Raw genomic sequence first — 72,089 nt, 5'->3', positions numbered from 1 at the left:
GGGAGTTGAGAGCCTTATAATTAGGGAGTAGGAGCTAGCAGTTCTGCACCATTTGTTGTGCTACTGTTATATATCTTTCTGTTTCCTAAAGGCACACACATTGTGTTTCACTGTAAATTTGGGTCTCAGATTTTTTTGCATAGTTTTTTGAAATTCATGATATGCATCCAAAGACTTTTACAAAACATTTTTGGACTCTTTAGTGTAATAGCATTTTTGACCCACATGATGGCAGTCCATCTCTATTTGTCATTTTACCTAAAAATGCAAACAGGAGTTTGCATGGTTACAGGTGGATGCTGAACTGTTTGTGAATTACACCCTCACACACACAAAGATTTCAGATTTCTGTCTCTGCTCACTATATTTATCATCATATGTTTACATTATTTAAGAGTCTTTGGCCGTAACCCAGGACTAGATTAAAAATCCCAGAGCATTATAACAAATATAACAGATGCTTGTCTAGCAGGTGTCCTACAGGATCTTTGTATTGAAAGAAGCCTGGGGCTGTTGAGGTATTTGCCTTGGCTGCTAGTAAATGTATTCAGGAGTGGTGGCATCTTTTCAGTCTGTGCATCTGACTTTCTTAAAGAACAGATGGTGTTGTTTCCAAACTACCAATTAGCAAGAAGAGGGTAGCAACCACTAGAAGCAACACTCTCTTCCTCTTTCATGCATAATTTTCTCTCTTACAGTCTTTGTCCCTCTGTGCCCTCTTGTTCAGTCTTCAACTTTCTGTGTTTTTGCTCTGCCTGAACACCTCCCCCACCCGCCACACCACAGCAGCAGTAGGACACTGGAGATTTGTAGCCTGCTGAACAGATTGGGAGTGACATATGTCAGACGTGGAGGGACTTAGCAGGCCAACCAAGTATGTGTCCCCAAGCGTGCTTGTCTGTGTGTGTTCATTCTTCCCCTTCAGGTGTGAGCCCTGGTGTGAGGACCCCAGACTCAAACCTCTCCTCACACACACATACGAGGCCCTAGATTCTGTTTATAAAAAGAAGCAGTCTGCGGGAGGTGTGTGTGTGTGTGTGTGTGTGTGTGTGTGTGTGTGCGTGTGTGCGTGTGTGCGTGTGTGTGTGTGCGTGTGTGTGTATGTGTGTGTTTGTGTTCAGGGACACTGAGGATTATGAACAGTGTGATATCTTGTTTGCCACTTGGTGCATAAAATGAAATTACAAGCCAAGTGTCAATATCTCATCATGCTGATTTTGGCTAACCTCGCTCTCCTTCCTCTAACTGCTACATTGCTCTGATTTGGCACTGGGACACGGTGCTGCCTTCTTGCAGAAATTAACCCTGAAATATCCAGTGGGAAATATATCCATCTTCTCTCTTTGTACATTTAACTCAGCTTTCAACGTTAGAACTTTAAACTAGTTCTTCAATTAAGAATGGATGTGTTCTCAGATACAATAAAATGCTCCTCTAGAGAGTGAAATTCCCGAACCTACCATACAGACAATCAAGACGTCAGTCCTGTTAAGCCTTTACATCTGACTAAACCTTATTATAGCAGAACTGCGAAACATGCTTTGATGTAGATGTCATAGATGCTTTTAATTCTGAGGAATTCTTTATGTAGATGCACATTAGTTTGACATCACACATAAGGTGAGGTTCAGGATCTTTTCTGCCCGTGTGCAGACAGTCTTGATAAATGTTCTCTGAGTCACGTTTTAGATACGAAATTTAGTGATATTCCTCTTTAACTCCAGCAACCTTGAACAAAAGTCCTCTCGATGCAGTTAAGTGGATGCTTGAAGGGCAAGCCAACGCAGACACGGTCCAGCGCTTTTATTGACCCAGTGAAAACCCTCTCTGTGTCTCCAGGGGGCTTGGAGCTCAGGTTAGGGTCTTTGTTGTCTGCGTTCATTAGTGTCTCCTTCGCTGTCTCTCTCTTTCTCCCTCTCTCTGTCTCTCTTACTCTCTCTCCAACGCCTCCTTTTCTAACGCCCTCACTCCCTCTCTGCTGCTCTTTTCCCCCCAAGGTGCTGGAGAAGAAAATGTCACCAGATCAAATTAGTGGGAGCCTCAAACGCTGCCTGTTCTGTCTGTCTACTCCGCCGAGTGATAGCGTCACTCACGGAAGTTTCTAGAAGTTTATTTGTGTCCAAACTTTTATCTTTCCCAGGTATTACACTATATGACTCTAGTAGTAGTTCATATACTTTATGAGTATATTTTTCAATACAGGACAATAGGGATTTTTTCTAAGTTGAATCACTTTAGAAGCACATATATATTAAGTCACTGATTTTCACTAAACAGGTTATAGTGCAGATTCACTTAAAGTGGCTGAAGACATTATAAACACTGGTTTGCAGGTTGGTTAACCATTTGTTTGACATCTTGGTATGTATGAAATTATTTTTTTACTTGGTCTTAAAACTGTCTGCATAGCTTAGCATTGCTTAATATTAATTAATCCAGTCTTTGTTTTATTAATAATACAATAATGTGAAAATGGGAGTTGTGCACTGGGCTCTTTCTTGGCCATATGTCTTGGGATCCAGCCAACAAATAGTCTGACATTGTAATGTGACAACATTTATGCTTTAGTTGCTGTATGCGTATAAAACACCCTGACATATAGCATGTTTTTTTAGTAAGGTTTTGAGATGCTGGTGGGCAGATTATTTTTAAATTATGGACAGAACCAGGCTGTCTGTTAATTTGTGTTTTCAGTGTGTCTGCTCAGGCAAACTAACGTCCCCTGGCTGTAGCTTTATATTTAATAGTTCCCAACCAACTCTTGGCAAGAAAAATAATAAACATATTACATCAAATGGTGAACTGTTTCCCTAAACATGTCGGATCTCACACCCAGTCGTTTTTTTTGCAGCGTCACCACCACCCCGACCACCACATAACTTATTCATAACAAATTTCATATTCATTGCCTTCTTTACTTCACCTAGATGCATCATGGACATAGTGATTTTTAAGTGGTAGTGTTGCCAGACATCCATCTTTGCAAACAGATGATTTTAATGCATGTTAACCTTGATGGCAGTAAAAAGCCTCACCATTATTCCTCTTAAACCATACAGTATCTATCAGCGTGCAGTGGGGGGAAGCTGGAGCACTTCCAGGGTTCCTCACCTACCAACCGCAAAAGGGGTCTAATTGAAAATGACTTCAGACTATAGAAAAAGATGGAGAGACCTGGTTGAGGGCAGAACATTGTATTTAATAGTTTAAAGAGGCAGGGAGAAGATTGTTTGTGTGGTCAGTTTTTCGTGCTGTATATTAACTGAATGAATGTCATGTTGCAAGCTAAATGTAAACCATTTGCTTCAAAGAGAGCAAAAAAATAAATAATAAAACAAATAAAAAGAGACAAATGACAAGAAAGTGACTAACTCAGGAAAGTGAAAGGAACACACAGGAGTGCATTTCCATGGTGCTCCATCACAGCCGGATGAAAGTAGCCACTGTCCTTCTGCCATCAATATGCAAATGGAAAAAAATGGCCCTTGAGTGTGGGGAGCAGTTCCCTCAAGTGCATTCATTAGCCACTGTTAGCATAATTGATTCCCAGTCCTGCCATAAAACTGGTCACTCCCCATGCCTCTCGCTCTGGAGGATCCTCTGGGGACCTCATGGGCTAACTTCAATCATAAATCATTAGAGGACACCACTAGCCAATAGACTGTGCCAAGGCCCCAGAGACGTGTGAGTGACAGTAATACTGTCACTGATGTCTAAATCACTGATGTGACATGTAAAGGTGCTTACAGGCTGACATATCCAACACTCCTCATTTCTTATCTCTGTCATAAAAATGTTTGTGCTCTATATAATTAAGTAACATGTAGCTTGTCACGGCACATGTCAGATATGCAGGTTTTTAACTTGTGCCAGAAATGATTTGAGGAATTGCAAAATATTCTACTGCCATGAAACTACTCATTCTTGTGATTTTTCATAAAATCTTTTGAATAACTAAAGGTAACGATTTATGACTGCCTATATTGAGTCAATTTATTGCTTTGTGATTCATCTTTGATTCTGCATATTAAATTAATTTAAATGTAAAACAGGCAATTTTATTTTTTTTTGCCCAGCCTTATAACACATAATTGCCTGTGTGCAAAACAGAAAACATGATAAAACCAATGAGTATTCTGTAAGGTGTACCTGAGTCATAAGTTACTTTGGCAATTAAATGAACATCAGGACTGCAGACTAGTTACTGCAGAAGTCATGATAGCTATTAGCTTCAGCCATAATTCTCTCTCCAGCATAACCATTCAGAGCAGGTGTGCGGCTTATTAAGGCTCCTATTAGAGAAAGAGAGGGAGTGTGTCTACTAAAAGATACTTTTCATTCTTTCCACCCAACCTTACCTCCATCTGTCCATCCATCCTTCCCTCCTCTTTACAGTCTAATTAAATTCATCAAGTTGTGCAGTGAAGGTTCCCAGCACCTCAGAGCAGCAGAGAGTGAGTGAGAGGGACAGAGTGAGAGGGAGGGTTAGACAGTGAGGGGAGAAAAATAGCGGTATGCTCATGATGTATCGCCACCTTGCAAAATAAAACATATTCATAAAGAATATTCATTACCTCTACCAGCCATCTCCCAGATGGCCAGAAAATTGGCTTTGTGTTGAGATGTGGATTCAGGCATGCATATTAATGGAAGACAGATGTAAACGCATATTCATATTCTTTGGCTCCTCTTTTTTTTGTGACAGACAAAATGATAATGCATCCACTTAGGAGAGGGGAAAAGGGGCTGCATCCGGAAAGCAATTCACCTCTAATGTGCTGTTGGGTTATTGGCTTTTTGTCAGACTGGCTGTGTGTGTGTGTGTGTATTTGCCTAGTCTGTATTTGTGTGGAATTGTCCCATCTAAATTTTAAGTGCTCTTTTTTTCTCTCTCACACCCACACACACTACTCTGTGTTGAATTTGATATAGTTGCTGATGCTATTGTACTGTATTGCAATATATAGGGAACTGCAGCCTCCAAAATGACCATACCAGGTAAATCAACACTTCTCTAATAAGATTTTACCTAAAACTGAATATTTTTCACCTTTGAGAAGATATTTGTCTACATTTTGTCTACAGTTTGCCTCATAAACTGGCACCTGAGCATGCATTTATACACTCTTTTAGAAGAATCCATTTCAGATGAGTGCCAAACATTTGTGAATATTATATGAATATTGCTGAGGCTCAAAACTAAAAACCTTGAATGTGTTTTGTCAGATACTTTTACCACCAGAACCCCCTTGTCACTTTTTAATTTAACTTGATTTTTAATCTTACTTCCTGGTGAAAACAAGCTCCTGTCTCCCTCTACGGCCCGTGTTCTTGCCTTTATGAAGTTCACATTGCTGCCATTAGAGGGCAATAGTGCTCTCTAAGCCGCCTCCTCTTAGACCAGGTCACCTGGGATGGCTTTATAACTTAACCATTGGTGGTATTTGAATCCCTATTATATACTTTTGTGGTAGGTAGACTTTTGCATAGTAGTCAGTGTCTGCATTGCCTCCTGAGATATTAGGAGGGACCGTGAGATGGATAAAACTGTTTTAAATAGCTGTTATACTCTATATACAGTCACTGCATAAGCTCTCACTGTCATGTTAACTATCCTATCTGCCTCACTATAAAGTACTTGATCCTTTGTGAAAATAGCTATTTGTTACTGATACCTGATGTCACATACTTAATTAAACAGTTTTGGGTTTACAGTATATAGTACATATAATGTTTTAAAGCAATGTGTGATTAGTAATTTAAGTAGTTTGAATTATGGAAATATTATTTTATATCATCCTGATTATATTAAAATATATAAAAAAAATACCCACTAGGCAATACACAGTGGTAATACATAATAAAACCCTTCCACCAGCACCCGTGGTACAAATACTGTAGCCACTGCTCCAATAACCAACCTCAGGGGTCCACCTATACATATTAGATCTCAACTCTGTGTTACATCCTATATATGTCACAGTGAGAATAGGGGAGATTTTTAATAGAAATGGCCTCATAAACCTCCAATTCTGCAACAGTGCGCTGCTCAATTGGAATAAAACCTTCTTTGTGTGAGTGTGTGCCAATATGGAAAATTAAAGCCAGTTAATAAAAAGCAGTGCTAAATCAATGGGAGTCATAAACGTTACAGGGTGATATTAAAATGAGGGGGTGAGGGGAGCAATAGTGGCATTAACACGCTGGGCCTGAATTATCATGTTAATTTAATATCCAGTCTTCAAATGAAGCAGAAAGCCCAATAAAGGTCAATTAAGCAACTAGCCTCCCATCTCCATTTAGAATTTTATAGCCTCATGTAAATCATGGAGCTGGTGCCGGGTCCAAGGGGCCCCACCGGCTGCTGAGGACCTTTAGGACCCTACAAGGGCACAAGCTTTTAAAATCTGAGTTCATAATGCTGGTTAGTTTGGATTGGGACAGCTCTGTGATCAAAGCCCCACTTTACCCCCCCCCCCCCCCCCCCCCCACTTAAATTATAGATGTTATTTTTACTTTTGCACACCAGTACAAATTTTACACTTCCAGGTCTTATTTCATAAAGCCTAAATGCAGCTGTTGAAAGCAAGGCCAAGTTGTATCCAGCATGAACTTTCTGCTCCTGTGGAGTTTAGATGTGGGAGGCGAGCAGGAGTTTTGTTCTACGACTGTGCTCTGTAGACTGCTTAACTTGCATCTTACAACTCTGGCTGTGCTACTGCTTAGAAATATGAATTTGTTTTCTTATTCCATCACAGTTCAACTCCAGCCACCACCAATAACGAAACAGAATTATTTGAATCAATATGGATGCAATATGTATTTTGATTAAAGTGGGATTTATCATTAAAAGGTTTTCCTAGGCTGTTTCAAATAATGAGCTGTAATTTGTGTTTGGTTCATTGCAGTAAATTTCTGTCTATTGATTCATATATGTACTTCTCTTTTCTGTGGACAAACCTTATATGGTCTTATGGGATAGAATTATTGATTAATCCAACCTTATGACCAGACAATGACAACTCACCTACCCGCTTCACAGTAATAGTGGTAACTGAAGTTTAATATTGATGTCCCCTGACATGATGGTGAATGAACAGTCAAAAGAATGATGAATAATTCGCATGTAAGCACAAAACCTATCGACCACTTATTGGCCGCTTCAAGCTAGACTGCTTTATTGACATTACTTTATGCAGATCCATAGTCTTATGAATAAATCATACTGAGCTAGTTAGAGCTAGTCTTTCAAGGTTCAGGTTAATAAACAAAAGAAAGAGCGCGGCTGTGTGACCTGAAATGCAATACAGTTTTAATTGCCTGTGTAGGCTGGGACAACATGTAGATAAAGACACCCCTGAAAACATAAACTTTTCATGACCACTTCTGAATTCATTATTATCTCAACATCCACAGATCGAAGAGATTAAGATCGAAGTAAAGTTCTCCCAAGTATTACCCAAACCAAAAAAAGTTATCATTCATAATACGGTATGAAACTATCTCATATGTACATTCTGATATTTGAGGATAGGTAGTACTACTCTATGATTAAGTATTCAAAATTATATTCTATACTGTATAGCAGTTACCATAAATTCTAGGAAAAAGACTAAAGGATCTTATGGATGCTGGTGTCTGATTTTGATATCCCATATAGTCAAGATGCCACTGCTTTGTGGCAAAGCTAAAGTACAAACACTTCTAATTCCCACCTTACACTCCCATTGCTCATGAAACAGCAGTTGCAGTGCACACATGGCTTGTGCATATTTAAATACACTTTCTGTCTATGAGGCACCCCCATTCAAAATGTATAATATGCAACAATTCAGCAAAATATTATAGTGGAAAATGAGCATCCTTGCTTCGTTCCACATGCCATGCATCTGGATAGTGTCTGGGCGCATTACATGAGTGAATGGGTTGGTGACCCAGATTCTCTAATGGGATTTTAGGTTTCTAAAAAACAGAATTGCTTTTTTTTTTTTCAGTGAACAGATGTTCTTCTTTGATAATTATGTAAACATGAAACAAATAAAATTCTGACATGAAAGACATGCAGAAAAAATAACTACATCTGCATTAGTGTGGATTTTTTGGATGATGCTAAGATTTGATGATGTTTGCTTCTACTTGCGTGACAACATGAGATGCTTATTCTGTGTCCATTGCTCCCGCCTGAGTGTTTAAAATCCTCAAGAAGCGTCAGCCTCTCTTTGTGCGTTTCTGTAGTAATTAAGAGTCAAAACAAACCTGGTCTTTTGTTTATCAAAAGAAATAAGATATCAAATATTCCAGTGAACACACACACACAGTTTGTGCTGCCTGAACATGCCTGTGAAGCCATGCTGTGCTGAAGGCAATCTGTCTCCCCCACCCATAACGACCATCTGTCATTAGTGTAGATCAATGGAGATGATAGATGGAGAGTACTTGCTGGGCTGACAGAAGCAATGAGATAGGAGTCCAGGAACGACCATGGTTATGGCTCGTGAGCCTGACCCAGCGGGCAAAAGCCCTGATGTTAATTTGGTATCCGTGCTGTGGTTGTGTTGTTGATATGAGTTTGGACTGTTTAAAAAAAGCTATAGGCTGTCTTTTGAAACATCACATCAATTTTAGCCAGTGTTGTGAGTGTTGCATATGTTTGGAGCACTCACCCACATGGCTTCGCTCCTGTGCCAGAAATGTTAGAAATTTCCTCTGAATTATCCATTTTCCTAAGCGCTTGGTGGTTTATTCAAAGCATGTCATATGGAGTTGATGTAAAACAAGGCAATAAAACAGGCAGAGAATGGACTGTGCCACGTGCGCCTCTACACATCTCAAAGCATGACATCCCAATAACCAGCACAAACCAGTTTGGATCCACTGGGTGAAATCGAGAGGACTGGACATGATTTGATGAAGCTCATTTCACACTTGCTGAGAGGGACGGACTGTCCGAGGCCTGTTTAAATCCCTCGGGTTTTGGACAAGAGTATTGGAGGATTTTGACCAGAAGTCATTCTTAACATAGTGGAGTAGACAGAATGAAGGGCTCGTCTCCAATTTTAGCCACCAAAATTGAATTTTGAGGCTTTCCCGTGGGATTTATCCCTCATGTATTCCATAATTCAAACCAGTTTGTTTTTTTTTTCATCATTTAACTTTTCCTGGAATTAGAGCTGTGGCTTGATGAGAATTCTTTGTTTTGATATTTTGAAGTGTATTGTATATACTGCCTCTGATTATTCACCCTGTGATTATTATAATAAAAAAGGCAATGACAATGACACAAAACTCACACAGTCACCTGCATACATTTACTAGTTCACATGTACTGACATGCTCACACACACACACACACACACACACACACAGAACACACACTCTTTGCCTCTCTTATGCACCCGGACAGTGGGGATTGCTTCGGAAAAACAGCACCTGCTCCTCCATTTGAAAACTATTTAGGGAGGCATCAAACTCTATCAGGGCAGGTCTGATTGCGGTCGCCTCTTCACAGTCCCCCAATCACTCAGTGAGTCAATTAGCCCCCCGCCCCTACACACACACACTCAGACACACTCTAACACAGAGGCATACACACACACGGTATGCACAACAGATTCCCATTTCCCTCCGTCCGATGTGGGTTCCACCAGGGAATGAGAGTCCATCGGCGGCCTCCCAGCAACACCTGAGCCCCCCCACCTCCGAGCCCCATCCCTCCCTCCCTCCCTCCACCCACTGTCAGCTAATAGCGGTGCTCCAAGGGCACCCGAACCACAATGGCATTCAATTCACCCCCATTGTGCCCCTTTTACCAAGCCTCATACAAGTGACTCAACAGCTATTTAGCAGATGATAGGAAAAGAAAGAGAGTGTGGAGGAGAGCGAGGGAAAGTAGGAAATGAGTGATGCAACAACAGGGGTGATGCGTCCGCTCACCTCTGAGATCATTTACTTTGTTCAGTGAGGGTGAATTTGATTTTGCTGTTCGGTGTGCATGTGCTTGTGTCGGTCTTGGTTTTTGCAAGTACTAAGAGTGTGTTTGTGTGCTCACAGGAGTATTTCTTCTTGCAGCAAGTTTCACCTGTGTGTATGTGAAGATCCTGCGTCCCGTCAACTCTTTGGGTTAGCAGGCGGCGCTCTCTCACAATCGCTTATTTATTCAGGGCTTTTGAAATAATCGAGTTGACACATCTGTCAGATGGTGAGAGGAGGAATGCTAAAAGGTCACCGGGCGAAGTACCAGCTGCTCCCGCACCAAACCTTTCCTGCCTCCAAATAGCACAGTCATTACACCACAACAGATGGGACTCCTGCCTTTCATTTCTGCCTCACACACACATACACACAAACACACACGCACACTCATATGTGTGCACACACAGAGGAGCGTATGCACCAATGTGGCAAGCACCCATCACACATCCACACATATACACAGAGGTGCAGTCACACCAGACACTTGTCACAGACAGGACATGCAAACAGGCAGAGACATGTACTGTACACATCTGCAGACACTCACACACACACATACACACTTATTCCCTGCCTTTGTCACTGTCTCCCTTGCTCTTACCTGCACACTCTGTACTCTCCAGGTCTGATTTCCATGTACAAGGTCAGTATCAGCTGTCTACAGGGAACATCACTCCCTCATACTTAGAGCAAGACAAAAGGACAAATGCAGTCGCACTAAGGACAAAAGGCGGGGGAGACGTTCTCTGCAGTCTGCCTCTGTATTTCTCATTGAACTTCCTTTATTTTTTTCTCTGAGATACTCTTTAATGATATGAGTCTTGGTGACAGAATAGAATCTTTTGGCCATCAGGAAAGTGGTATATAATTTAGACTAAGTGAGACATAGTACAACACAAACTTTAACAGACTTACTGTATTTCTTATGCCAACTTTGGTGGGTGGAAAATGTGAAACTCCAAAAAAGCCTTGGGCCTGGCTCCAAGTAATGCCTTTTATGGAACTCTGGATTCAAGTTTGCTTGAATAGAAGGGCTTTTTCTGATGACTGCAATAAAAAAAAAAAAAAAAAAAAAATCTATTTCCTCCCCAAAGCAGAGGAGGCATATGGCAACCTTAATCACCTTATAAGAAAACCAAACTAGTTCAGACATGTTGCTTCAAGTACACTTCAAAGATCTTTGCTTCCCCAATTCAGCTGTTGTTGATTTCTCTGTGTGCGAGTCATCAGATCTAGATTGGAGACTTTCATGTTGTGTGCTGTTTCAGTTTCAAGCGAGATACAGGGAAGGGTCTTTGTGTTGCTTTACAAAGGGCATGTTGCTGTAATATATGCAATTGTTCCCCAACAAACCCTATAGTCATTTGTTGTATTTGCCAGCTTGGCTATTGTTCCAAGTTAATTAATGAGCTTGAAGGAACCGATGGCTATGCTGGAGAAAGCCGGGCTAAGAAACCGCGTGCTTGCTGCATAGCTTGCTGTATGCAAATGTGTTGAGGAGGTAGCTACAGTAAGTTGTGTACAATTCGTTAGTAATTAATGATTACACTATGTTTAGCGTATAAAAACCAAAGGCACATTAAGTCTGTATTGCTTTGCTAGATCACATATACGACTGAAACATATGAGCTTACACTACAATATTGCAATGCACAGTATGCATTTTCCTTTGCCAATAAATAGAAAGGATAATACAGTGACCAACAATGTGTGGCCAGCTATATAGTAATGGCTGGCAGGTTGCATTAGAGGAGTAATAATGCATAAAACATGTAAATGCACAGTTCGGCTATAGCCACTGATTTTTATAGGCTACTGTATGGGCAACATTATTCAGATATGTCTTCTACAGCAGGTGGAAGCATTACATTTCCATTTCTGCTGTGTTTGTGCACACCTTGGTGTTGTAAAACATTGAAGCCTCTCAGGTTGGACATTACATGTTGTTAACAGGATCTTTTGCATATTTTATCACTGACATTTATGAGCTTACGTAGGAAATGGAAGTTCCAGGTATATGAGGAATGCCCTACTCTACTCTAACGTGAGCATCAGCAAAATCGTAGTTAAAGAGATGACACATTTATCCTTACACCTATAATTTTTATTGTTTTATTATTAATGGCCCATTACACAAGCTATTAAAACGGCCACCCCCATTTGGCACAAATGAAAACCACCAAATCTGATGCAAACCCAGTGTCATTTATAGATTAATGATCTCAAACAAACAATGACAGACATGCTATCAGCCATGATGACAGCCCACATCCATGTTATCATCACTGTGCAACTCTTATCAGTTGTTTGTGTCACTGCAAAGTTCATTTGTCACGCCCATATGTGACCCATTAACATAACTATCAGAAACAGTCGTAGTGGGAGACTTCAGAACACACTCACAGATGCCTTGGAGCTCCTCTGTGTCCGTACACACCAAGCTGCAAATGTCAACATCCTGAACGCGTGTGTGTGAAGGAGTGGGGAATAATAATCAAATGTGATTTGACAGATGACAGGGTGCGACTTGTATTTGTATGTCCTAGTGTGTGTGTGTGTGTGTGTGTGTGTGTGTGTGTGTGTTGTATGTGTGTCCGTTATTTGCTCTACTAACTTAATCGGCAGATGAAATTATTAATAACAATTAATTACTAACAATCCATGCATTAAGATTCACACTTGCGTCCTTCACGGTTGTGTGCATGTGTATGTTTGTGTTCACTTACACACACACACACGCTGATTTAGTGCCCTCAAATTCCCTTTGGCTCTGGTCTCCCTAAAGCACAGTAAGCATATAGCATCTGATTTACTTTACAACTCCTGCACTCCAGACCATTAGTAGATTTACTGTCATTTTTATGTATTAGCTGGAATTAGTACAGGAATGTGGTGGCTGTTGACGGACAGGCAGCTGGTCATGGAGGGAGAAAAGTGCTTCGGTGGCAGCTTTAATGGAACCAACAGAACACTAAGCGGGATTCAATTAAAACTTGTTCTTTGTAGGGTTTTGCCACAATGGATGGAGCTATATGGCTACATTAAAGACTATTTCAAGGATGATGGATTTTTTAAATTAGAGAGTGTAATTGGCTTCACTTGTGCAATTTCGCATCCTTGATGAAATTGAAAGAGAGATTCACGTAACCTATCTAATATATGTAAATCATTTAGCACTCTTAAAACCCATTAACATACAATGGTCTCGTTTTATTTGACCTTAAAGAGTTCCTTGGTAAAAATAAGCTTATTCTATATTGTTTGATCCAACTGTATTCACCTCTTCATTGTAGCTATATGATAATATTCAAGAATCTGTGTTTTGTTTCAGTGTACTAGTGTATTTTATGGAATTGTATGACATTTTGGGAAATATGTTTATGTCTTGCAGAGACTTAGATGTGATAATTGCATGTCTGTATGTTGAGTATAGCTGGAGCCAGGAGCTTTTATCTTGGCAAAGCAGTAAGTCTGATAAATGGGAACAACTGGCTCTATCTTCTACCTGTAAAGGTCGCTAAATTATATTGTTTAAGCTATACAAAAACTAAAATGTAAAAAGATACAATATATATATATGAATATATATATCTATATATAGATATATATGAATATATATATCTATATATAGATATATATGAATATATATATCTATATATAGATATATATGAATATATATATCTATATATAGATATATATGAATATATATATCTATATATCTATATATAGATATATATGAAAATTGCCACCCAGCCTGCAGAAACTCCTGGAAATTGCTGTTTTACTGCAAATGACCCAGTTTGGCACTTAACCACAAAAATCATCTTTTTTACATTTTGATATGATTAATCAATTCATCTCTAAAAGATTAATCAGTAAACTTCAGAGGTGCAGCTGGGAGGATTTTATTACCTTCAGACAGAGCCAGGCTTGCAATTTTTACTTTGCAGACATGATCATGGTATCAGCAGTGTCTTCATACTTCAGTCACCATACACTGACCATCTGACAATCACAACTTGAGAACGTTGGCTCTTGTCAATCACATTTATTTGTCTTTTTTACTTTTCTGTATTTCTCCATAATGTTATAGGCCTACAAATCCTCTGATGGGTAAAAAAAAGACTTTCTGATTGTCTATCTTTAATTTGTATTCACTCTAATTGAAATGTTTAGATGTACTCTGCCACTTCTCTGAGTGTTGTAAAGAGGCATTCTGGGAAATACAGGAAATGATTTTCTGTGATAAAAGCGGATGAGACATATTGAAGAAAAATGCATGGAAAATTGCTCCCAAACAATCACAAACTACGTTCTAGAGCGCACTAGACATAACAAACATATATACACAGCAAAGTAAGGTAATTGGACAATGGACAAAATAGACACATCTTTAAATAACTGCCCAATCTATGAACATTTGAAGTGTTTTGTAGTTGATTATTGTTCCTGTGTTTTGTCGTGTCAGATGAAATCTTTGCTGACCTAAATACCCCTGTGCTTTAAGGTTAAAACTCACTACTGAGTCCTGGGACTAGTTAGGCCATTAGGGCTTAAGAACCAGCAATCACTCGGCCTTGGTCTGATATACTATGACAGTTATTAAGAGCGCGATGCCTTCAGCCATGAGCATTGATCAGTGCAGCTTAAAGTTTTATGTGCTGCAGTCTTCAGCCTGTCAGCACTAGCACTGTATATTGCTATCTCATCATTTAGACATTGTAAGTGTCTGATTGTCCTTCAGACATTCAAAATGGCTTTTTCTGTGCACACTTTGACCAGTCTCCCTTCAACAAGAGTTTTTTTTTTTTTTTTGTTGTTGTATGGATTCTGTCGCTCTTGTGAGTCTCCCTCCCTTCCTTTCTCCCTGTCCTTCTTGGAGTCAAGACAGTGGCAATAATCCTCTCTAATAGCACATGACAGCTCCACATAACTTCTGACATTAGCTTTTAGCTATCACGTTTTTGCAACCTCTGGTCTTGACGGCAGATTTGTCGGACAGCCTCTTTTGCTTTCCGCCTCTCTCTCTTTCTCTCTCTTTCCCTCTCTTTCTCTCTCTCTCTCTTTCTCTCCCTCTCTCTCGTAATGTCTTTGTGACCGGAGAAATCTGGGGCACCCATCACACGCTCTTTATTACAGTATGGGCCATGGTGTTCCATCACTTTCTGCTTCCCATCTCACAAACGCAGAAGCAGACACAGTCATAAGTGCGCACACACACACACACAGATCCACATTCACACTTGTCTCTACAGGTTCCCAGATTGATGGTAGTTCAGAGTACAGTGCCATAATGAGTGAAAGAGAGTGAGAGAGATGGCAAATGGGCATGTCTGTTCAACAGAAATGCACTTTTTCATCCAACATTCCAGTTCTACGTAATATGTCATGCATAGATTGTTTTCTGTTTAATGATGTTCTTAAAATTTCCTGCTTTACCTTGGAAATGATAGTTCAACAAATCTTTGCTAAAGCATTTCCATCATAATCAAACTCCATCTGCAGATTAAGGCTATAAATTATGGTTGACAGCACTGAGAAAATCCATGAAGTTGGCCTTGACTTAAGATTTTGTGTCAGACCAATCACAGCTACGTGTAATGTCTTTGGTCCTTAGAGAATTATCACTTTAGGCTTTGTCTTTGACTAGTCCTTCTCCAGACTAAGTCAAAGGCCAGTAAGAACAATAAAAATAATCGTGAAATATTAATGAGCATGGACTGTTGCATATATATAATCAGTCACTATATGTAAGTCTAGAACTAAACATTCTGTTTTCTCTAACCACTTAAGCAAACCACTGTAAATTGTACTAGAAACCATTTGTTGCAGTTCACTGCAGTCCTGGAAGCTTTGGTTTAAGATGCTGCATTGACATCCAAAGCAAGCTTCATTTAATGGATCATGTTTAGGCATAGTAGCGTGAAGAAAAATTCCTCTGAATGGATTGACTCTTTTCTGTAGTAACTGTCTTGTATAGTATGTCCAGTGATCCTGAGGCAGTATGGTGCATTTAGAGCTGTCAGTGAAACTCCAACAGGGGGATGAGACATGGGGAAGGAGTCTAGGGGTTGACACAGAGGGGGGGTAGCCATATGGCTGCTGACAAGGAGAGGGGGCAAAGCTGACAGGGCCGAGGGAACAGAGATGGCAGGCAGGAGGGAGAAGGAAATCACACTGGAAGGACAACAGGCTCCCCTTCTGCCAAGGCAGAAAGCAGTGGCGACCCGCGTGTGTTACTGTGTGTGCCATTGACTGACAACGCTGTTGATCGAATCCAACATGGACGCCTGTGTACTGACAGCACTGATGTCACAGGTCTGGACAGGCCTGGAGTGTTTGAGTGACTGAGAGCCAGAAAGAACGACGGAAGAAAAGAGTATGTGCATTTCTGTCTGTGCTGTGTGTGTTATCTGTGTGTGTGTGTGTGTGTGTGTGTGTGGCCCAGCGTGGGTGTCAGCCAGCCAGTCAGGGTCCTCTGTGTGCCCGAGGAGCTTCTCTACCAGCTGGGAAGGCCAGGTGCTCAATGGGGCCCTCATGCCCCTGGCCCTCCCATTACTGCTGCCCTTCAGGCCCACTCAGTCAACTGCCACTTGCTACCAGATCAATATTAGCTCACACTGAGGACAACATGTCATTCCAACACTGAGGGGTCAGACAACCCATTGTTAGGCACCGTCACGTACAGACTGTTGGGAGACCATGTAGTATCAGAATGTTCAGTATCTCTTTGCCGCGGATGAGACCTGTGCATTAATTCAATAAGTAAAATAGGGTTTAGGCTTAATTTTGACAGTACTTTGAGAACGTATATAATTAATGTACAAAGTACAAGTTTTTATATTGTTTTTTTTTTACCAGTTTCAAACCATTGGTAGAAGAAGTTTGTTGTTCCTTCTTTCTGTGTAAGAGTCTTTAACAATGCAGCAAGTAGTCAGTCCCTCACACTGGTGTAGAAAAAGATGTATGCCATAACTATACAGCATTAACATTAATTGATTACCAACCCACACATCAAATATGCATTTTCCATAAAAATGACTAGCCTATAGCATCATATTGAGAATGTCTTGACTGCAGAAGCACTTTTGCTGACAAAGCTCTAAGGATACAGATGAGCTGAATGCTGAATGTGCACATTGCCACAGTTTGCCTTTTAGAGATGAACTGCAATTTCAGCACCAAGATTGTTTTTTATTTCTGCTTAAGTAGTGGCACAAAAGTGATAAGTAGGTAATTACTTCTAATTAGCGATGTCCCAAAAACATATCAACAATAATCAACAACATTCTATAATGTTTCTGAACATCTGTGTGATGTGGAGCGTTTCATCAGCGCATGTTGAATGATGACCTGTTTTAATGCGGCATCAAACTCTTAATAGCTACTTTGTACCTTTTCACGTGCGGGTTCACTTTAGAGCCATCTAATTCAAAACAGGGATTCTCAATTATGCAACGTCCCATTTACATATGCGAATTAGGATCATATTAATTATCTTGAAATTGGGTAATTAGCCAATCTCAATTAAGGCTTTGTTCATTACACTAAATGCACAGGAAAGGTGTTTGAAGTTTTCCCCCACGCCTTTATTCATTTCTGTGTGTGTATGTGCTTGTGTGTCAGAACTGGGCTGCTTGCCACATCTGAACCAAGCCTCGGCGGTGTATTTAATAATTTAAGCATCCCAGCTCATACAAGGGATGCACCCACAGCTTTCATCGTTACCAAGCATATGGTTCTGTAATGAGCCTGCTTGCTTGTAAAATAGTAATGCCAGTACAGAGCAGAATAGAAGAGACAACAGCCAGCTTCTTCGCTTTTTAGCCACTCAAACTAGCTACGGTGCCAGCGGTGGCCTGCGCGTTATACAAGCTTGTTTGGGTTCCCATGTTGCTAAGCTGATGCTGGGAAGGCCAATTTGCACTAGCTGTGAGAGGAAATGAAAAAAAGAAAACAGAACAAAAACGGTGGAAGAAGTAATAGCAGCTACAGAAGATGTCAAAAGCATCTTTCACCACCCCAAGGAAACCGTTTACCTGGAGAGAGAGGAGATTTAAATGCTGCTCTAAACTGACTCACAGCTGTTGATGCATGCACAACCAAGGTAAACATATCCTACTGGTTGAGTGCTTGATGTCTTTTCTATGGTACATAACTAAGCTTACTAAAACTGCGTGATGCTCTTTGATTCTAGTTAGATTAAACTGTGTAAAGAGAGACAAATTCGAAATGCTGCCTTAAAGCATTTGCTTGTGATGTCTGTGTTTTTAAGAGCATTATCATGGGTGCCATGTGCTGAGAAGCACAGCAGGATTCTGGATCCAGCTGGAAGTCTGGAAATGTTCACTTCCTGGTACGGAGCCCGAGGCGAATTGGGACATGAGGTGTCTCTGGCTGTTCCGGCACACAGTTGTCTCCTCCGCCTCCACTCCTAATTTTCAAATAAGACGTATATGTACATGAGCTTGAGCATGCATGCATATGTGCGTATCATCCTCAGGGTGCTGAGGAAAAATGATGAATGATGTTCTGCCCTTCAACTGTTCTTGAATAGTAAATTACCCCTCTGTGAGCTTGTGATAGAAAGTCATCATTCAGTAATGCTGAATAACATGCAAATTCCCTATATCTATAGGTGGTGAAATAATTTAAAAACAACAAGGACTGATTGGCTTTCATGGCTGTAGTCACATCACAGTCTCTCATCCTTCTCTCTGACCAACATACCAAACTGAAGCTTTATGGTGAACAGTGGAAATGTGAGAAACGGATTCAAGTCTTATTTGTCTAATCTTCATTCAATGATAAGAGTGTGCCCCTTTTGGACTCTTTCATTCTGATTTTTTGCTCCAGTCCCTACAGTGGATCACTGCAGCTATACAAGTGCCCCCCTGACTCTTGGTCGAAGTGCCCCTCTGACACTTGGTCCAAGTGCCCCTCTGACACTTGGTCCAAGTTCCCCTCTGATACTTGGTCCAAGAACCCCTCTTGTCAGAGCAAGTGTCCCTATCATCAGCAGGAGTGCCCTTCTTGTTGTCTCATACGTCCCCGTGTTTAGCTCAAGTGCCACTCTGGTGTCACCCCTTAGGGCAAAAATTAGCCCTGTATCTAAAAGAGCTCCCACTTTTCATTTTCCAGCCTGCTATTTGAAAAGCTTTTGGCTGGCACTTTGTGAGTGAATGGTGGTACTGGTAATCTTTATGACGGTTTTTGTTGCCACCCAGTCACAGCCGATATGTAATAGAGCCCCCCTGTTAGTCATAAAAACAATACTGGTAAAAGAATAGAATGGCAACTATATAAACAGGCTGATTTATTGCTTTGTATTTACAATGTGTAAGTGATCACACTAATAAAACTTTCTATTTTGTAACCACAGACTCTGATGATTCATATTAACCTTTACCACTGTACCAACAAAAGCTGCCACAATTTTTACATTTTATTTCTGAATAAAACTTCACAGTGGGATTTTGACTCACACTTGTTAAAAATCTATTTGAGTATCTGCAGTACTGTCTGAGTGGAGGCAAAGAACCAGTGTCCTTGTGGTTGATTTGATTTCTCTCTTCCACTAGGGGGAGCTGTGGTATACCATTAGAGGGCACCACATCATATTTTGGCTGTGTAATATATAACATAGCATAACATAACATATAATGAACCACTTGAATCATGTGGTTAATTATAAAAAACAACTGCATTTATCTTATAGAATAAGATTTTTTTCTGAAGGACACAACACAAATGCCTGTGAAGACTCAGTTCTGCGTTTCTGTGTGGAAAAGGGCTTTGTTTTGTTTTCTGTAATTGGTGTTTCTGCACAGCCATCCAGTGAAGATAGACCAGTGTTTACCCCTTGATCCATGGGCTTAACAATAGGAGAGGGAAAAGATAGAGAGAAAGAACTCAGAGGTAACATTTGTCAGTGGCAGTCTGTCATTCGCCTGATTGACTTCATGGAGAAAAACGGCGAGACTCCTCCACGGCGATGCTTGAGTGCCTCTGATCTTCATTTTCCACCGTCCCTGTTATTGTTCCTTTTCTCCCTGGCTCTCCTTTTCTCTCCCTCCCTTTCTCTCTGTCTGTCTTGTCCCTCTCGTTTCATTGGACTCAGATCTCTCCATCGTTCTAACCTTTCATTATGACAAGACAAAGCTTTAATCTCTTACGAGCCATTTCCCCTTGTGACAGGTAGAGTGAACGGTGATGGCCATGACAAACACACCTGCTTGTACAGCTAGCGTTATGAGGACACCGTGATATAATGCATTACCAGCACTGACTAAATACCTAACCCCAAGTGTTAGCTGAAGCTAATTCTTACCTGAAGCCCAAGTCACATGTCCCTTGAAGTTGTATCAAAAACTGTTGTATCAAAAGTCCTCACTCTCATCATATAAACCTCAAGCTGGCCTTTATAGTGTACAGTATGTCCTTACAAGTATACATGTACACATATTTAAGGCACTGACGCATCCATACCCACAACTGACTCAAGGCAAAGTGATGCATAGTGTCAAAGAAATGAATAAAAAGGTTTCATCAAAGAGGTATGCTGCACTGCAGAAAGCGTAACTACTTTTTCCTGATATAACGAAAAAAGAAAAACATTTGAAATCATTTTAAAATGACCTCCATTCATGAAAGGTCCTAACCACATATAGTAATTCCATTATCTTTCTCAAAAGAATATGTTACAGTGATATGAGTAATGCAAATAAGTGGTAAAAGTGTTAAAGGTCACACACGAGTGAACAATAATGCTTTATATTCTGTTCTTTTTAGAGACGTCTAGGTCCTGATAAATATTTAAACTGATTAAGTTCAAAACACGAATGCAGAGGTGACATCAGTCAACGCATGAAGATTTAACATACAGTACATGTACATCTCAGATCTGAAGCATCCAACAATAAGCGGTCATCCAAGCAGTGTGTTGTCCTGTCCTTATCTTGCCCTCTCCCGTATTTTGCATAACATCCTAAGAGCCACACTTCATAGGGACTTCATAATCACACCTCCTGCTGAGGTGACAGCCTGATTGGATATCTGAGGGAGGCACTTGCATGAATTTGCATACTAATTGACATATATGCCCCCCCCCCCCCCCCCACACACACACATGCATGCGTCCTTTTGTCTTCTTCCCTACCACTCAATAAATTAACGTCATTCCCGGATCTTGCACGATGATTTGGCTCTTCTATATAACGGCACTGACAAATTTGGAATCCTTCTGTGAGTTGATGCCTGCTTCAAAACGTTTTTTGACTCAAACTAAATATATATGAAGAAGACAGAGTTAGTTATGAGCCTTTAGATGGAAATCTAAGGAGAACTTGAAAAAAAATACAGATGATTAAGTAAGAGAATAGCAATGAACTCGTGTACAGACGCCTGATGAATTGTGATGTAAGTCAGTGGAAAGGAGAGATGCAAACATTCAATCAGGTATTGTGAGAAGAAGAAACAGAATACATTTTCTTTTGTTAAATTAAGAGATGGAGGAAAAAAAACATTCTGGGAAAGTGTCTAAATCTACACACACACACACACACACACACACACACATATATATATAGTATATATAAACTTAACTCTGTCCCTATCCAGGACACCCACACATGCAGAGTCACAACTTTGACAAGTTGTCTGAATGTCAGCAGATGCTGAACCTCTGGTGCTCACTAATCCCCCCCAACACATACATTCACACATGCACACACTTATCACACACATCCCAACGCACACACCTCACCCACCTATTTTATTTCTCTTCACCCAGTTTTCTCACAGCCCGTCTGTGCAGCCACTGTTTTAATGACATGTTGTGAGACTGGCCTGTTCACTCTGCTTGAGCTGAGCAAAATACCAGATCGCATCAAACCATGATTGTTTGCGTGAGGCCCACTGTTACATGCAAATCGCCCTCAGTGTGGGACAAGCAGGATGCGGCGGCATTTTTAGGCCTGTTGCCAATGTATTTTTAGCTGTAACATGACATAATGCTGAAGAAACGTGTGCATGGGAAAGTAGTAGAGAGGGAGAGAGTGTGGGAGCAAAAACTTAAGGGAGATTTAATTATTTTTAACCAGGGGCGGTTGGATAAAAAAGGCCAAAGACTTAATGACTTAATTTAGACGTTTAATTAGTTGAGCATGTATCTCTCTGGCTTCTGCCCTGCGTAATCTGTGATGAAGTTTGGTGTGAATGGCATGAGACTTGCCTCTCTCTGCCTCTGTCTCATTCTTTATCCTTCTTTTCCTTTATCTCCCTCTCTTCTTGAACCACATAAATAATTCTCACTGCCTCTCTGAGCATGCACAGAGCAATAGAGATGAAATATGTATGGATACACGCCATGGTGCTTTTGAAAAGAAGTATTTCAAAGGTAGTGAGGTCTGCTGAAATCTTCATGAGTGCCTCTTCTCCCTCCTTTCTCCCTGCTAGACAGAATGGATTCTTTGCAAAGCTGCATCAGCTCCACAGCCCCAATAAATAACTGCAGTGAAAGAGAGTGTGCTCCCGAAGATTCAAATGCATTTTCAGTTATGAACAGAAATAAATACACTGAAAACCACACTGGCATAAATATCACATAGTATTTCATAGTGTTGTGACAGTGCAGACATTCATCTGTATATAAAATGGCATGTATGAAAATGTCAAGACAGTTGTTGCAGCAGACATGAATAAAATAAAAAGCTTGTCTTTGTCTCAGTGCCAGCAAGTGCATTGTTTGCTGTTAATTTGCTATTCACTGTTACAGGGCGCTCAGAAGAAGAAGAAGCCTGTGATGCAAAGAACAGCATCTTTGGTGATGTGCTGCTTTAGGAGCTGTTGGGAGGCCAGTTTGCTTGAGATGCTTTTTTTTTGTCACACAGTGAGTAGTAGAAATGTGGTGTTCATGTTGCAGAGAAGCCAACACAGTGCCTTCGCAGATGACACTGCTTTTTCTTGTCACAGAAGTTAAGCCAGGTTCAACTTTTTCGCACAATGAGCCTCAAATAAAAAAAAAAACAAAAAACTGATTGGCTGTCGTCTGTCTGAACATGGTCAGGTAACGTTTTAATCAGTCATGTTGTTGCATCTCTCCACTTTTCTTTCCAAATGTCTTACTGGTTACATTTACCGTCTAATCTTTTGAAAGCATTGTTCCTTTTAAGTACAAGCCAATTTTATAATTTTATTTTGTAGTTTCATTACTCCTGCCACTACTAACAAAAGTATTCACCATTTACATAATGACCAGGATCAGGGAACAGTCTGACATTGCAGATCATTTAATAAAAACATTCTGGTTAGCCAAAGTTAGTCCCAAATGAAAAGTGGACTATAAAGATATTACCCAAACCAAACGTCTGTTGGAAACAACTAACTGTTCACAGGCTGACTTTCTTGTGGTACCACTGTTCCTGAACACAGTCTTTCTGTGAAATGAAGAATTATTACCAAAGTTTTCTAACTAATCCTTTAGGTTGTCTGAGCCCTTAACTTTCTTGCTTTGTTGAATGTTGCTTTGGTAATGTTACATTGTTCTCAGAGCTTAGCAGCTGCTTTTGTAAGAACAATATAATCATATCTGATAGAAATGTTGGAGAAAAGATGAAAATAAGCTCCAAATGAGGACAAACTGGAATCATTCTTTTTAAGTGTTTTTTTTTTTTTCACCTTTGGATTTAATTCTCTGTATACACATTCTTTGAGGCCTTCAAAACAAACCAAACCTACCCCGTCACCATCTATCAAACCCCTGTATTCTCGGTACCCCATCTGCCTCCACTGCCGCTATGTCTTCTGCTCCCTCACGCCTCCTCTACCTTCCATTCTTCTTCTTCCTTCAGTCTCCTGGGAATGACAAAAACTGCTGTGAACCTTTGTGTCACTTCCCCCACAGGCTTTTTCCTGCCTTGTTATTTATTTTCTTCACTTCATTGTAGTAGAAGAATGTTTTAAAGAATGGGGCATGTAATAATGTGGGGAAAAAATGCCGAGGGATGGCACAGCAGTTTCTTCCTGTGCTGTCACAGAGTACAGTGTCCTTGAACCTCACAAGAAAAGAATGAGAAAGAAAGAAATAGACATAGACATAGACAGATTTTTGCACAATAAAAATCCCTTTGGCCGACAGCAAAATATCTCTTTGTAGCCTAAACAAATGCACATAGGCTAGAATTCACAATATTTTCCTGTGCAAAGAGCAAAGCTGTAAGATGTGGATGGATTGTGTGAGCTCTAGTTGTTGGTGTTTGGTGTATGACCAGAATGTTAAACACTTCCTGGGTCATGGGGGGGCCAGCAAAAGCATGTTGAATTTTAATGGTGCCCTCTGACTTGGCTGCAGGTAATGCTGCAGGGGGCCAACATCCTATCCACACTGCTGAGAGGGAACATGAAGTGTGTGTCCTCTGTGTGTGTGTGTGTGTGTGTGTGTGTGTGTGTGTGTGTGTGTGTATTTGTATCATAGCATATCAAGCTTGAGCTAGTTGCTAGTCTGTGTGTTCATGTTGTCTACACTCTGGTCCCAGTATTTTCAGTAATGAATGTGCTCCAAGCCTCCAGGACACACATACAGAGATTATACAGTAGACACACACACACACACACACACACACATATACTGTACTGTACACTTGTGGCGTGTGGAGGACGGAAACAAGTCTGCAGCTGTTGTCTTGGAAAAACAGAAACCACCATCAACACACGTGTCAGTGGGGAAGGAAAACATCTTTAAACACAAATAATAGTGTGGCATGTATTAATGACAGTATTTTTTTTCGCACTTTAAAATACATAAATATACCATAACATTAAAAGACATAATTTTGAGTAGTGACCATTAGAGCAGCTGATGGACAAATCAGAAATGAACTCCAAAGAATCTCAAATAACTACTTTCTAAATAACTCTCAAGTGAAGGATTTGGTGGTGGGTAATCACCAGTTGTCAGATTAACAATTCTGACACCTGAGTTCAAATCATTTTCTACTTCCCACCAGGTCTATTAAAGGGCTGAGTTCTGAGATCTGAGTGGCCTCTGATCATTCTGCTCTATCTCTATATTTCCAATATTGTAGCCTGTTGGGTGTATGTGCCCAGTGGGTGCAAACACATCAAAGAATCACTAACTGCAAGATAACTTTCATCAAACCTTCAGTTTTGAATACCACCCCAGACTGCAATTGTTTATACACATTTTATTGCTTGGATTCCCACATGACAACAGTCTGAAGAAAAGAGTTATTTCTGTCGAGCCATCTTGGAAAAATGAAATGGAGAATGGCAGAAATGAGTCTTTTAGAGATAGCATCATTTCAGTGTTTTCCGAACCCAGAATGGAACTTTGTTGATGGCTCCCCATCCAGTAGGATTACCGGTAATTCATGAGACAAATTGTTTTCATTAGACTGGGCCGTACTGTAGATCAACTATTTCAAGTTCAAGATGTTAAAATATATAGTTTTTATATGATTTATCAGGATATTTAGGATGTAGTCATGGTTTTAAAGACATTTACTGCTGCACAGTTCTACAATGCACACTACACTCAGAGATAATAAAAACTTTTCCCTTTCTGCACAGCTGAATTGAAGCCATGTGTTCAATCGATATGAGTTGCCCAAGTTTTCAAACTGCATTTCTGACTCTTCTCCCTATAGACAAAATCTCTCTCCACTCTCTGGCTTTCAATCCACACTTTACCTGCCTTCCTGCACAAACCTGAATTAATCTCCAAGGTCTTCTCCTCATCTCTTCTCCTGTGTGTGTGCGTGTGTGTGTGTGTGCGCGTGTGTGTATGTGAATACATACTTATGTCTCCTCCTTTCCACATTAGAAATTCACCGGCTCGACATGATATTGTTCCCCTGCCTGGAGCTCCAGTGCTCCGGGGGGTTTCTGTTTGCATAGCAGAGGCTGTACTCTCACTCATGTAGACCCCACGGGGACTTTCTTTGACACTGTCAGCCCTTTGAACTCACTGTGACATCAAGCATCAGGTCACTTGTGTACAACCTCAGCACAAAGAGAATTCGCACTAATTGGCCCGTGTGCACCTGAAAGACAGTTGGGACATCAAAGTGCTTCACTGCCCAGTTGATAACAGCTTTGATGGGGTGACTATGTGACTGTAGATTTGTGGTTTGTACGCTAACTAACCACTGCGTGTTACGTTGTTAGCTGTTGTGTGATCTTGGAGAGAAATTCTTTTTTTTTTTTTTTTTTGTTCCACTTGCGTATAATTTCCTCTAGTAATGTTACAAATTCTATTACCAGGTGCCCAAAAACCAGAGCCAATAGCTGTATTTTGTTACTCTTCTTGTTTTACTGTGTCGTTTCAAATGTGAAAAAACGTGAAAAAGATTTGCAGCTCTTTAAATTACTCCCAGTCTGCAAATGTGTAACATGAAAATGATGCGTAAACAGACTTAAATCAAAAAGAATGATCTCTAGCTTGTAAAAAAGTGTGAAAAATCAATTTAGCTCAGAGCTCAGCGCAGCCTCTTAGGATCCCATTTTGCCTTCCAGACTTATGGCTGTCTGCTGTGTCTTTGTGTGACCCTTCATCTTCTGGAAGGTGGACAGGTGGTGACTCCTGGTGGGCCTGGAGGGTCCTGTCAACCCCATACAGTCCAGCAGCTGACCAGAGTGAAAGAGGAGAGTGAAATGGGGGTGAGTTTTTGCGGCGACAAAAGAGATTAGAAAATAGAAAGGAAGAGACAAAAATTGAAGGATGTAGTGAGAAACAAACCAGCGAGTCCCATGTCCGAGTGAGCGAGCACTACCCGCTGTTGTGGTTTCAACAGGAGGCTTCTGCCCCGCTTGACTCCAACAGGCGTAGCAAAGCAATTGGTTTTGCTCTAGTATAATGGCCAGCTATGAATGCTGAGTGCGACTGTGGGGGACCATTAGGACCACAATGGCCGACAAGACACTAAGCACTCCCCAGAGGTCTGAGGGGCCCTTTCATGCCTGTCCTGGGGCGGATAGGGCTGCTGGGAGCTGGTGGCCAGCTGGTTCTCTGGCCCCTGTGCAGCTTAATGCCATCAGCACTCTCCGCCCACTTTGAGCTGCTGGCCTTATGTAGACACATGGGTGCAAGGTCTTTGTGACACAGTTGGGCATGTGTACACGTGTGCACACAAATATATGGTGGCACCTGTTATTAGAATGAACCAGAGCAGGGCTGGATGAGCCTGATACTGGAGCCTCATCTGTCTATGAAAGTCAAAAGAACAAATGAACAGATGGGAAAACCAGGAAAATTTGAATGTGTGCACATGTTTTTTTTTTTATTATTTTCCTTTATCTTCTTTATCTTAAGGTTAGATAAGATAAAACATTATTATGTCCTGAAAAGAAATTCAGCGTGTTGATGTACAAATGTAGAATCAATTCGGCTGATTTACTGTCTCATCATTCCTCCTCTGTTTAACTTACGAGTTTCAGATCTGAATGAAAATGTCTTTCTGTCTAGTTCATATAATGATGTTAGTTCACGTTTTGTTACAATATGACCTAGCACTGACTCAAACCATTTGATTTAAAATGCAAGTTTAATAAATGACTGAAAATTCATGTTATCATCAGTCTGTCTTCTGTGGAGAAAAGTAGGCTCGCAGGTTATCTTCAGAGGACCGTATGGAAAAATCAGTCCATGATTCAAATGCTGTCACACCCAATTCAAGCCTTTTTGGGAAAGATGCTGTGACTGCGGTCACAAAACTTGTTTTGTCGACAGCCTGTTTGAAAGGCAAGCGTAATAAAAGGCTTTTCTTTTTGTGCCGGGTGGTGGCAATTTCATAGAGTCTTTTCAGACCTGAAAGAAGGGCAGGAGGAAAAAAAAAAAATTACTAATTGATGCAGTAGCAGAAATTCAGCCGCCATTTCAGTCAGCCACAATGAAAAGCCTATTAAGGAACGTTTTGTTACTTACTTCTGCTCACTTCTATACGCTGTAGCTCTTTTTAGAGGAGCCTATTTGTGTCTTATTTATTTCCACTGCTGGCATGTTTTTTCTCCTGGAGCTCCAAACAAAGACATGTTAAAACTTTAGTTTCATGGCAATGACATGGAAGGTCTCAAGCTTTGTTTGTGGGCTTTGCAAGAAACTCCTGATATTGTAGCTTGTCCTTTCATCGCTTCCTCAACTGAGTTTCAGTGCATTAAAGCATCAATTGAATATTATCTATTAAACTCTAGTTAGAGTTTCTGTGCTTTAGTTATAACGCATCCGTGAGTCAAAACTAGAATTATATGGCTCAAAGTGTCTGTCAGTGCAATAAATCTTATGATATAATCCCACAAGAAGAATACACAGTAACAGAATAACTGAGTTTATTCATATTTTTCCAGTAGCTCTCCATATAAGATGAAATGTGAGAAATGTGTTAGCCTCACTTTTGCCAATTCATATGCAAATCCAGTTCAAAGGAGCGATTAAGTTTGATACAGTTTGTCACAAAAATGTGTCTTGGCAGGGAGCTCTGACTTCTCACTGTAGAGCTCAACAGTTTATCAGTTTAGTAACTTATTTCACCCTATCAATATGGACTTGATATATCTTCAGTTTCTGCTCTTACTGAGTACTGACAAGTACTATTTAACCTCGCTATTCTGCTTGAAATACTTCTTGGAGCTTTTGTGGAGTTTCTTTTGAGTCTCCCTCTGCCTTTGTCTACACTGTGAAAACCAACCACTTTAAAAACACCTCCATACAAATTTTCATGGAATGAAACTGATGTCTTAAAATGAATTGACAATCATGTTTGATAAAGGAAATATCACCTGAGTCCAGTGGCAGCAGGATGCTTGCTACATGTATCGCAGAGAAAGCCGCGGCAGACAGAACTATCTGACAGAGGTCAGCTGACGTCGAGGTACATCAATTTTATGAACCTTCACCACCCCCGTGCCCCCGCCTTGCTTGCTCGCTGCCACTCATGTGTTAAATGGGTCTTGTAGACAGAGGAGAATGCCTTTGTGCTGAAATAAATGGAGGAGAGAGAATGGGGTTAAGATGACTCCTTTGAGGTGCATCAACGTTCATCTGTTCATCCTGCCTTTCCTTTTCTCTCACTACTCTGTCGTCTCTTATAAAAACAGCATCCACTGTGGACACTTTCTGTCGATAAGACAATACAAAACAGCCAAATCAAAGACAACTTATTTTCTTATCAGGCTATGTAAATGACTCTATTTATAGCTCCCTTTAGAGTTGCTGTGGCCGCTTTCTTCCACTTAAAACTATCTGAGACATATTCATGTGACACTGGCTCTCAGTGGATGACAGAAAAAGAAAAAGGATCCTTGACATTAAGCAATTAGACCTGCGGCAAATTATGTGTTTCTATACACGTATATGTAAAATATCCTTCCACTGTCGTAAAGCTGCAGAAAATGGAATATTTTTATTTTCTTGCCATAGAGACAGCTCGACCTGAGAGCAGACTGTTGTGACAGATGTTCAGCTCAGCTAAACAGAGGCTGTAATAATACACACAACCAAAGACACACATATTGTATTGCCATATATTGTACATGTTTTAAAGCATGTACTTGCTCACACATACTGTGTACTGCATGTACACGAAGGAACACAACCCCCATGCACACAAAAACACACACACACACACACACAGGAAAAACTACACCCTGAATAAACCCCCTAATTTAATCTCTTTCCCCACTGTACACACACACACACACACAAACACACACACACACACAGAGCACACAGAAGAAATTACTTTGAACTTGGTGTCAGGCGGCATGAATGCAGCTGGGAGCAACAGGGTCATGAAGCTCTTTGAGAGGTGAGATGAGGTCCAGCCTTTCCTCTGCTGTCTGTCTCTGCTCTGATGTTCTGATAGGGGGTTGGTAGGGCGGGGGTGGTCACGGTGCACGTTAGAGCATAGAGCCCGACCATAAGGCTCCCTTTGTTGCAGGTGACACTTTGCCACTGCAGAAGACTTTGATGCCATCCACGTTTGCCATCACGCCGTTTCTGCAGACCCCAGTTAACATCAGACAGGGATGGTTTTTGCCACTGTCATGCTTAAAAATCTGAAATATTTTCACCTTGTGGTTTGGAAAATTAGAGTGTGAATTAGTTGTGATTACTCGTTAACTTCATATTTGATCATTAAACCTTTAATTCCTAGCTTAATAGTAATTATTATCCTTAATGATTTCTTGCTTCAGTAATGTAAAAGCACTTGCACAAAGTGGCACCATTTAATGAGGAAAGATGCTGCTGCCTCATGCTGCTGTCTGATGACACAGTAATGGCAGATTTTCTTAGGCTTACTATAAAAGAACAAAAAACTATAATAAACAAAACCACAATCAAACTGGTCACTTAATTGATTCTAACTACGAGAAGTTATGGTGTTCCATTGCAGGCTTCGTTAGCAGAGCTGGAAATGCTGCCAAGATGTTTAATCATGTTTAATAAATTGCGGCAGACAAGACTGTATCTAATCTATTAATAGGCCCACATCATTACTTTGTGATTTGCATCTGGAAAGGGTCCAACAGTGGACAAACTCCCTCTGAATGGAGCTGAAATTTTGTGTGAAAGCAAACAGTCTTATCTCTTACAATGGTGGTACATTACCTACCAGAGTATGGAAATATGATTAAAAATAACAGAGATTTCCTAATGCATTATCTGTTGTAAGAATAGCATTTAAAATAAACCTGCATAGTCTGTATTTATCCATATGCAAAACTGTAAGCATGCAAAAAAACTGATTTCATAGAACAATGTTGTCGAATGAAAACACAAGGCTGAAGATTAGCAGGGGCAAAACAAAGGGAGAGTCAATATAAAGCGAGCATATGTGTTCATCGGCAACCCCCCCACCCCTGAACACACACAAACATGCACACACTCATACACACTGATTAATTGTATTCTTGAGGCAGCCTACTGCTAATGAGCTTAGGCATGGTTTTGCATATTGTATTTATTGCAGTTCTTCATGGGCTGCACCAAAAGAAGGTGTAATTTGGGATGAGGCTCCATTTCTTGCCAGGGTTTAGACACACAAGGGGCTGAAAGTGCTGGGGTGGACTACTGTCACTGTAAGGACTCTTTCTGTCTGCGCCAAATGTAAAACAAAACCTAACAACATCCATCTGGTGTTTCAGTCATTATTCTTGGCATAAAGGCAGTATTGTAAATCTAATGAAAAGATTACATTTACAGTTCTCCTCTCACAGTTTAGATTAATTTCAAGAATGCCACCGTTTATCTCGATCATATTTTAGAGCAAAGGTATTGCAGGACTCTTTGCAAGTGCATGAATACAAAACAGTGGTAGATACAGCCTCAGAAGATGGAACATTTTCTTTTAGATATGGAATCGCTCCTTAAACGTTATCACTCTCTGGCTGAAGTTGACAGTTTTGCAGAATCAAGCGAAGACACTTTCAGGTGATTGGGTATCCAGCAGAGCTTGGTTGAAAAACACATTCCATATGTATTGACTCTTATAGTGGAGAACAACACTAAACAGTTTTTTTTTTTTTTTTTTCCGGCCAGATTGCAGACATCAGATCCCCATTCAGGCTCCACATTGCATCTTTGTGCATGTGTGTTTGCTTGAGTATATTTGGTTGTCTGGAATATGTATATAAATAGCTCAAGCATGTTTGTTAATGTCCAAATGTATGTGGCGTTGTCTCCGTGGAACATCAATTTTTCTATCCCCCGCTCACATCCTGCTGCAAGCAAGCAACAGATGGCAGGACTAGGTGCTGTGGTTGATTTAGTCCAGTCGTGTTTGCTAGGAAGTAATTGTGTTTTAACCTGGAGAGAAACTGAATATTACAGCCATGCAGGCAAACAAATTACAGTCACCTCGCTGGCTGGCAGATGACTCTATTTGTCTCATGTCCAGATGGAGTTCGAAGAAAATAAATTGGCCTGTGATGGTGCATGGGCTGGGCGCACTAGTGCGTATGTGTCTGTGTGCATCTGACTGTTTGCCTGCCCGTCTGTTTGTCTGTCTTACTACCTGTGCGTCTACTTGTATATAGTCTCAACAGCTGACTGTCTGCTTCCTAATACATCAGCCTGTCTGTTTTTGCATTGTGCCAGATGTTTCAGTGCTGCAGGTTTTCATATCAGAAAGTGCAGCAGAAAAAAACAAAAAAAGCTGAGATTAGAGCTCTCATTTATTCACCTTAGCACTGTGCCACAGATTGTCGTGTAACACCCTAGGGGACAGAAATACTTACTAGAGATTGGTATGGCTTCATGATAAGCATTCATTAGCATGAACCTCAACAAAAGATCTGCCACGCTGATTCCTCTACAAATTAAGTCACTTTTTCTCTTTCACGTCTCCCCGATTTTCAACACTAGCTGTTTATATAAAACATTCTTGAATGAAGTGTTCATTCACTGTCAATTCCTGCTCCATGTGCCAACTGTGTGCATCAGAAAATCCCCTGCAATCTTTGTTTTGGCTAGTGCGAGGCAGCAAATGATTACCCAGAGTGCTTTGGGAAGTTAATGTTCATGGTCTTCACAGCGGGATTCTAGGAGTGATGACAGAGGAAGTGCCTGAGGGCAAGCGTCTCTTCGCTGCCATCTCACTTTCACTGTTTCTGACAACACATTTACCCCAACAGATGGCTCCAATGCTCACACAGCGACACTGTGAGGCTATAAAGAACTGCGTGGGCTGATACGACACAAGGATGTACGGAGAATCCAAAACCAACTTGGGAAAATTAATGTAAAATTATTGGGATATTAATAGCCAGTAATGTGTTGTATTTGTAGGATGGTCAAAGGGCTCTGTCATGCCTACTTCTAAATGAAAACAAAAAAGAAACTGTGTCCAGCATCTCATATCGCATCAGTTTATTTTAATGGATTTTGTGAATTTTAGTGGATAGAAATGTCTGCCAATAAACTGAGAATAATTTGACCAAGGGGGTCTATTTTATGAGTCATTATAAGCAGTTATTTATTGTAGATATCCATAACTGCACAAGGTAGAATTATTTGGGAGATTATTCTGCATTAAAGTTTCTGTTAAAAAAAAAAAAAACGTTCTAATGTAAATTTACAATTGAAATTTTTAATGACCTTGTAGTTCTGATCAATCAAGCCTAAAATCCACAAAATCAAGCAGGAGTGAAAAAAATCCAGCTTTTATTTGTGGTTGTGTGAGTATCTATGTGTTAGAGACAGAAATCAGACAAGGTGACTCTACTCTCTGGCTCTTGGGATTTGACTAATCATTACACTGTGAGTGTGTGTGTGAGTGTGTGTGTGAGTGTGTGTGTGTGTGTGTGTGTGAGAGAGAGAGAGAGAGAGAGAGAGAGAGAGAGAGAAAGACCTCGGCACTGAGAAAGTTTTTGGACAGTGAGGACATTCTGGCAAAGTCCTTCCAAAGACTGAAGTACAAACGTACGTGTGTATGTGTCTGTCTGTCTTGATGAGTGGCCACAGTAGAGTGTGGAGTGAATGTCACATCCAGCTAAAGTGCACAGGTAATGATGCACTGTAGCCCGTATTGCTGCAAAGCGATAGCCTGGATGTCCACTTACCTACACAAATGCCCCCGGGACACTAACCTCACATCCTTTCACACGACACAGTGGCACAAACTGGTGTGGACTCTACGGCTCTGGTGATGGAGGAAAGTGCTGTACAGAAAGAGAGATGATGGGTGTTAAAGGTTAGGAGTTGCACATGCATTGGCATTATAATAATTGCCCATTGGCATTTGTATTTAGTTTGACATCCTTTTATTATGGAGTTTGATTCCAGCCTGCTTATTTTCACTATGAAGTGAAATATGAAGTTTTACTATTTAAACTGTGTGTGCTGAGTTTTTCTGTTTTCTAAGCAAATACAGATACAATACAACCCAAAACATGAGCATTTACAATTTTTAATGATTCTGTTGATTAGACTTTGCTAAAATGCACTCAGACAGTAAGAATGTACAAGTAATAATTTTTTTAAAAATTATTTTCTTGCGATCATGACCAGGCTTCCCAGGCTTTGTTTTCTTTAAATTTGGAGAAACAATGTGATTCATGCAAGCAAACAGAAAGATAATCACTTTATTACTGCGATAGATGCAGACGCATTTATACACTGCACTAACAAATGTAAACCGTAGCCGCATTTCTGTTCATATATATAGTATGTATACGCGATATGGAGCGTGTGAAACGAGTAATAAACTGTCCTCAATCAGAGAAGATGTCAGGACCACAGCAAAAAACAAAAGACCCTTCATCTTATGTTTTCGTCGAAAGCATGTGGTGGAAAGAAAGAATGAGAAAGGAGCACGATGTACCGCACAGCACATGGACATTCATAGTGAAATGCTTTGAATTCAGCTGACTATAATTATTCTCCCGTGCCCTCTCGCTGTGTGTGGCTATCACAGAAGGGTCTGTAATTATTATACCTCAGCCCATTGTTCTCACTACCATTTTAGATCATTATTGTAACTTTCTGTGGAGGAATTGTTCCCATCTCCATGGTTATCTGGGCAGTAAGATCACATGACATTACATATTATGTTGCATGTGGGTAGAGAGACATAAAAAAAAAAAAAAAAAAAGATTTAATGAGCTGCAGGGATAGTGGCTTTATAGATTTTGTTACACGTTATTTATATGTTGTTCAAGCTTAGATATACAAAAATATATATAGATTCCATTTTTTTCCCAGTATGTAACAAGTTCTTCATTTTCAAACACAAAGATATTTTTTATGCCACGGTCAAATTCATGTTTTATTAGCCTCTTCATTCTTGCTTTAAGCATGACTAAATGAGCCTGTGTATTGGTTAACTGGGCTGAAAACATTCCCCATTAAGGTAAACAAGATTGTTCTTTCTCTCATCTCCCACATAAGTCTGCCCCTAACCAAATTAAGACACTTATTTGCATAAGCGAGATGGATGAGAAAGGAGGAAAATACTTTTCTCTCTGGAAAATAAGTGCACTGTTAGACGGAGTGGGAATCGTAGATGAGATGTCGCAGCCTATTAGAATGGCCATGCTTCATCATTTTTCATACAATGTATTTCTATAATAACTTTTAAGTGTTGGGAGTGTTTGATAAAAAGCTCTGACTGATTAAAAAAAAAGGCAGAGAGAGAGAGAGAGTGATTGTAAGTTAGGGTTTTGTTTTATAATAGATTTTTCAGGAACAAACTAGAGCAATATGCAACGCTTTCTTTTACTGCAGGATTATTGCCCATGTACTGGATTATTTTAGCAATTACATATGTTTGATTCATGCATTTTGCAGTTTTGTTGTCTTGCCTTGAGCTTGATTATACAAATATTTCTGCCACACCCATAATAGATGACGCATACATTAAGACCCTGATATGCATCAAAAAGCACATCTACCTCTCTTGTGTCCTCAACTAACCGGAGCAGCCAGACACACAGTGAGGTTTGTTTGTGTACTAAAAACAGCACCACAATTTACTGCAATCAGATACTGTGTATGGGCAGGGGCACCTGGGGCGCTCTGTGTGTGCTCCTACCCTGTAGTGAAATTGCTGTCAACACTTTCCTCCTCCTTTCAGTGTTCGCGGGCTCTGGTAAGCAGCCTTGCTCTGTCCACTATCTACCCCACACCCACTGAGAAGAACACCATGCTACATTCACAACTCCACGTTTACTACCTTCTGCTCTCCAACAAGCATGGAGAAAATGGTTGTTTTCTTCATACTGTGTGTATGTGTGCTCCTTTCTATACATCACTGTCTGTCATTTCTGTGTTTATCACTCACACTTGATTGGACTTGGCTGCACAAAACCAGGGAGTCTGGGAGCAAATTGGTTTTACAGCTTGCTTTAGTTTGCAGGAAAATTACAGAGAAGTGTCCTATGAATGTGAAATATGATTTCTTTGTTACTGTTTGTATTGCTGCCGAATAAAAAGCGCTACTTTACTGCAGGCAGCTGTAACCGACATCAGTATAATAAAGAGAAACAAATGTTGAACAATGCCTAGCATTTAAATCAAATCAATTCAGTGTTTTGATCACAATAATATTCAGCTTGTTTGAATTTCCATGCAACATGCTGCACTGTATTCTGAAGAGACAATTAATTTGCTAAGTTTGTCTCAACAACCTCTACAGTCCTGTGGCTTTGACATGTGTGAGCGCAAGAGTGACTCAGACCATTAGTGATATAATGTAGACAGTTGCAGGCGAGAGTGAGAGAGAGAGAGAGAGAGAGAGAGAGAGAGAGAGAGAGAGCGAGAGAGAGAGATCCCCACTTTGCATAAACCCCCCCAGGGAGAATGTAGAAGTGGCGTTATGAATAATGCATTATTGCTTAATTTATGGCCAAACTTTAAATAGCACTGAAGCACAGAAGATGCCACTGTATGAAAATCCGCCATTACATTATTTGCTTTACGAGTATGCTTTAAAACCACCATCTCGGTCAGTGTAACAAAACAATATCCTGATAAATGGAATACATTCTTATCCTGTGTGTCTTGTATTGACAACTCATTATTGAGATATTCTTGTTTTTTTCATTTTTATTTTCTTATTTATACATCATTTCCTGTTCAACACATGCACATGCATGTTCCAAATCACCTGCTTAGTTAAATACTACAACAACCAATACAGACCGCAGAGTTGCTTTGTAGTGAGCATGTTGCAAGTCCGTGTGCTGCAATGACAAACTACCTTTATGCTGTTAAGGGCTGTATAGGCAACACAACAAAATCAATACTTGGTATGTATGGCTCACAGTAAACTTCCAGATCAGACTTGTGAGTGCCGGTCAGTAGAGCCAGGAGGATAAATCAGAACAAATAACACAGAATGACAAATGATGTACTATATAGATGGTATTTTAACACTTCAGCATTAAACGTATCAAGAAATCAATGTAAAATCAATAGTATGCTACTTACCTGTTAATTCACATTCACACTACTATTGACAAAGTAAGTGTTTTTACTTAACAGCTTGTGGTAACTTTATGGAGGCTATGGAGCATGCAGAAACAAAAATGTGATACACGGTGTGTAAAAGTAAAAACAGCAACAGGGAGCTGATTGCAGTCTGTGCAGCCTACCTTCACCCATCCTCTGTTTCTCTCCTCCATGGTAATGAGGCGATGAATGGCAGCATGTCTACAGGCAGGGGAAGCAGACGCGCCATGCAGCTGTGGACTCCTACGCATGAGACATAGTCACGTTTCTTCCCATCCCTCAGGCTCCCACCTGAGGACCTGGTACTTAAATGGCAATGGGGTGGAGGTGGATTGGATGGATTGGTAGAGATTACAGTGGCAGTAGGAAGGAAGAGGAAAAAAGGAGGCGGTGTGACCTGGGCAAGGCAGACAATGTGTTGTTGTTTTACTTTCTTTTGACTTTCCTATAGAGTAATGAAACAATACAGTATTATGTTCTATGTTCTGTTTCTGGTGTGTCTAGTATGGCTAACTACTCAATGTACAAGAATCTACGTGTATAAGTATGTGAGGAGGGTAGATATCATCCCACTGAACCAGCATTTTGTTCCATAATAAGACAGCATGGTGTTATTTACCTCACACTTGATCCAATTAAAATGATGGATGCTGTCTGAACTTCAATTAAAGTCAGAGCGAAGAAGACCTGCACTGAGTGGAGGAAAGTTATATTTCTTCACCATGCTGTAATCTGTCATCACGTCAGGCTTTCTTGACACTTTGTTTTAATTGTTTGCCATAGTGACAAAGTGATTTGTGTTCAACCTGCACGGCAGAGGTCTTGCTTAAATATTGTTTTGATCCTCTAATGGATCCGCTAACATTTGCAACTGTGGATTTTCACTTTCTCCCCCACATCATACTCCCTGTAAAATCGAACAGAGAACATGGAGGTACTGGAGTTAGGTTATCACACATCAAGACATCAAGAACTGCGTTACTGTCCTTTTATAATCTGTGTGGTTCCGCAAAGTTTGAATGTGAGAACGATGAAATTGAAAACACTGAATTAATAACATTTGACATCATAAATGAAGACCAGGTGGTGTCATGTTGATGTCTCGATGTGATAGCGATGATGCATGCTATGAAAGTGATGTTAGGCTGCAAAATGTCAAAGTGAAGCTCTTTCAACAATCTTTACCGTAATTGACAAAACTTTGGAGAAAACAATGAGAAGACAAGAAAACAATTTCAAAGAACTTTTCAAAGTATTGCTGCCGTTCCAGCTGCCTAAGAATGAAACTTCCAGTTATGTGCAGTATTATACTGTATTGCTTTGGCATTAAATGGTCGGCTTATTGTATCTTTCAAATGTCTTTTTTTTCTCCCCCAAACTAAAACGTTTTTCTCTACAATCTCAGTGCTGTTGATAACTCTGCTCCTGGAGCATCGAACCAAAATCAACAGTGTATCAATCAGCAGTATTTCGTTCTCTCGCCCGCACAGTGAGATTTTGTCTGCAGAGGTTATACTTGTCTTGATCTTTCTAATCCCAGGAGGATGTCAGTACTCCATATATTATATTCAGTGTCTACAGTACAAACTTGTTTGAGACAGAAGGAAACCAAATAGACCCGAAAGTTTTGGGGGGTTTTTTTGGCAATAAAAACTGACAAATACGAACCTGAAAATAATGTTTGCTGAAACTCGCAAACGTAATAATCACAAACCTGTTGAGCATGATCCAGTGCAGATGTAAAATCTACCTTATAATATGTATTTCGCTGGGAGTATTGGCATAAAAGCTAGGGATGACATGCACAGCGAGCGATAGGATGACAAGCAAATCAAAGGAGCAGATGGAAACTTTATGAGTTCAACAGTGAATACATCGCCAACAGCGTTGCATGACAAACCTGTCCATTAGAGGAAAAAAAGCCTATCTTCTTACAAGCCCTCTTTTAGGTAAATATTGCATCAAAAAAATACACCCACCATAAATCAAACATCTCAGGAGTCATCATATTTAATACGCAGGTCTTTTTTTCCACCCCTCTGTCTCCCAGTGATGCTTTAAAAACACAGGATTCTCTGAGGGGAAACCTGTGATCTCAAAGAAATATTTATTTTCTCATGCTGTGAAGCAGTTCATCTGAGATGCTTCAGAAAAATTGCTTCTATTCCCCCTTAGTGGAAAATGTCTAAAAGACTGTATACAGCTTTGCTGCCTTTGAAAATGTATCCCCTGTGGGCTTTTTGGCCACTCCTAAATCCCTTAGTTACTTTCATTGTTTGTGTTGGCATTAATATTTCATAAAGATGTTTCAATATTTATTCATCTTTTTTCTCCACGTAGATAACTGTCTCTCTAACTCCCTTGTATCATACATTTTAATGCACTGAGTGATCACGTCCCGCAAGCAGCGTGTGCGAGTTTTCCTACCCCTCCCTCTCTAGTACAAGCATCTTCATTAATAAAACATAATGGATGCCTTGGCCGGTAATCACTCCATTTCAATAAATATAAGTACAATAGGCTGGCATAAAAGCTCTTCTCTTTTTAAATGAAGATGACAGACATGTTCTGGTGTTGTGATCAAAGCATCAAAGACATTTAAATATCGCAGGATGGTGTGTTATTACCAAACACCAAGTACTATACACACACACACACACACACACACACACACACACACACGCATATATATACATGGCTGAATTCAGTGCCCAATGGTAGCATATACTGTTACAATATATATATATATATATATATATTTATGTTGTAGCTTGTTTTTTGTTTTATATTGACTTTTGATATTTGCATTATATGTCATGAGCTGATATGTTGCATGTATGTAACTATAGCTAAAATAGATTAATTACTAAAACGTAGTAAATATTTAGTTCCAAAGAAGCTAAATGCTAACTTTATCATCTTACAACATTTCAACAAAGATATTAACAGATAGTTGTATAATTACATTCTCATCAAAATAAAGACGAATCTAAAAGCTGCCCATTGTTTATGGGAAATAATTCATAATTGCTCTCCAATTCCAATTTATTTCCACCTGAACGTGTTTTGGATCTGATACTTACAACTACACGTGTGTTACAGGACAGGTATGACATTAGGTTATTGGCTGGACCAGAAGTTACCTGGGCAGTCACTTTCTTGCACACAGATGAATTTTCTCAATTTCTTTCTCTCTTCTAAGTTATTCTCTTCTCCTTCTCTCTTCTGATCTGCTGTTCCACCATCACAGGAATTACTCATGTTTGCTGTTTTCTGTACAACACACCTGGCTGCTGGTGAGAGTCAACTATCCCCAGTTGGTGAAACACAAAACAACATAGCAACAGCACATGTAACAACAGAGCCTTGAAATCTCTTCAATATTTAACTTCTTCCCTTCATACGTGACTTGTTACTGTTGAATTTTTCATTCATGCCCAAAGCCCAGACAGTAATGTCTCACACAGGTTTACATGCAAATATAGCAGGACCATAAGTCATGAATTATTAATCCTTTTAACGCCAAAATGTGAAGATGCATCTTTAATAAAGGATTTCAAAGGGACCAGTCTCCATTGTACATGTTTCTTTCCATGACTAAACTGAACGGTGTAAGCTTAAATAATGGAATTTGGACAAATTTTAAATTAGGTCTTAATAGGTAAGGAGAAATACCTGCCCTTTCTAAATGAATGGTTGTCAGCTTCACATAAGAACCCCTTTGATCACTACGCTTATTAAATCTTTTTAAAAAATCCAGATCATAATGACAGGCATATTGTTAAGAATTAATTCTTTTAATGCCTAAGCACTAATCATGCAGGAAACTTTTGACACAAATGGTCACTCTTTTGACACAATGGTTATTGGCGAACTGAAATGGAGACGAGATTGTAAATTATCTACGGCTCCTATGGCTTGAATCAAAAGGGACTCAGTCCATCATGTCTATTTGTGCAGCCAGTGCCAAATCCTGCTTCCATGGCCATTAGTCCAAGAAATCTGCTCAGACCTGCTCAGCTCTGCAAAAAACAAAACAAAAAAAACCCCAAAAAGTCAAGTGTGAACATTGAAGGTGAACAGGAGTTTCCTGCAACATGTCAAAGAAGTTTGGACTCTCAAGGGCCTGAGGTAGCAGCATTAGCCTGCCAAAAAAAACAGCTGGCCAGGCATTGTTTTTTTTTTTTGGAAAGATGGATTGTTGAACAGGTCAGTGTAATGTATATTCTTTTCAGGTAAGTATATATATTGGTATATTGATATATATTTTTAGTTTTTTCATTTTATTTGACCTTTATTTACCAAGGATGGTCTCTTAAGATAGTAATCTTTTTTTCTGGGAGAAATCCCTGGCCACCTGGCAGCACAAATATATGTTACGTAAACAAGCACAAACCGGCAGAACCAGAGGACAAACAAAGACAGGAAATATATTTATATCCGTTCACCTATCTATATTTATATCTATATCTATATCTCTTTATTGATAGATAAAAATATGTGGTTTACCCTATATATTAAATAATTAAATGTAAATTATAATGTATTTCAACAGTTTTGTGTAGATTGACATGTTTCGTGTGTTTTCACATTATATTAAAAACGAGCAGCTGTAATGTGGCACTGTTGTCAAGACTCAATAAGAAAAAACAAAAAATGATTATTATGTCCATCTGTTGTAATGTTTGTGTAATTTTTCTTGGACGCTATCTTGAATGAAATTCATCTGCTGCAGTGTACAATAAAATAAACAAGATTAAAAATAGCCAACAATTTTTTTTACTCTGAGTCCATAATTAACCAAAGTTCATACAAACTGAGACCCAGTGGGAAAAAAGGACATTAATATTTCAATTTTTCTCTTATTAATTTAATCACATTTCATATGCTGATTTGAATTGGCCACACTCCTCCACTCAGAGTTGACTCTAATCCCAATCTAATTACTAATTATACGGTTGGAGGTTGATTGGACCAGTCCTCCCAGCCAAGTCCAATTTGACTCCCTCTGATGTTGAGCACCTTTCATGTGCAATGTCTCATTGGTTTGGAGGACACAGTGTGTGCGTGTGTGTGCGTGTGTGTGTGTGTGTGTGTGTGTGTGTGTGTACATGAAAGTCTATGTACCTGTCGGTGTTTTAATCAAATCATTATTCAGCACCCTCAGTAAATAAATTAAATTGTTTTCCCACTGCTTCTAGCAAACTAAAAAAAAAAAAAGAAAAAAAAAAAAGAAACAACAAACTAAAAGATCTGACCCCAGGCTGTTCCTATTAAATGATCTGAAAACAAGTATGTTTTGATGTTTTTACAATAACAAACTATTGAAATTAATTATTTAACACAAATGTAAATGTTTTACAGTTTTGTTATCATTTTATTATTTGTTTGTCGCTCTGGAAAATATAATTACCTGCTGCGTGATAGAGTTAATATAATATTTTATGAATAGCATGTGCTGTATTGCAGCTAAATGTTATTAAGAAGGAACCTATTTCAAGGACTACGATTAGTAAGGCTAAATTATGGATGTGTGGACATACTCAGGTGTACAAGACATTTCCCCACTGCTGATTAGTTTAACATCATTTTTATGCTGCACCTAGATTGACATGTTCAACTAGAAGCAAGATTACATTTCATTTTTTATGGTTTGTGTTATCACTTGTTTTTTACCTACCCGGGTTACACTGATTGCACTGCTTTTCCAAGACCCACCCTGCATCCACCAAGAACAGTACAAAACAATGCTTCAAAATGCTGAGCAGTACTTGCATGTTATGCAGTACTTGCATGTTATATCTGACAGTAGATTGGATTTCAGTCAAGCTGGGAGACACTTTAAATTACTTAAACTGCTCTGTGATGATTGAAGTTCATTGAATGGAAACAGAAAAACATCGTTTCACTGATGATGTTTCACTGTGAGGGGCATGCTGGGGAGTGTTACGCTGGGCAATAAGGAAACTGCCTGATAAGTTAAATAAATTTAAATGAGTTAGACAGCTGATAGTAGTACTATTTGTAAAACATCATAGTCAAGTCATATTGAATCAGAAAGACAACTGGTGATGGTACCTGATCCTAATAATGTACCTGTTATTTATATATATACAATATAAGCCGATTATTAGGAAAATTCTGATCTGTTAAATAAAATGGCACCAGACAGTTTTATCAGCACAGTTCTCACATACCCATTTTTGTTATTGTACTGATGAAGAGGCGCAGGGAATTTTCTCATTAATGGATCTGAAATTAGCTCGCAAAATTAATTGTTTATTCTAAGAACCCATCCATCCATTTTCACTTTACCTGGTATTTATTTATATATCCGGTGATGTCCATATACTGTACATACCCATAGGCACATATTGTATATACTAATGTAGCTTCATAGTTCTATTCCACTTAGTACTTTTTAAATATTTTTAATTTCCTATTTATCTCACATCTTGCTACTTCTGGCTCTCTGCTGTGTACTGTACTTACTGTTGCAACAATGCAATTTCCCCATTGCGGGACAAATAAAGGTTTTCTTATTCTTATTCTTATTTTCTATACCTGCTTGTTCCGGAGCCTATCCCAGCTCTCTTTGGGTGAAAGGCAGGGGTCCACCCTGGACAGGTCACCAGTCCATCACAGGGCCACATAGAGACAAACAACCTCACACACTCACACTCACTCCTATGGGCAATTTAGAGTCACCAATCAACCTGACATGCATGTTTTTGGACTGTGTGAGGAAACCAGAGCACCTGGAGAAAACCCACACAAGCACAGGGAGAACATGCAAACTACACACAGAAAGGCCCCTGCCAGTTTTCAAACAAGGAACCTTGCTGTGAGGCAACAGTGCTAACCACTCATCCACCATGCTGCTCCATTCAAAGAATCTTAAATTACAAAATGATAATAAAATAAATGAAACTCTAGTCAATTTTGATGCTTTGGGAGAATTTATTCTCATGCTCGGTTATATAGGGTACTTTACATTTAAATGCTAGTATAAGAATAAATAATACAGCATTCTTCTTTATAGATCATCTTTTCCATGAAGCTACTGCCCGGGGCTTTGAACTGTTTGCAGTGATAGAGGAAGCACTGCTTTGGACTGGGCTGTCTCCTCTAGAAAAAATGGCAACTGTATTAATGGTGCAATTCTTTGGAAAAAATATATTGATCTTCTGTCTGTGTTTCCTCATTCCCTAGCCTTTTCTCTAAACTCCCATTTCAAAACTGTTTTGATTTCTGTCTTGGTACAAGACCAAAAGGGCATCAAAGATAAAGAGAAATTTCAAAAGTTTTAAAAATAAGAAAAGCGTGAAGAGCATGCTTTGAGTACAGATGAAGATCGTAGGGGGAAAAAATGCAGAAGCTGCTGCAGCATAAGTCCACTACATTAACATTAGCTTTAATGACGGGTTTATGTCATTATTTGAGTATATAGGGCTCTACTGTGTGTGTGTGTGTGTGTGTGTGTGTGTGTGTGTGTGGCTGAGGCTGTGACTGCTCATAGCAGCATGGGTAATGTGTGTGTATTTGGAAATGTCATCTCAATTAGTTGTTGAGCCTCGAGTCGTGAGAGCTCTGACAGGGCAGTAATGAATGGCATCACACTGGGACTAAAATACACCATGGCAATTGTGAAGAATGACCTGAATATTCTATTTCCTCTTAACAACTTCTTGCTACCAATTGTGTGCAGGACAGAATGATAACCACAAGGCCATTTTGCTGTCTGTGTCACTGGGAAACAGAAATGAGTGCAGCTGTTGTTGCCATAATACGCACATTACATCTTCATCATCTTTTATCTTTGCTGTTGTGTTCGGGGGTGCAGGGGCTAACTCAAGCACTCTCCCTATCCATCCAATTTCCTCTTCCAGCTTTGGTAGCTATTTTTAATTCCTATTGACAAACCTTTCATGTTTCCATTGTTTGCAGCCCCACAGCCAACATCTATGTACCTCATGTTTTTTGGGAAGCTATAATATCTGCCACTGGACGAAGACTTCAAATTATCCTCATTCCCTCTTTATGATGGTATAGATTCAGTGTGGCTGTAATGGAGGATTTGCATGCAGACAATTAGGATCTCATGTAATTAAACTGTCTTTTATCTATCACAGTCATTACATGGGCCACATCTGAAGACAGAATGTGGACATTAGGCAAGTCACATTAAAATGTAATTGGCTGGTAAATAAAGTAAGCAAATAAATTCCCTCCACAGCTGTGCAGCTCTAGTCAAAGAGTAAACAAGGAAAAGGCTGTTGCTATGGCCTTGGCTGCAGATGCATCAGTATTCGATTTTGATGGTTGTTTTGGAATCAGTAGTATGCCTTCAAAACATATTTCTTCTGAGTGTTACTTGTTAACATTGCAATGATTGCTACCTCTCCTGAATTTATTTTTCCCCCTCCAGGCAAGAGGGGTGTTTGAAACCATCATTTTAATATGAACTTCTTGTGCGTCTCTTGACTTTATCCCCGGCAGCCATAACCAGCGCTGACGTCAGTGTGTGAAGCGAATAGGTTGCCAGAGGAAACTCTCAGTAGGCAGTTTTGACAGCGTGCGTGACCGGAGGTTTCCAACAGAGTCATGGTCTTGTTAATAACTGTGCTACACAATGGGCTTGATTTAAATGCACCAATCAACGCTTATCTAAATATCAACCCTGATTATTAAGTAGCTCCATATCAGTAGCACTGATTGAAGACATTTTGTTATTAATTATTCTGGTAATCTTAGCTCAGGGAGCCATTCTGTTCTAAAATATCTTTTCTTGGGATTTAATTAAGTGTTGGCTCATTACCACTTACTATAGCAATAGGGTTAAAAATGGAATATCACTTGGGCAGAGGTCATCAAAACACCTAAGTGTTTGAGATTTCTAAATATTCATATTTAGGCTGTTTATATATTCATTGGCGTGATTTGAATTTGACTTTGGGAAAGAGTTGGGAGAGTTAGGAAAACAATTTTCATATATATTGAATCTGCAAAATTGAGAGAAACGTGGTAACTCTGAGGGCAGCACAGTGGTTTAGTTGTTTGCACTGTTGCCTCACAGCAATAAGGTTCTTGGTTTGAAACCCGTCAGGGACCTTTCTGTGTGGAGTTTGCATGTTCTCCCTGTGCTTGTGTGGGTTTTCTCCAGGTGCTCTGGTTTCCTCCCACAGTCCAAAAACATGTATGTCAGGTTGATTGGTGACTCTAAGTTGCCCATAGGAGTGAGTGTGAGTGTGTGAGGTTGTTTGTCTCTATGTGGCCCTGTGATGGACTGGTGACCTGTCCAGGGTGTACCCCTGTCTTTCACCCAAAGACAGATGGGATAGGCTCCAGCTGATCCCTGTGACCCTAAAAAGGAATAAGTGGGTATAGATGATGGATGGATGGATGGATGGACGGATGGATGGATGGATGGTAACTATGAAACAAGAAAGTAAAACTACAATACGATCACTTTCACAGGAAAAGCTATTGTTTTAACTTACAAAATATTTGCTTTGAAGAAGAACTCATGTATTGTCATTTTTTAATTTCCCTGAGAAAAATTATCATAAAAGTTTTATCTCATTAATGGGTGAAAATCCACATGAAGTTGCTATAAAAGCTATGGTCATCCAGTAGGTCACTGTTACTTTAAAAACCACCAACTTATGACTTTATTTTCTGTTTACTCTCATAACTATATCTATTCACCCTTCACCTTGACATGTCCCAGGTTTGGTGCAGCCAATGAAAACAGCATTGCTCTCTGTATACACCCATTCCTCCTGTGGTTGTACTTTGCTTCTTCATACATGCTGTTCCCAGCAAAACTGATCTGACATCTCCAAATTGCGTAGTGATGAAACCATATCACAGTGTTCAGATTTCAATTCCACTCCTTTGGGAAATATTGTTTCAAGCCATTACTCTTCATCAAGGAGACGTCATACTCACTCTATGTAGCTATTGTCCTCCATAGCCTGTGTCTTCAGCTGTGCCCCTGAGACAATGGCATACGTGATGGACAAGCTGTTGAACTCCTGTCATGTAGCCACAAAAGACCACAGCGCAATGATCAAAATCCTTAAACGGTGATTGCATAGAAATTTCATCATTATTTTGGGAGTAAAATGCATCAAACAGTGTTCACTTGAGGAGATGAGCTAATGCTGAGATGACGTAGCTTACAAAGTACTTATCAAAAAACAGAGTGCTAGGAATCACTTGGAAACTGTGATCTTCCCCACTGTCTGTGTGTGAATATGCTCAGTTGCAGTGCGACTGGCACAGCACCAATGATCCATGCCCATTCCCCATTCATCTGTGGTGCTCGCTCTGTGTACAGAACGCCACAAATTACAGCCCTGGTGGATTCATGCTGCTCTAATCCTCAGCAAAACTGTGAGGGGCTGTGTGGGGAACCCTGCGAGTTACCTTGGGGGGCAAATGATCTTTTCGACCTACCCCTACTAACCCCAGTGCTTGTACCACAATGGGAAAAGATCTATCTCTGCTTATTATTACCTGTACTTCCCACCACTGGCACAGAAGATGAATCATACCTGTCAATCCATATCCCTGGTGCAGGAAGGCCATGTTTGTTTATATTGATCGGCAGCATATGTGGCACAGCTGTTGCTGGAGGAGGCTGGTGCTGGCAGAGGTTTGTTCACGCCTTCCCTTGGCAACAGTACAGTTGGCAGGCAAGACAGCAAGCGGTACACACTCGACTAATCAATACAAACAATAAAGCAGCAAATCAAGAATAATGTTGCAGACAGAAATGAGGTAGAGAATAAATTGATTATTGGGTGTTTAGAAATTATTTTGTTTTGGGATCTAGTAAAATATATTCTCATACTGTTTCACTATTTCTTCTGTGTTATTCTATTTGTGTGAGTGTTTAAGTGAGTATGTGTGATGCATTTATTTCTGTTGAGTGACAGTCCTGATGGGTTTTTTTTTTCTTTTTTTTTCTAGCTTATAAATGGAAATCTGATTCCCTGATTATAGCACCAAAAAATAGGCACTGGTTATGTTAACATTAATTTCACTTTCATTAAATATTGTAATAGCTAAATATATGTATCTATATATATGTCTGTGACGTTAAATAATGCAAGTTTAGGATCAGTAGAACACAAACCATCTTAGTTAATATGTGCGAGGATTTGACAAAGCACAGTAATCCAGAATCAGATGAAGGGGTGAAATTTTAGATGCGCTTGGATTGGGGCAAATTACTCAAGGTGCAGCATCTGGCAATGATTAGTGGCCATTAATTGGTGTTAACTTGTGCTACTAGTGTTTATAGAGTTGAAAGATAATTAGCTGGGGGTCAACTCAGGGTTGAAATTAACATGTTAAAACTCTGCAGCTGTCTCATGACAACTAGGCACAGTAGTGGTGGGGTGTACCAAATTTTGTTGGCAGGGAAGTGTAGGATTATGTGGATGGTGATGTGTGTGTGCATGTGCTGTGGATTATTATGGGAATGAGTCATTCAGTTATCGTGTGTGTGCGTTTAGAACAACAAGGGAAAGAATGAGTGTTTATGTGTCTGTCCTGGCGTGGATCACCACATGAGTCAAAGTGACAAAAAATTAAGCACCTGAAGAATAGCTCTCAGTGGGGCCTAGACTTGACTTGCCAGAGTAAACAGTGAAAACAACTACTCTAGCCTAGTCAGCCAGTCTGCAATGTGTCCATGGGGGGACCAGAGATCCAGCTGCAGCACCTGCACAAACACTAAAAGTCAGTGTGGGCAGCCACCACACACAGCTGTGGACACTGTGTTGTGGAAAATGAAGTAGACGCTGCTCTCTGATTGGAGATGGTGTGTAAAGCTGATGCGCCATCTGTATCCAAGAGGGTGGGCACTGTCATTTAACTAACTGTGGATGATGGGGACAGGAAAAGCAATGCATTATATCATCCCTGGTGGTGGTAGCATCCATCACGTTACATGTTGTGCCCTGGAAGACTAGCTGCCACACTGTGGAAGTTAATGGGGATCAGTAAAAAGAATGGAAGAGTAACGTTAAATGTAAGCACAGCCAAAGTTATGGCCACATGACTACTGTGTCCATTAGATACCAGGTCCACTTATGAAAACAAATGGGAAAACCCAATCTTCTCTCTTACAAGGACACATTTTTCACTTTGTTTTACATCGTTAGTGGTTTATTTTCCTTAATTCTGACTTATCCACATTTTACAACAATAATGGGCAAATTTACCCCTTGAATTAAAATTTTTCAAACAATAGGTCCCAGATTTTAGACAGGGGTAGACAAGACAGGCATGACAACTCGGCATTAAGTAGCGAGCTAATTAGTATATTGGTAGCCCCATGACTTGCTGGAAAATACTGTTTGACTTTTATGTTTCAAAATAGCTGGTTTTAAAATAGGACTGCTGTAAAGGGAACATATGTAAATATGCACTTAATGGTTTCATATGTGATACTGTGATACTGAGATTAAAGCTCTATACAGAAGGCAAAAACTGCAATGACTTTCACCTAATATCATGTTTGTTTTACTTTTTCACAGAGACATTTGGAAAAACAGTTTTGCCAAGGCAGATAAATTATACATTTCTACTTTTGGTTTTGTGTTTAATGCTCAACTCTACCCAGAATTTCGCTGTTTACCATTCTTCTTCTTAAGATCACACAAAGGGATGTCAACTGTGATAGCTCTGACACATCCGGACCCTCCCCTCAAACGAGAGGATAACTCCCAGCCATCACAGTTGCTATGCTCCGATACAGGATAATGACTGAAGCGAAACAGGACTAAATCCATTGTACGATAACTTATCTCCCCGGGTCTGTGGGACTTTTTTTTTTTTTCTTATATGAGGCCTTGAGTTTCATAAACCCCAAATTCATTTCACTCTGTATCTGTGCTGATACAGTTTCCCCATCAGTGAGAGGGGACTCTGGTGCTCGGAGATAGAGAGGGGGAGAGAATTCACTGCACACTGCAGGCCTAGCAGGAAAACTGAGATAAGAATATTAAACAGGCAAAAGAATTGTGTCTTCTCCTCCAAACCAAAAATATGACTGTGGATGGAAATGAAAAGGGAACACTCAACTTCAGTCACTAAGAATTCATATGACAAAATTTAGAGGGCAGTGTAAGTTTCTGGGAATTTCACTGTATGTGCATGTGTGTCATAACACAATGAAAAACATTGTTAAGAAATTGAAAAAAATGTTTTATGGAATGTTATTTAAGTAAAATTATGCAGCATCTTTTGATAGAATATGAAGATAACATGAATAAATAAAAACTAGAATTTAGGCATTATAGTACATTTGAAATTTTGACACATCACACTAAAAATTAAGATTTAAGTGCCCCGGCTTTTCAGGTTTTTGGACTATCCTAGGTCCCAATTAATGAGAAATATTGTTAAAACTTTGACCTTAAAATTCAGAAAATAACTCTGATATAGTTTTTTTCCCCAATTAACCCAGGATTATTAACTGCATTAACTGCATTTAACAACATCTGAAACAGGTGGATGTGTGTCAGTTATGTCCATCCCCATGAATGCATTTTGTTGCTTGTTGATCAATATTGCTTTGCAACAATTTATAGTAAGACCAGAAAATGCAGAAAGCTGATCTTGCTGTTTACAGCAGACACTCAGAAAATTAATCAGTCCCCCTGATGATGACCGCAAATTGCCCAAGATTATGTTGACACGTTTTCATTGCTGCATGTAGGAGGAGGCAATGGCGGTAGAGCTGCCATTTAGCCTGCCAGTGGCCCCAGGGGATTCTTCTTCTCTAGCATTCTTTTTAATGTCTGGCAATTAAAGGACGTCTAACTGCCTGAGAGGAGGGAGAGAAAGAGAGAGAGCGAGAGAGAGAGAGAGAGAGAAGGGGGAGTAGAAGAAGAGTAACTGAGGGTAAAAGAGTGGGGTTCAAAGAGAGACATGAGAGAGAGACAGAAAAGAAACTACAGAAACATATATATTAAAGACAGACACACACACACATAAATCTCCAAAATTATATGTTATGAAATCTCCACAAAGACTCTATGGTGTGGTCACTGAAAACAGCAGCCATTTGTATACCTGAAATTGCCTTTAATTTAACAAGGGGTACTCACTTGTTACATTTTTCACTTCACACTAACAGGCCCTGAGGGAAATCCTCCTCTGAAGTGTTATCTATACATTTCAGTTCGTGCATCACAACTGTTCATCAGGCAAATCCATCCTGCCTAGTTTTCAGTTAGCAGTTGATGGCAATGCTTTTCATATCTATCAGTGTGACAGGCTCAGCACGTTGGTTTGTTTCACTCAACAGGAGATATTAATCACACACGTTTATATATAACAAGAGAACATTAGTGCTCTGCTTTAACTATGCTCATGCTGCTTTTGATGGTCTTATTAAGGCAACATTTTAAGGCTTTTTATGGAGACTATTTGTTAACAGTTCTCACTTAACTCTCATGGCAGCCTTTGGGCTAGCACGTATGTAAAGTGTATGTACTTATACAGTATAAATGTACAGGCGCTGAATGTACTTTCACATCATTTCAGTGTCACACTTACAAAAGTCTTAAGTTAAAATGCAGTACAATTTTCTCAGGAATATTTCTGTGGATTAAAATATCACCATTGACAAATGTCATTCAAATACTTGCTCTTTCATTAAAAAGGGGCAGTGTTAAAGTGCTCACTCCCAATACTTCATGTGAAATAGAGAATAATGCAGGCACAGGCACATTACAGGCAAGATTACATCTATTAGTTACTGCTGTGCAGCATGCAAATGGCATGCCCATGGGAGTGCAGAGAATCATTTTAAACTTCAATAAGTTACAAGCAGTGGCAAGTCTACCCATAATCTGCACTAAGCCCCAGGCAGCAATGAGGCTCAATGCAATTAGGTGGGGGGGGGGAAATAAAATTCTACACAGTAAACAAAGAAAAAATGTAAAAAGACTGATGAAAGAAGGGTGAACATCGTGGGGTGAGATTGTCTCGTCCTTGATGAGGTTGGCCGTTGCTTCCTTTAATTGTCACAGCACAACAAAGCAGTTTTCAACAGGGATAACTATGCTGTTTGTTTTAATCTGACAGGGCAGTAATGCTAAAGTGTCAAGCAGTTAGTTGTTATTTTAATAAAACACATGTCTTTGTCACTCCAAATAATAGCATGTTTCAGGTCTAGGAAGCTGGAAGGGTGAAGGTTTTTTTTTTTTGGATAGATAGCCTTGTGCACTAGGTCTTTGTGATAATATGCAATGGTGGAAGAAGTATACAATTAATTTATTTAGTAATACTATGCAAAAAAACAAAAAAACTAAACTAAATTACAAAGAAAATAAAAGTATATGTACCAGCAACAAGATATACTTAAAATATCAAAAGAAGGAGTACTCATCATGCTGAGTGGTCCCAGTCAGTATTATTATATCACTGTACTGTATTAATGTGTATATGGTACTCTCGTCTTGTGGATGGGTTAGCCTGAGAAAAGTTTTACTACTGCTGGGAGTTTAATTTATACCAATGCACTATGTTCTATATGCTTTTTGATGGAAATATAACTGGTAACTTCAGGTGTCAGTGCAGGAAAATTGAATTTTTCTCTCTTAAATGTGGTGGAGTTGGTATAACAGGCAACAAAATGTTAAACTTAATAACTGTACCTGCAGTAAGTATAGAAAACAACCCCTGACAACTAACTGGCTTTATAAAATAAAGAATGAAAAACATATCTTCATTAAATGATCCTGAGGGTTAAGGAGTGTCTGACTATCAACCTCTCACATGCTCATTTTTGCGTTGTACCACCCTGCGCTCGTCCTATTGGTCCACCTGACAAATACCCGCGTCTGATTGGACCAAACGGCTGTCTGTCATCGATTGTTACCGCGTAAACCAGGAACTATCAGTGGGAAGAAGTGGTGTGTTGGCATTTTGTAGAAATTTGGATCAAAGTGCCGAAACGACGGGCACTTCTGTCGTCCTGCGTGTCCACGTAGAGCAGCCATGCGTGTGCTAGTGCAGAAACACTTCTACTAGGCGCCGAAATCTCCTGATAAACAACAACCAACAACAACAACAACACCACCAGTGTAAGTATGTTTGTGAGTACAAAGACTGAAGTCACAGCTGCACTGGGGGGGGTTTACGTCTTGTAGGGTTGAATTTCTCAGGAGCTCAGTTTGCTCAGGAGCTGACATGCTAAACATGAGTCCTACAGGCACAGAGGTTTTTTTTTTTTCCTCCCGTGTTCTTAAGGAGAGAAAAGTGCCAGTGCATGCTTAGCTGACCTTATACTGCAGTCCATAGATAGTAGGGTGTAGTTTTCCACAGTGCTGACATATAGAGAGCTGTATTGGTAAAATTTAAAAAACACAAAGCCCCAGAGTGCACAGGTTTGTTTAAAAAAAAAAGCGCCTGTATTTACACTTTCCCATTTAGGATTAAATGTTTAAAAATGATTCACCATCAAACTCAAAAGTAAGTAGGGCTGCAAATAGTGATTCATTGATTAATTTATTGATTTGTTGTAATTATTTGTTTGATCATTTAGTTTATGAAATGGGTAAAAAGCATGGTATCGGTTTGGAGATAATTTATTAGTGTGGTTAGTTCTTCAGATTGGAGAAGAAATGGATGTTATTTTTGAAAAAAAAAAAACAAGCAATTAATGAATTATTAAAATAGTTGCAAATTATTTTCTTTCAATCACCTGCGTGATTAATCAACTAATTGTTTTAGCTTGATTGCGATTCAAGCCCTGAGGGAAATCATGTTGTATGCTCGCTTTCTTTTCTTTTAAGGCATTCTTGCAGTTATTTTCAATTTCAATTTCTTAAACTGGAACTTGGTTGTGCAGCGATGTGCACAACAACTAAAAACTCATTTGTGACTTAATACACTTCACTCAAGAGGGAAAATTCACCCATGAATTAACTCGTATGGTACATTGCACCTCAAGGGTACTATGGCAGGTTTTACTGTACTTTTTTTATTCAACCTAAGCCTTCTAATTTAGGTTACAGCTATTTCTAAAACCCATCATTAAAACAAATTCCAGACTTGCATGTGAAACATTGAGCTTCCTGTGAAGTGAAATGCTGGTTATGACTAAAATGTAATACACAATTTGTCCTCTCTGTATTTAAGGCACAAAAAAATGGATAGGAACGTATTTATTTATCAATCCTGTAACTGTATTTAAATCTATTTTCTAACACTTCCTTGCTGTGTCTGCCTTGCAACATTTCCTTGCTACCCACAGTTACAAATCCAAAGCATCTTCTTTTCCTTTCGGCTGCTCCCTTCAGGGGTCACCACAGCGAATCATCTGCCTCCATTTAACCCTATCCTCTGTATCCTCCTCACCCACACCAACTATCCTCATGTCCTCCTTCACTACATCCAAGAACCTCCTCTTTGGTCTTCCTCTAGGCCTCCTTCCTGGCAGCTCTAACCTCAGCATCCTTTTACCAATGTATTCACTGTCCCTCCTCTGAACATGTCCAAACCATCTCAGTCTGGCTTCCCTGGCTTTTTCTCCAAAACATCTACCATGAGCTGTCCCTCTGATGGACTCATTCCTGATCCTATCCATCCTCGTCACTCCCAGAGAGAACCTCAACATCTTCAGCTCTGCTACCTCCAGCTCTGCCTCCTGTCTTTTTCTCAGTGCCACTGTCTCTAAACCAGACAACATTGCTGGTCTCACCACTGTCTTGTCCACCTTTCCTTTCATTCTTGCTGACACTCTTTTGTCACACATCACACCTGACACTTTCCTCCACTCGTTCAAACCTGCTTGCGCATGTTTCGTCACAGTTACAAATCCAAGCATAAACTTTAAATATGCAGTTTCAGAGTGCAATGACCAGAAGTGACACACACTTCAAATATGCTGCCTTTGGCAATTACATATAATGTTGTGATGCTGCTGCACAGTAAAACATAGCCAACAACTCTGAGAGCCCACTGTCCATCTGTAAACACTACATTTGCACAATGTCCTCTCTTCATTTTGTCCTTCTCCCACTTCCTTTAATTTGCTGACTCTGGTTTCCAACTGCTGGAGAACAATAGATGTGCAAGCAGTGTTTGAGCTGCAGCTCAAAACAGTATTTTAGTGTAAGGTAAAATTCTGGTCTCCCAAGGCAGCAGCAGCCTCCCATGAGAAGGTATCAGACAGCACAGGCAGCCTGCCACGCTCCTTGAGCATGCTAATTCAGTCTCTTTCCTCGATTCCCCCGCTGCACGTCCAGACTCTCCGCCACTCTTGTTCTTCTTGGAAGCACAGAGATACTTTTTCCCCTTTCATATTCACCTCTCTCTTCTCTGTTCTCCCCTGTGGACATCTACCTACATATTTTTCTTCATCTCTTTGATGATAATCAATTGTTATGAGAGTAACAGGACATGGGAAATGTTGTTTTTTTTTTTTTTAAACATAAAAACATATATGTGAATTTTTTCTTTTAATGCTATTGAAATAATTTTGTGCAGTGAGCAGGGAAGAGATTTCAGTGTCAGTATCAGTAAGAAAGCACAGGTCTGCCCCTTGACTCATACTTGCTTTTTCCACTATTTTAAACAAAAGGCTCCACTATTGATTGATGCAGTGTGTTGTGAGGAATCATGCCTGGAATTTAGAGCAGAGTCTTCACAGACACACCAAAAAACACACACAAAGTTTTATCACTTTGTAAAAAAAATAAGCATTATACAGATAATACATATATGGTTGTATGTATGTATATACGCTATGCATATGGATATGGTTGTATATGGGGCATGTATGTACATCTATAGATGCACAGCTGTTGACATAAATGCACATCATCTCTTGACTGGCATTTATTCTGTTACACAAGTAAAGTCACACACTTACATTGTTACACAAGGAGCGTATTGATACTATTTATATTATTCCAGACACTTTCTCTTTATATCTTCCCTTCGAACTGTCACTGTAATCAAAGAGAGCTCATGGTGTGAAGGGAAATGGTGTTAGACTAAATGAGATGGAGAGGAAGTGCACATACTGTGAACGTAGCGCACATGGAAGGTGGTGAGAATTAATTTAATTATGACTAGCAGATGTATGTGAAAGATAAACCATCTGCCTGATCAAAACTGACTACTCTTCTCCATGTATGATTGTGTATTAATTCGAATCTTTCCTGCAGATTTCACAAGTTATCTGCAGGACTTGTGCTATATCTGTATTTGATTAAATTAATTAGGATTAGTTGAAAGACTGAAACCCAGCTGTGAAATTATGTCATTCTAAAGCTTGTTTTTCTTCTCATTTTTGTCAGGCTAAGGAGGAAAAATGGGGAAGAAGGATGCCAGTGCGACCAGATTACCAGTTGATCAGTACCGGAAACAGATTGGTGAGTGTCTTGTTATCCTAGTGCTGCGTAATCAGTTTATTGATCAATAGTCACTTTAATAAAAAGAAGTGACAAAATTTGGTAAGTGCTGGAACAGTGTATACCCAATGATTGTTTAATCAAAATGCTAATCAATATATTACCTGACAATTAAAACAGTACGTTTTGTAAATTAGTTCATGATGCTTTCTGACAGTTGAGATGGTCTTTGATTTGTTGTGTGACTTATTTTCAACAAAAATCACAACTCAGTGTTTGATGTGGTCAGTTTTCCCCCAACACAATAATCAACTCAGGGTTCTCTCACAGAAACAAGCTAAGGTTACACTTGATACATTGCACATGATACTGTATTGTACAGAGCAATCCAGGAGTGGTTTCACATACTCTATATCCCACACTGCCTAACCACTTGCCTCTTTTGCTGCCCTTAATCAACATTGGCTATGTAAGAATGAGCGTAACGTATTTGCACAGTCCTGGAAACGTTTCCAATTTGTGTAGAATTGGAAAGAAACTTAAACCACACTATTTGAATTAGGACCTGCACACAAGCAGTGGAAGTGATTCAACTGGAACATGAACAAGCAGCATCTGAGGTCACATTACTGATGGACAATAAATGCCACACTGCACATTTAATATCATGTCATAACCCATTCTGTCGAGTTTGCACCCACTCTTACCCTGCAGTATTTTGTTTTGCCATCTTTATTCTTACATCACAAAGGCCTAAATGAGGCAGTTTGGTTGGTATCAGTCAAAAGTTTAGTCCCTGTTAGCATGCCAGCTGCTGTTGCTTGAAGTTTACAGTTTATATGATGCCTTTTTGTTTTATTTTTGTTTTTTTTTTCCCTCTTGTGGCGCACAACCAAAAGGTCGCCATTGGCAAAGCTGGGTAATTATGAGCAGCTATGACTGATGCAACCACAAAGGGAAGCTCTGTTCCCCTTAAAGGCGTTTTTTACTTCACATCCCAGGAGTGGCATATTGTGTACATGAAATGTGACTCAGTAGTCTTTATTAGATGCAAAAAGCACCCACTTTTGGATCCAAAATCATCATTTGATCATCTTCTTGACCAAAAACTGCCAAAAATGTTGAAAAAGCTGAACCTGCGGTCTTATTTGTCAGAAGACAGTCATAAAGCAACACAGTCCAGAGGAGTTAAGGATCTTTATTTGCAGACAGGTCTCTTTTACATACACTGCCTATTTTTTAAGTCAGGAGTACAATTCCAACTGATCCCATCCATCAGGACACATGACAATAACACAAGAAGAAAAGGGGACACATATCCATCACATCTTCCTATTTATGACTGTGGACTTTTATTGTGAAAGTCCAAAACATGGCCTGCTAGGAGACGACACCATGGCTGATATTAAAAACAGCCTGAGTTGGTGCCTAAAGCTGTATGCCAATAGCCAAAGTCAATTTTAAGCTCTTTTTTAAAATTATTTCTTGGCTTTTATTTTGAAAGAATCCTAAACAAAGGCTTTTATTTTGAAAGCACAACATGCTGAGCGGCATTGAGATGACCCTCAACTAAAAGCTAAGTCTTAAGTTTAAATAGTCACATACTTTGGAAAGGTATTTGAGTGTTCATTATACTTTAGAAAGGTGCAGTCACTTGCACCTCAGTCCGCTCAGAGACACTCTTGGGTCAGGCTGACTGAGTTGACTGAGCTGACTGAGCACATCTCAAAATCTTACCTTGTTGCATGTATTTGACCTGCCATCTGATTTTAAAGATACTGGTGATTTCTTAGATCAGTCACCCTAAGCAATTCATCAGGAGGATTGTGAAACACTACCCTAGATGTGTTATCCCTGCTTACACACGCCTAGAGGTTTTTAGAAGGCATGAAGTTATTTTCTTGACCAGATAAGTTGAAAATTGATACACGAAAACCTAACGAGGAGAAAATGCACGACTTTATTTATTTTTTTAAGTGGAAAAAAATGTGGTTTCTTTCATGCTCACTAATCAACCTGTCAGAACCTATAGTATTAAAAACCGTAGTGCTAATTAATAGAAAGAGATTAAGCTGTCTTAAAAACATCACAGCCCTCTAGTCTTAATGAACAGTATTTCTTTTATCAGTTTAAAATTTCTACACCAATCCACATCCCCTTTCTGAAAATGTGTCCTTCATGACACTGTTCTACCCACACCTTTTGCACTGTGTTGTCACTTTCGCATCACACTTTTTGTATCAGATCCTTTTTTTTTTTTTTTATGTCATTTCTCAAACGATAAAAGGATGTGTCACCATCAGGCTGACAGAAATCACAATATTTGTGTCTCTCAGGCATGTGATAGCCAGTTGAGAAATGTCTCTGTCTCGTTTACTCTGCCAGGCTATACAACCTGGAGGCTCATAAACCAGGAGGACAGTTGCATATGCTTTGATGTTGGGAAAGGAGATTTATTTATTTAGCCTACAGATATTCCCTAACAGTCTGCCATTGTTTAAAACCCAGCAGGTTCAAGACATACATGTAAGACAAACATAAATTCATCTGCCACTGTCACATCCCCCGCCCTAGGTGCAGAAAATCTTGCCTTTTTCCTTTCTTTCCTTTAGGGTTTTCTTTCTCATCGATTAAGGTTAAGGAATACGTAACAGAGGTATGTCAAGTGACATGTTGATCCTCACTTCTTTTTTTTTTTTTTTTTTTTTTTTTAAAACCTCCACCTCTTTCCAGCCACTCATTTTCTACAGTTTCCTTCCTTCTTCATCATAAAAATGGCCATCAGGCAATTTCACTGAACCACTGTTTAACAGCAAAGGTTGAAAATGGAGAGTGTGAGGGGAAAAATACGGCAAAAGTGAAGATCAAAGATTGCATGGTGCCGGGTCTTCTGAGAGCTGGAGTGGGCCGCACATGGTAATTTGAAATCGTAATAGTGTGGCTTATTCATGGCACGTCAGCAGTAGTCAAGGCTGGTTGTCGACTGTACCATCATCTCTGCTGGAGTGCTTTTGTCATGTCAGATAGCCATCAAGGGGCCACTGTTGACACTGTTTTTAAATACCATTATTAAGCCTGTTATAATTGATTACGCCAGGCTGCCCTCAGGAGAGGTAAAGCACAAGTGGTCACTGTGTTCAAGTAATGATTGCCGCTGCCTGCTGAACAAATCAGTGACGACTCTTCTCCACAGATAAAGACGTCCAATTTTAAGAACAAAATGGCAAATTGGAAATTATTAGTTTCAGAAAGTCTTACATGGAAAAGTAAATGTGAAAATTTTAATCTAGGTGACATAATTATCTTCTGTCCCTAGGTGTTTGGATTACTTGATCATATAAGTGTCAGTCAGTGTTTTGAATGTACATAAATGACACAAAAACATCTTGGTTATAATCATATGTCCAGGTTCCCCCCAGCACCTGAGCTTTGGCCTCTTCTCTCCTCCCCTGACATGATGCAAAAGACAAGGTATAAATATCCCCCATGTGTCTGGCATCAGCCCTCCAGTTCCACTGCAGATGCCAGCGATCCGCACCATGTGGTCACTGACTATTTGGCTGCCATGCCAGAGAGACAGAAGCAAAGCAGAGCAAAGCAAAGCATTGGGAACTGTCAGACACGCTGTCAGTGTGTTGCTCGAACTGTCCCTGGGCTCTTGGAGAGTAGTGGACGGTGGGCTGTCTGTCGAAATCACCTCATCACTCATGCATGTAGCGCATATGCAGGACGGCTAGTTCCAGTAGACACAAACACACACTCTGAATTCCTCATGTATCTTAGTGTTTCCTTTAGTCTTTTTAACTTCATGACAACTGTGTATAGTAGATTTTCAAACATTACAGCACTGGCTGGATTTTATGTAGACTGACAACATGTCATTGGTGCATTAGAAATGTTATTACCGTAGTTCAAACATATGACACTTTAAATAAGGAATGGGTTGGTTCTTTAACATTGGACTGGCCTGAAGTCACATATCTGCATCCAACAAAGAAGCTGAGGTCTTTGTCAAATTTGAATCTAATGAATGGATAAGTGACATCAGAACTGATCACAAAAGTTCTTGTATTTTTCAGGTCAACAGTAAGTGGTTGACCCGCCAAAATTAGTGTTTTGTCTGTATCTATGATTTTCAGTTAGGGATAAGCAACAAGCAAAAATTTAGAGGATTTTTTGTAAATTCATAATGTGAATAGTTTTGAATAAAAAAAAACAAAACACTAATTTATTGATAATTTAATGTTATACTGCTGTTGACATTTCATCTAATCTCACCAAAATAAATCACTAAAGTACAAGTCAGTAGTTAACAGGGAGACTGGTTGATCTGTGACAGCAATACTCTCCATTGACTCTACATTGACTCTCCCCATTGATCATCCGTCTCTTGTGCCTGAAGTACTTGTTATGCGTTTTCTTTAAATGTCTGCTACTGCTCATGTTAACGATATGAATAGTATATTACTCTACAATGTTATCTTTTTGTCCTAAACCACTTAAAATACAACATCCTGAAATAGATCCTCAATGATGTGGTCAAGTTGGGGTAAAAGTGGCAACAGTGTCCAATAGAGAATATTTAAACAGTCACTGATCACTGACATTTCTCTTCATTCTTAATAATACTCTTAGATGTTGCCACCTATTCTAGTGTCATTTTAATGACCAATTTGTGTGACACACAAATCACAGACCATACCCACCTCCTTCTCTTAATCACTTGGCTAATTTTAGCTAATACCCCCTACCTGTCTCATTATGCTAAGCAGAACAATAGCTCCAGATAAAAACTAATTTCTCCTGTCTTAATCAGACAACATTTATAGGTAGCGGCAGTGATGAACAAGCAGGGAAAACCATGAAACATACCTCTAAGGGAATGTATGGTGGTGGAGTGCTGTGGGGGAGGGTCCCTCTACTTTTCTCTTGTCCTCATGACATGAAATCTGTGATGACTTGAATGAAATGCAAGGAAACCTCTCAGCGGGCACTCTAGGCCACCTTACAAGGGCTAATGTTCCTCTGTGACACACTGTTGTCGTTGTGGTACAGGAGGACAGTGATGCCTTTTTCAGTGTGGCAGGAGAGGATGGTGTGTAGCCCAGCACAGGTAGATAATTGGTGACAAAGTGTCTGCAGTGGTGGTGCAGCAGGAAGAAAAGCAATGACAAATAGGAGTGCTCATAAGCCCAGTGCAATATCATCAGGACTGTGTGTGTGTGTGCGTGCGTGTGTGCGTGTGCACATGCAGGCTTTAGACCCACGCAAGCAAACCACAGGAGAAAGCCAACATGAGGTTTTAAGAAATCCAGCGCTGTAATACAGCAGCATTCCAATACCTTGCACTGCCTGATGTAATTCTCCGGCGTTTTTCCTCCATTTTGGCTATTCATACTCCTACTTGGTGTAATTATTCTGATTTTGCTCCAGTTGCGTATTGATTCTTACCAGATGGTTATGGGTGTTCAGGGTTGTTATGAATTTTTGCATATAAATGTCATTTTTCTGTGTAGACTTGGAACAGTTTCAGCCTTGCACATGAGAAAAGCAGTACAGGTTCATGTTTGGAAGCAGTTGTGGAAGATGTTGTAAATGGTGAGGAAAAAAACCTTCCTTTTGAAATTTAAGCCATAGCTTGCTTCAGTTGTGATGATGTTTTGTCATGGGCATTGGGCATTTAGGTGCGGGAAAGGTCTTTTAGGGGCACAGTGAAGGAGTATGGGAGCAGCACTCATTGTTGAGTTGTGGGGTTTAGTTTTAACTTTGACTGTGCGATTTGTTTGTTGCTTAACTGGTTTCAGAACAGGTTACAAGACATGCTGTTATTGTTGCTGTATATATAAAACATAATTCTCTAGATTTCCTAGGTATGAAGAAATATAGTACATATCAAAAAGTATAGAATCTGTCAATTAAAAAAAAAAAAAAAGTCAGTCTTCATTTCACTGCAGTGATAAAATTTTATTTTTTTGCATGTAGTTCAGCTTAATTTGTTAATTGACCAGTAGCAAACATCTTAATGATGGTATTTGGGTGCAAGGTTTAAAAAAAAAAAAAAAAAAAAAGAGAAAGTGTGGGTGTGTGTAGTGACACATAGCAGCTGCTTAACACCAGGCTAATGGTCATTTCCTCATTCCTTCATAGTTCTCTTCAAGAGACTCGAGGCCCTGACTGTTTTCAGAATCACAACATGTGCACACCTTAGTTACCTGACCCTCCTTTCTCACTAGCTCATTAGCATGCTTTTCTCTTCCACAACCTTTCCAGATGGATGTGCACGCTTGCTTTCATCTCCTACTCCATTTTCTTGTAGCCTCTTCCAAAGTAAATAAGGATTAGCTGGGAAGGGGGGGGGGGGACATCAAGTGGCTTCTGCTTAAAGCGTCAGAACTGACCTGCTTGTTCCCCCATTTAAAGTCCAACCTTATGAGGACCATCCATTGATGTCTGCAGCCCATCAACCATCAGAACTTAATACAGTATCTGACTTTGACTCTCGCCTACTTCTATATGTAGGGTTTTAAAACCTCTCTAAGGACTTCAGTCTCCTATTTCCTAACCTATTTGTCCACAATCTCACTGTACAAACTGGTTCTCACAAAGATAGTAAAACTGGAGAACACACACTGTTCAGCAAGCTGTTGCTTTTCCACCCTATTGTTAGCAAAGTTCCTTTTCCTGCACAATGTTGTTTCTAATTAGATCAAGACAGCCGGCTCTGCCTCATGTGAAGCAAACACACACACACGCACACGCACACGCACACGCACACGCTTTGCCAGGTGGCCAGTTTGCCCACAAGACTCACCCTTGAAAGCTGAACTCATGGGAAGCTAACCAACTGTGTGCATCTCAGGTCGGCAACGACCACGCACGTGCAGCTTGGTTTGTGACTTTCATAGCCGTATTTTCCTCACTTGTCTCATTTTGTTAATCATGTGACGTTACATGTTACAGTAGAGTTCACTAGTCCCTTGAGTTTCAGTATTCTGTTTCATTGGTTATATCGAGTAAATATGAGACCGCTGGTGTAGCTGGGCTTTGAAATTGCAACTGGGCTTTTTTTTGATGGTGTAAGTGCCAACCAGGACATGATTAACTTAGCTTACCCCTCCTGTTGTCTTCACATTGTGTATACGCCCCTTGTCCTCTGGGTCAAAATTGACCCACCCTCACTAAAGATTTAACATGAAGATTGGGAATAGGGAAAGGGGTATTGTGGCTCTCTGTAAACTCTTTCTCCTAGCACCAATAAAACTTACTAATTAACATGATATATCCTGTTTAACTTTTTGTAAAAATGTAGTTGTAAAGTTGTGTTTTCCTTGGGGACTGGGCGAGGGGTCTCCAAAGTCTCCACTTTCATAACAACCTTGCCTGGCCATGAAAAAGTTCCCTCATGTCAAACTGCTCCAACAAAGACTGTTCAGTTTTGCATTCATTTAATCCATCTCATGTCTCATTTCTTTCAGGTAAACAGGACTACAAGAAGACCAAGTCGGTTTTAAAGGCCACACGACTGAAAGCTGAAGCGAAGAAGAATTTCTCAGGTTTCAGGGTGAGAGTGACCTCTGTGGGCCTTCTTTTTAAGACTGCTGAAGTTTGCATCTTCATGTCTTCGACTACTTCTGGCTGCCTGTCTGTCTGAGCCCATCTGTGATTCTGCTTGTCTGTCTTCCTGCCAACCATCTTCTTCCCATTTGTCTGTCTGTCTGCCTATTTGAGAGCATGTCCCATTAGATCCCTTTTCATATCCCAGACTCTTCACTGTAGGTCTTTTGGGAATCTTAAGAACATATATCTACCTGCAATGACATATTGTGGATCCTGCTTATCCACACAGGTGAAATCGATCAATGGGGGGGGGGGAAAGGAACCAAGAGTAATCCATAGAATAAAGTTTCTGTATCATGCCTACAAAAAGAGGAAGACATAACACAGCTTTTTAATACATTATGAATTCCCAGAAGGATTGAAATTCAAGGGTTTTATTATGCTTTTAATCGTAGAGGAACAATGGACAGGGACATGAAGAGATAGTGAGAGAGAAGTGGAAAATACAAGCAGAGAAAAAGAATAAAATACGAAAGGCAAAAGACAGAATAATGTGAAAATAAAGGGAGGTGAGGGTGTTGCTAGGGTAGAAAAGTTAATGTCATGCAGTTTTTTTTTTTTTTTCTTCCTCACACAGCAGTGTTACGAGCTGTTGCACAGGGAAAGATGGATGACTCTGCTTTATCATTCCAGCAAACATGGCACCAGCGTTTATACTTTTCCTCATTCAGTTGGCTTACCAATAACGTGTTATTATTTGAAGATTTTTATAAAGAGTAGACTCCTGCCAGTGAAATGGCTTGTGAATCAGTGGTCTTGGGTTTTTAAATCTGCTTTGAAATCGCAGACATCAGATGAAGTCAAGTCAGCTATTGTTTGAGTCAGTTTTAAGATAACGTGCTATTTTTATGTTTATTTTCTTTTGTAGCATTGAAATTCAGTCGTGTTACCACACATCAAAAGCCAAAAGGATTCACTTCCTCATTAAGCTTCAGTTGGCACACAGTACACAGAGAGGAACAAATCATAGTGAGGATTAAACACTGGGTGAAATGGTCACGTTTTAAAATATGCATCTCTTAGACACGCAAGGCCTCATTAAGCATGTCTTTAATCCAATTAGATTAGTCCATATCTTGAAATATTGATATTGCTCATGAATAATTCAGATTTTTCACGCCAAAGACGAGAGGGAATTTTCAGAGGTCGGATTAAAAATACCTCTGGGGCGAGGATATTAGACTAACTTAGACCTCTTGGCCCTGAGTTCGATTGAAATTCAGGCCAAATGTAATGGATATTTGGTCACGCTTGCTTTCCCACCGCGTCCTTTTAGTGTTTTACAAAGTTGGGAGTTTTACATAGCTCTGTGATGACAGTCAAAATCCCCCCCCCCCCCAATCCCTGTGTCTGACCCTGTGGTTGACAGCAATAATTTGGCTGCGGTTTATAGGCAAGTTGTTAGTATGCATAAAGTTTCCTCCTCTCCTCTCCTCTCCTCTCCTCTCCTCTCCTCTCCTCTCCTCTCCTCTCCTCTCCTCTCCTCTCCTCTCCTCTCCTCTCCTCTCCTCTCCTCTCCTCTCCTCTCCTCTCCTCTCCTCTCCTCTCCTCTCCTCTCCTCTCCTCTCCTCTTCCCCACTCTTATCTTCACTCCTACATTTTCCTGGTTGAGATGCTGCCTTAGATGCAGCTGGCATCTCAGAAGGGCCAGCAGACATGTGGGCACAGTGAATCTGGCAGCTGCCAGGGCAAGCTGTCTTGAGGCTGTCCTAGTAGCAGGGCAGTCTGGATAAGTTGGCAGAGACAGGGAAAGAGAAAGTGAGGGAGGGAGAACTTCTATTCCCACAACAGTGATGAGAAAAAGCACAAAACAGTGACCCGAGAAGTGGTGGAAACCAGCCAACTGTTGTATCTGTGCATATTTTTGCGCTCACGTTGAGTCACTGTAGGGTTATGGAAGTGCAAATCTGCAGCCCGTCTAAATGTTGGATGACATGGGGTCATGAATGCGGAGATGAAGACGCTGGCAGGAAGTTAGCTGCAGTCTTTCCTCAGGTTGTTCAGAAGAAGAAGCACTTTCTAAGTAGCTCCAGCACACTAGCTTGCAGCAGAGGAAACAAGCCTGCTGCCTTGTCTAATTGGCACACTAGCCTTCTGTTCAGTTCTGCACGGGTTTCCCTCTCTTATTTAGCTGCTGAGCATAAAAAGTTGGAAAAAAAAATTCTGTATGGAATTGGCAGAGGATATAGGCTACGGATAATAACTGTGGGCATCTTCCAGCTGTCATTTATATAGAGTGTATATAGTGTGATGAACAAGTACCATATAGAACAGGATTCTTTTTTTTTTTTGTGATTCGAAAAAATGTATTCTGTGCAATAGAAATACAGTTTGACTCGTTAATAAACGGTTAAGTAAACAGTAAGCAGCGATTTGGATCTGGATTTATTTATGGCATTCCTGTCATGGTAGGTGAGTGTAGGAGTGTGATAACAGAAGCTAAAAATGTCATAGATTGTAGTTTAGCTCATTAGTCAGTTGTTTCTTTCTTGGGTTTGGAACTTTAATATATACAGTGTTTGAAGACTTCTCTTTGGACTCTGGGAGCTGGGAGAAGAATGCTGATATTTCTAAAGTGATTAGTCCAGAAGTCATACAAAAGATATTGGTGGGGGAAGATACAAAATGTGTTTGCTGGACAAGAGTGTTATGGCATAAACGTGATAAGTCGCCTCTTACAAAGCCAACAAAAGAACTTTTATTCAACCAGTCATGAAATATAACTGAATGGGTGGTAATTTGTCGATGTACAGATGAGACGTATTTATCAACTGCAGCCAAAATGTACCCAGAGTTGTTAGGAGCTCATGTCTGTCTGCCACCTACACACAGCCACACTGAATCTGTCTTGTTTAGCACGTAGGCACATAGATAGTGATGTACACACACACACATGCACAGACAAACCCAGGAGGGAAATAAAGGGCGGACCAGATGAGGGGATGTCTGCTGAGCTGTGGCTTGTCGCCAGGGTGACAGGGACCCAGCTCCCAGCATGCCGAGTGTTCTGCAGCTGCTGTCGGTGCTGAGAGAGCCACATGATGAAGATGATGATGTGCTTGGACCCCATCCAGGGGTCTCCATCAGAATGTGGGCAGAGATGCTGTGTTTTTGTGTCTGACTATGTATGTGTGTGTGTATGTGTGGGTGCGCATAAATGTTTGTTAGACAAGGCAAGAGTCAACACAGTGGGCCACTCTCCTCGAAAGCAATGATCTCAATCAAGTGCAGGTGCTTTCTACAACTCAAGTGTTTTCACCAAAACCCCTCCAGCTTGTTTTCACAGACAAGTCACTATAACCAGCTGTTCTCTTTCTCTCTGAAACCTGACGCAGAGAAGACGGGTTAAAAAAAAAAAGAGAGCCTGCATTGCAATTTCGTGCGTCCTTTTGTTTCAGCAGCAAGAAGCTTACCTGCGTCAGAAGCGTAAGATTTTCTTTGCGGTATTGTGTACAGAATTTCAAATGCTTCTCTTTGTCATGTTTTCAAAGCCGCGAGAGAACACAAGAAAAAGCAGAAAACAATCAAGCCTCAGTGATTTGATAACAGTCCTCTTTTCTCCGAGGCCTAGGGAAAATAGAAAAGTAAATCAAGCGGTGGGAGCCTGGCGGTTAATATATGAAACTAAAGTGCATGAAATTTAAAAGTTTTCCAATTAAGCAAGGACTTAAAGCTGTTTGGAGGCTGCCGGGATGTAGATAAATGTGGGCTGAGGCTAATGAAGACCAATGCTGCTGATGACTAGGCACTTCAACATGTACACAGATAGCTGTGGGTGCTGTGACTCCTTTTAATTGTCACCCCCACCACTCCCTTCGTCAGAGAGGAATTATTATTAGCACCCCCTCCCTTTATCCCCACCCCTCATTTGTGCCAAGCTTTATCTCTCGCTTCTTTTCTCTCCCTCATTGTCACTCCTGTTTTTCATTCTGTCTTTTCTCCGTGCTGTTTGGCCAGTAGGTTGAAGTTGCAGTCCTCTTTGTAAGTGCTTGCTATGTATTGCAATTACTGATATTTTCTCAAATTGGTATTCATGCGTATATTTTTTGTTTGCTTCTGTTTCTTTTAACATCATACCTGGCTTAGTCTGTCTTTTGTCTTGTTTGCTACAGTACTTTCCTGTTTCCTCTCACTGTAACATTGCAACACCTCTGGCCATGCCTCATGAATATGCAGCATGATGGGATGTTACAGAATGATTTAGTCTAACAATGTGCAGCTAGTTTACCCCCCAGGTGTACATATATAGAAGAATAAAATCATGCTTTGACTGAGTTTATTTAGGTTTTTTTTTTTTTTTTTTTTTTTTTTTAGTATGTTTCTAATTCACTTTGTTGTTGTGGCCCAGTTTGTATTCTAAGACTAATCTCCATGTTCAAAATCAACTATTTTCTTTTGGAATAACCTCCAGACTGTACTGTGCACTCTTTCAAAGCTCTCCAAGCTCTCCAGTGCTGATTAGAAAGTTTGTTGCTAATGAGTTCTCTTGATAAAGAATAACTACCATTGTTCAATACTCTGAGTGGCCCTAATGAAACTCCAGTTGATGAAGATTGTAATCGTGTGAGCGCCACATAATGAACAAGTGCTACAAATTCCCATTTTCAAGTTGAATGCCACTCCTCTGGAAAGGCTCAATTTGTTTGACAATTAACCAATAGAAAATACAAAAAAATAGGCCATTCTGTTTGGGAAGTTTACTTCTTGGTAAAACTGGCATGAGAACTGTGGCGATTGATTGCAGATAGACTAGATCATAGCACTGCAGTCACTTGGTTTCTGAAATGTGACACTGTATGTTTTGAAATATCTTTTTCTTGTTTGTGTACAGTTTGATGCTGCTGTATGTTTCCAATTAATTTCTTTGCATCTAAAAAACCTGATTCACTCGTATGTCATGTGCTGACAGGCTTTACTGAAACTAAACAATGCAAACCCAAAACAAATAGTGTATCCAGTTTGTCTTAAGGCTGGCCAGCTAAACCAAACATTAGCCCTGGCACAGCGTACCCCAGCCCCAGGGTTAGTTAGATATTGTCAGTGTTGAAGACTTGATGTGAATACATACAATACGGTATTTATGCTTTTCTAAATTCCCTAATTTACCTTCAGTATGTTTACAGTCTGTCGCCCGACTCATTACATCAGGTAACAATTTCCCACAGTGAATCTCTCAAAGCAGCTGAGAGTGTTTGTGTCATTAATGTGCAAATGGGTCCATCAGAGTGAGAACTCCTACTGTGGGGACCTGGTTTACTTTTAAAGAGCTTGAAACCGTTTTCACACAAATGCAGGTACATTTGAAAACACTGTTTGTCTGTTTTGGCCTTGCGTCAGCCCCATAGATAATGTTTTCCAACGCTGTAAACAAAGCTTTTAAAAATGCTTTTGAACAGCGTGACTGGCTTTAAAAACACAATCTTGGGTTGCTGTGTGGACAAGAAGCACTGACATATGATTATCTGCTTGTTAACCTTTTTAATACAGAACAAACATGGCTGACAGCTCTCTGCGTGACACTACCTGCACTAGTGTAGAAAAAAACTGCTTCTTTGAACACAAAAGTTTCTTTTTCGTTTTAGTGCCTGAAATGAAAGCTTGACAACTGACAATAGTTTAAATACATTTGCCCTTTAAGCACATCAATATAACCAAAAGTTGCAGGTGAAATATTTCTATCCTGCTTTTCAAAACAAGTTAATAAACAACAACATCACAGTCAAAGTCAGACTGACAGAAAGTCTTTTAGAAATGTACCAAATGTAGATGAGAAGAAAGACAGGAGGGACTTGATGAATATAAACGCTAATAAATAAGCCTTAAGTTACTGAATAATGCAAGAACATTCAAAGTAGAGCTGCTCCCGGGTGTCAAAACAGACGAGGAATCAGGCAGATGTATAAATAGTTCTACTGATGAACACTGTATCTTAAAACATTTTGTTTTCCCTTCTCAGGATGCATTCCTGGTCGTTGCAGCAATCCTGTTTTTTGTCCTCTGCATCTATGCTTTCTTCTACCTCAATTTGAGCACCGAGATTAACCTGGACGTGGATGTGGATTAATAACAGGTGGACCACATGCCTACAACTTTTAAAATTTTTTTTTTTTTTTTTTTTGCACTACGCTCCCCTTGGTTCTTTTTGACAAGGTGCTGCTGCTTCAGGAGAAATGTTGCAATCCATCAAATGAAGTTTGAGGCAATTTTTGAGATTTTGTGATTTGGAACATACAATGAAACTGTAATCATTACTATGCTGATTTTAATTATGCCATGGCTTTATGTCTGTTTCCCCCTTGAGCCAAGATCTGATTTTCATTCCCTGAAAGTCTTTTTACACAAGTCTTCCAATTTCTGCAGCTGATAACAGCCTCTGTTAATCATATTCTGCAGAGTCACGTCCCACTGTTTTCTCCACTAATAACAAAAAATGTAAATCTCCCGCTGAACCTCTCGTCAAATCGAGGCAAACACTTGCTTCGCATTCCAGTGCACAAACCTCTCCTCTCGGATATCTGGAGATCACAAAGTGTGAGATTAGAATCCACAAAGCCCTCTTCCTGATTGAACATGTGTGCCGAATACAGAGCAACACATTCTACCTGCTGCACAAGCAGACAGACTTCCATAGGATTAACACATTTGCAAACACAATCCTGTTATTTCATTTGAAAAGAAATTAGAGATGAAGGATGGGTAAATACAGGTGAGCCTACGAGTTCCTTATAAGGACACGTTGATTACTTCTTTCTTTTTGTCAAATCTATTGTTCCTTTAAAGGTATTATGCGTCTTTGAAGAAAAACATACGCAGGTCTATCATTGCTTCTTTTTTCCACCGCTTAACTCTTTGTGCACAAGGCCTCCCATACTTACCTCCCATTCATTTTTCGTCCAAGTGCTCTTGCTTATTGAAAGATCATTTCTTGGCAAAGAAATGCAATTTCAGGGGCTTTCATTTTGTCAATGTGCTGTTTTTCATGTTATGACTTTCTATTCCATATTTTGTCAGCACACATCAAACTTAAATAGCAATAGAAATATGTTATTTTGGATGTGACTCTTAAATTTGTGAACTATATAAAAGGCCAAAAGACACAAAAGATCTTCTGATGTCTTTCATTCCTAACATGTTTTCTTCCACTGTCTTTTTTTTTTTTTTTTTTTAAAAGACAAGACTCCCATCTGTGCCTGACTGTGTTCTGTCGCTGATATGATTCTCGAAATGTGAGACAGTCTTGCAGCTTTTCTCTTCTTTTCTCCCATGACCCCCTTGGACCTCTAGTAAAAGACTGCATGTCAAAGAAACCATTATGATAAACATGCACCCGTACCCTCGCTCAGTGGCTTTTATCTAGCCTCAGTACATGCAGACCCCCTCCTCCACCACCGTGAGCGACTCACATGTGTAACAATAGATAGCTCGACCTAATAGACCTTCATACATGACACCTGTTATCTAAAAGGTCAACCATTACCAACTACCAACAAGAGCTCTGACTCAATGGAAAGGACCGGGCAGCACAGCCTATTTATTCAGACCCATGTTTGGCAAGATGAGATGTGAGCTATTATGTGCAAGGGTTAGTGCTATTGAGTTGAGTTGCAGAGTAAATAAACCTTTATCTACAATTTATCTACATGGCTCTGTTGCTGGATACTGTGTAATATATCATTAAACTTTTTTCTGTACTATTTAAATGTCTTTTCTAATCAGAATCATGTATCTCTTTGTAAGGAAGTAAAGATGATATATAATTTAAAAAAAAAGAAGTGAAGGACTTTTTCAGTATTCAGTACATTTATTTGAATGAATGTTTTGTGATCTTAGATGTGGACCAGCCAATGTGTCCGTTGCTAGGAATGTGACTAGTGCTTTATAAAGTTCGAGGTTTTTGGCTTAAAAGATATGAATCATTTTGTTGATAAATGTAATGATGCCAGAAAAGTGTCAAAAATCAACATGCAGTTCAGGAAAAGTCAGTGGTGTTGTATTTTTTTCTCAAATCCTTGCATATTTCAGGTCATTCATGTGGTACTTGCTGTAATTGCAAATATTAAATAGGATAGGACCTTGATATTAATGTTGACTACCAGTAATGTTGCTCTTCAGTGCTATCCACAACAATGTTCTGTCAGTAATGGGTTAGTAAA

General features: G+C 39.8%; 1 protein-coding gene across 1 annotated transcript; it reads left to right on the top strand.

Annotated features, from left to right (window-relative positions):
• Positions 1-52,834: 52,834 nt before the first annotated feature.
• Positions 52,835-71,636, top strand: triqk (triple QxxK/R motif containing). Its single transcript, XM_026300980.1, has 4 exons — positions 52,835-53,043; positions 56,266-56,340; positions 63,795-63,880; positions 69,893-71,636. Exons 2-4 carry the CDS (start codon positions 56,280-56,282, stop codon positions 69,998-70,000), a joined length of 255 nt encoding a protein of 84 aa, XP_026156765.1. The 5' UTR covers positions 52,835-53,043; positions 56,266-56,279; the 3' UTR covers positions 70,001-71,636.
• The last annotated feature ends 453 nt before the right edge of the window (positions 71,637-72,089 follow it).

The sequence above is a fragment of the Mastacembelus armatus genome, chromosome 11 (genome assembly GCF_900324485.2).
Source record: "Mastacembelus armatus chromosome 11, fMasArm1.2, whole genome shotgun sequence".
Lineage (NCBI taxonomy): Eukaryota > Metazoa > Chordata > Actinopteri > Synbranchiformes > Mastacembelidae > Mastacembelus > Mastacembelus armatus.
This window is presented reverse-complemented; position numbering and strand designations above follow the sequence as displayed.

Coding starts and splice junctions, on each gene's coding strand:
- triqk (XM_026300980.1), top strand. CDS start 56,280: ATGGGGAAGAAGGATGCCAGTGCGACCAGATTACCAGTTGATCAGTAC. Junction 56,341..63,794: donor TCAGTACCGGAAACAGATTG/GTGAGTGTCTTG, acceptor CATTTCTTTCAG/GTAAACAGGACTACAAGAAG. Junction 63,881..69,892: donor AGAATTTCTCAGGTTTCAGG/GTGAGAGTGACC, acceptor TTCCCTTCTCAG/GATGCATTCCTGGTCGTTGC.